The sequence below is a fragment of the Cajanus cajan genome, chromosome 8, assembly GCF_000230855.2.
Source record: "Cajanus cajan strain Asha chromosome 8, NIPB_CcT2T_4, whole genome shotgun sequence".
Classification (NCBI taxonomy): domain Eukaryota; kingdom Viridiplantae; phylum Streptophyta; class Magnoliopsida; order Fabales; family Fabaceae; genus Cajanus; species Cajanus cajan.
This window is the reverse complement of record NC_138524.1, coordinates 21,951,811-22,015,321: the sequence shown is the minus strand read 5'-3', so window position 1 is coordinate 22,015,321 and position 63,511 is coordinate 21,951,811. Positions and strand designations below refer to the sequence as shown.

The window sequence follows — 63,511 nt, the reverse complement described above, 5'->3', positions numbered from 1 at the left end:
ACTCATAGCCAGTATCATGCCAAACATCTTAAACCTTATGACTAACATCATGTATGTCCACAAATGGAATTGCCTGAGTGAGGGGTTGTTTGAGAATTTAAGCTTCCTCCCAGAAACTTGTCCCCCCTCACCCAACTTTATCCCGATTCCCTCGTTAACAACTACCAATGCTTTCAAGATAGAGTTCCACACCAAAGATCCTTGCTTCCTCTTGTCCCCAAAGAGATGTCCCTATATAAAATACCTAGCTCTTAACAAAGTAGACCACAAATGACCAAATAGATGAAGAAGCTCCCAAATTAACTTCTTAAATATAGTAGTATTTTGCTCTCTAGCCATTCTAATCCCCTATCCACCTTACTTCCAAGGCAATGTGACCTTATGTCGACCCACCAAGTGCATACCCTTCCTTATAGCACCTTGCCAAATGAAGGATTGAACTATTTTATCAAAAAAGTCACATAAATGATGCAAAAATTACATGTCGTATAACAAAAGTGAGGAAATGATTGTGTTTGTCAATGTAACCTTTTTGGGCTTATTCAACAAGCACCCCTGTCCAATAAATCCTACGTGGTAAATGTCCCATGAAAAATATGAAAGCCTAAGTAATTCTCCAACCTATAAGCCAAATACCAGTCGCACCCTAGATATCATTATTTAGCTAATGGGGAACACTAATTGAAGCCATATGATTTATTTGCACTCACTTTCATCCTAGATAGGGCTCAAAATGAAGACAAAACGTTAGCTACATGGTGAGCCTAAGGGATCTCCACTCTGATAAACAACAATATGTCATTTGCAAAGAACACCTAATTAGTGATTTGTAGTGGTTTTCAGCTATGCTCAACCACCATTTGATTCATCATGCTACCCAATCTCTCCATACATAACACAAATAAAAGAGATGAGACAGGATCTCCTTGACATAAACATCTCACAAGGCAAAAACAATCTAGTTTATCCCATTCCAAAGGGGGGAGATGCTTCTTGAAGAAATACCACTCATAATCAATGATATCAGAACTTTTGGGAATTCAAAAAACCACAAAGTTTGTTTAAAGAAGTCCCAGTCCACCTTATCACAAGCTTTCTCCAAAACAAGTCCCTTTTTTACTCGTTTTTTCCCATGTGGTGCATAACCTCCTAAAGAACAATTACATTATTCTTTGTATTGTGCTTTGAGATGAAGCTACTATAAAAAGGGATAATTAATTGCATAAGAAAGAGTCGTGATATATTAATGAGCACTTTAGAAAGGAGCTTGTACAAAACATTACAAAGTCTAATTGAGTGAAAATCCTTGAAGAAAGACGGAGAATCACTTTTTGAGATTAGAACCATAAGAGTTTTTGTTAAATGTTGATCAACCAATCTCGTCTCAAAAGTTGTAGCAAAAAACTTCCAAATCTCATCCCCACCTCATTGTAGAACATCTTGAAAAAGATCGGTTGAAATCCATTCAGCCTTGGAGCCTTGTAAGAGCATGTGCCTAGAAGAGCCTAGTGCACTTCCTTCTTAAACATGGGGCTAATAAGGGCTTTCTTTGCAATTAGGGAGAAAGGATCAATTGAGCAACCTTGACCCCTACTACTTAAACTATCCTTTGTGCAAAATAAGGGATTGGAAATACTTCAATACTTCATCCCTTATGACGTTGGGTTCGTGCACCACTCCCTCGAGGTAATAAAGAGACCATGAACTTGATTACGTTTTTTATGAATGACAGTTTATATATGAAAAATGAGGTGTTGCGACTACCCAACTTGATCCATTTCTCTCTTGACTTTTGGAACTAGAGGGTTTCTTCCTGAAATAACATCTCTTTGTAATCCTTAAAAAAAGGTACCTACAGATGAATAAGTTGGACAAAATCTATAGATTTAACAGACCTCTAAATCCCATGAAGACAGGCTTCCAACTTCTTTTTTTGACCAAAAAATATTGCCAAAAATGTCATTATTGAATTGGGTCGAGTCTTTCACCACTTTATTGAGGGCCACCACCACATCACCCCTACCTTTATTCCAAGTTGCATGCACCACATCCTAATACTCGTCATGGGTGCACCATGCTACTTGAAACCAAAATTGTTTATGCCTACGACTCTGAAATGAATGCTAATAATGCATAAGGAATAGGTTATGATTATACTAGCAACGAAGCAAATGCTTAACAAATGCCTCCAAAAATGCAAGACACCATGAATTATCACAAACACCTTGATCCAACCTCTTGGAAACTATCATACCACCATTACACCTTCTTTTCCATGTAAACTTCCTTCTGAAAGAGTTCATAGAGAGTAGTCCACAATAATTAAGGCAACCTACAAAATTATCTGCATAGAGACGAGAAAAAAATGCCTTGATCCACAATGTAGTCAGTCCCCCCTTAATCCCTCCAGATATCATCAAAGGATAACCCATCTAGCATAATTCATACTAGCATAGACAGGCAAGCAACACCACTCCCACTAGCCTTTCTTTAAGGAAATAGTCACACATTAGGGCATAAACTCCATAAGCTTGAAGTAGAAAGACCCCTTTTCCAAGTTAGAATCCAAATACCCCCCCTTATGCCCATACATTTCTTCAATAACAACCATATCATACCCTTCCTTTTCCCATAATAGAACTATCGAGGTGAATGCAACGAGTGTTTCCAAAAGAAACACTAACTCGAGGTGAAAACAAGTAAAAAGTTAAAAGTAGCAATACTCTTATCCAACTCTTTGAATTGAGAGTGGTAAATTTGTTCCACACGTTGAAATTAGAAATACTTTTATCCAACCCTTTGAATCCCTAAGCATTCGTGACCCCCTTATTCTACTGTTGTGATTTGCAGTTATTTTTCTTAACCATAATCTAATCCCCATACATATTATTATTAAGTGTAACCACTCCCTTATTTTGTGATGCACCATTATTGTCAACATAATTAGGTTTATACAATGGATGATCCCCAAGATTGTCACCAGAGTTGTCTTCCTTGATCGAAGTTGCACTTGACAAATCAACCTTAGAAGGAACCTTAGTTGGGCTGATGGAGTAGGTAAGTGAAGTGGATAAGATTATTCATTTTCCTCCTCCAAGAATCATAATCTTCTTCCTTGAATCTTGATTCCGAATTGATGATCTAGAATTGAGAAAGAATTTGAGGGAACCTATGATAAGAAGGAAGTATTCTACCAAGGAACACAAAAGAAAGCTCACGGCTAAGCTTAGAACACTAAGATTCCTAAGGCTAAGACTATGAACTTTCAGTGACTTTGGGAGAGAATTGGTTGAAGATGAAATTAAGAATTCTCATAAATGTCAAAGTGATTATAAATGAGAGGTTTAGACTATATATAGATCCAGAGGTAAGCAAGTGGCTCCAAGCTCAAGCTTACACCATTGGCGCCAAAAGATTTGAATTTCAAATGAGATTTGAAATTCAAATTTTCGGTCACCCATGTGCATGGTCGTGATCTTAGGCTAACCTTGCATATAAATGTCATTTAGGAGGCATTTAGAGTGGATTTGGCGTGCACATGTTCAACCCCACTAGGTTTAAAACATGTGACTCCAAATTCATGTTAAATGACTTCTAAATGAAACCTAGATTTAGCCTCCTTGACCTATTCTAGTATTCCTCCAATATTACTACTCTAATGGCCTAAATATAATGGCCAACCAAATACAATCAATAGGAAATAATAAAAGAAACAAAATGAGCCCAATATTGGGTACCCAAATACCCAAGGCCCATGAAGTCCAAAAATAGGCCCATGAAGTCTAAGGCCCAAAAATCCTAATCTAGGTGGTCCAAAATACAAGACCTAGAAATGTAAATCCTATACTACTCAATAAAGAAAATAACATGGTGGTCAATGTAAAGCCCATGTGAAGAGTACCTTGGATCCACCAAGCCCATTGGACCCACCAAGCTATAAAGTAGTCAAATCCTCAAGTAATCTCTTGACCATGGCTCTAGTGGTTGGACCCTTGATTCATGCTCTTCCATCATGGGCATTTAACCATTGTATGCCCATACAGCCCACAATTTTGACAAACCAAATTTAACCTTTCATACTCTACCTTGAACCAATGATTACGGAACCACACCTTACCCACAACCAATTTCTATAAATCAATCTTTATGCATAGAAATCTACCCCATGATGCATCAATTGTTCAAATATCCACCTTAACTGGTCGTCCCACTACGATAGCCAATGCCAAAAGAATACTCTCATCATAATATTCCATACCCAGGCATGAAAATTTGATCCAAACAAAGGTGTTTTCTATCTTAACCTTAGAGACGACAAAGTTTGGATCCATGACCTCATTGCCAGATAATGGTCAAATAGCATCCAAGGACCATAGGCCCCCAACACCTTCTCCCTGTCCTATGCCAAATCAAACTTGATCATGAAAAAGTTGTACGCTATGTCCACCATCTCGAACCCTTTTTCCAAGATAACAAATATATTTTTTTTTAATATTTTGTTATAAGAAAACAACTTATTTTTCTCTACACATAAATGTTTTTGATAGCAAATGTCTATTTATAAATTTTTATGGCTCAAATGATACTAAAGGTAGTATTCACTACTCAATTAACATCATAACATATTTTATATATAAAATTTATTATTTTAATCATATATATATTTTAACACCATTTTATGCATCAATTAGAACATATAAAGTCATATATTTTATTATTATTTTACTATGAATTTTTATTAAAGAAAAATAATAAATTAATAAAAGGACAAAATTAGTGTTCGTCCTTACACTTTGAAATACATTAATATCACCCTAAAAAAATCCTACACAATACACACATATGCAAAATCTAGAGACTAAAAATTAACCAAAACATTAAAAAAAATGAAAGAAAGTAGAAAAAGATAAGTATAAGGAATTGTAATCCTTCCCTAAAAAAGTTCAAAAGCATCATTATATATTGGAAATGGAATCTCAAGATTAGAAGTGTAAAACAAAAGATCTATTACATAGGCAACTAACAAAACAAAAAGAAATAATTACAAAGTTTCTTTTAAATACTATGTTAGATGTCGAGGAAAATGCAACCTGATGTGTGTAATTTTTTTATTTCTAGAGTTTTCTTTCTATTTTTTCAAACATTTTTCTTTTTATTAGTACTTTTTTTTAATCTCAAGAGTTCCCCCTTCTTCCCTTTGTAAGTGCTCTTTTTATAGCTAAAAATATGTCCCAACTGGTTATCTCTTAATCCCTTATTTTTTGGTTTTGCAATTGTAATTGATCAACCACTTCATCCATTTTGTAACTACTCTTATCCAATATTGATTGAGTCATGTCATATCCATTCTATCAAATATTAACTGAGTTATACTTCAATTTTTTCTTTTTCATTTGTAATAAAATTGGATAAAATGTTGTTATTCACAATGATAAATAATTTATATTATAATACAAGATTACACTATCCTCTAGCTAATATTCATAGATAGCAATAAAGCTAAAGAATTGTTTTGCATAAACTTTAATGATAAAAAATTAAAAATGGTTCACAAAGCACTTCAATAGATAGAGGACCCACATTTGTTTTTTCCAAAATAAATAAGTGTTAAAAAGGTACATTAAAATGTAAATAGAATGGTAATAAAACAAATAAAAATTAAAGTGGCTCTCCTAACAAGGCCATTACAAAATCTAAAAGCAACCAACAAGGGGTACCTAACAAAGTGTAAATAAATCTAGTGTGATAATAAAGTATAAAACTACTAGCTTTGATGACATATCCTATCAAAGCAAAGTCCAAAAATATAACTAAGGCTTCAAGTCTCATCACTAGCATCATCTTCTAGATGATCATACCTGTAATGGTATTCAACCAAACAAAAAACAAAACAACAAAGAAAAGAAAGAATGAGATACATTTTACTTTGCTTCTTGGTGTGAGATAAGGTTTGACAACCACAACCTAACAAAACAAACTATATAGCAATATATGTGTATATGTGTGTGAGAATCTCACTCATAGGAAACATTACATAATAAAACCCACGAAGAACATTTAACAACATATACCAACATTCCCAAACCACAAGGGGGCTCTTCCTAACAATTTATTCCACATTGATACCTATCACAAACACTTTTATGCACATGATGCACGTTACCAAAGACACACTTTTATGCACATGATGCACGTTACCAAAGACTTAATGAACAACATCACATACTTTCATCTCTTATCACAATTATAGTTTTCATAATTGTTACATATCCTAACTAAGCATGCATGCCCAGACTTTTTACACAACTAAGCCTTCGACTTAGACTTCACATCACAAGTAGTCATAGGGTGCACCAAACTCACAACACTTGCCCATACCTCAATTATCAAAATCAAGAGATCAACTCTAACTAAGCATTCTAATCATTCACCTATCTATTATCACATCATCATTAATAACAATGATCATATTCCTAAACTAAGCACCATCCAAATACCTCAAATCCACATAAAACAAGTGTCCACGCATTCATAAGGTGGTGTTAGTGAGGCTTTCCCCATGCCTAATGCCATACCCAAAGAGAGTGCATGTTGCTCTTTGGAGGTCCCACGTCTAACATGACTATACTCACGCTTGATGTCATAACCATACAAAGCTTCTAGAGGTATCACACTAGGCATGGTAAATACCACGCCTAGTGCATGAACCATAGATTTATATGGTGACATTTTATACAATTTTTCATTGATTAGAACCTTTCGTATGTAATTCTTTCTGAGATTTTCGATTACCTTTAATATTTTTGACTATCTTCACAAACTAATACAAAGACATTTTAGCACGTTTTGCCCTCACTCGCACACTTTTTAAGAAATTTTTCAAAAGGTTACTCATTCTTAAATCATTCTAAGTTAAACATGTTTAACTATAGAATTCTTAAATGATGAGCTATCGAAAAATAAATGTATCTTGTTAGTATAAATAATACAAATTAATTTTTTTAAATCTTCTTAAAGTGCACAATCTTACATTCGTACAAATACCTAAATCCCTCTTATTCTTGTATATTCGACTGTTATAATATAAAATTTAAAATAAAAATAATAAAATATAAAATTAAAAAACTATTAAAAATAAGATAAATGATATTTAAATATTTTCTTAAGATAAAATACTATGATCTCTGTAAAAAAAGAGTATAAAAATATTTTATCATATAAAAAATAAACATCATTTAAATATATTTATTTTATTATAAAAATATAAAAGAAAATAAATACTTAAATTACATATTAAAAATTTAAATTGGGAAATTGTTAGGGGGTGAAGGTCCCCTTATCAAACATATAATTTTGTCCATAAATGAAAAGAAATATGTGAAAATTAATTAAATAAGAAATGTTTAAATAATAGAGTAAAATTTGTAATTAATTGATAGTGTAGAATTAGATAAAAATAGAATAAAATTTATAGTTGTAAAATTATATTTTTAGTTAAATTTTTTATAAAAATAAATTATTTTAAAAATTTTCTATTAAATGATGTAACAATTAATATTTTATAATTTATTATTAAATTTTAAATTACATTATTTAAAACTAATTAATTTTTATTTTAAATTATATATTTAAAAGCTTAAAACATATATTAAGTCTAATCACGCGTTGAAATTCTGTCAATTTCGGATTCAAATTGTGGAACCCAACTGAACCCGACCAACAAAAATATTAAATTATTAATCCATTTCTAGGCTTTTTGACCCCGCTAAATTAAAAAAAAAAAATACATGAAATAAATTAAAAAAAAACTATTTACTGAAATAGGTGATTTTGGACACTGACACGTGGCATTGAAATCGCATGGGGGGTGGGCGTTTTTTAGAAAAAGCCTCTCCCCCAGGCGCCTTTAGTTGATGATGTGGCAGTCAGAGCAACTGGTCAAGAAAGAGCAGGGGGAGGCGTTTTTTAGAAAGAGCCTCCCCCTGGGCGCCTTCTATTTGTGGCAAGTTTGAAAAGAAAGAGCATGGGGGGTAGGCGCCATCTGTTATACATTACACGTGGCAAGTTTGTAAAAAAAGAGCAGGGGGAGGCGTTTTGAAGAAAAAACCTCCCCCAGGTGCTGGCTGTGTACGTGCTCATTCGTTGCAATGCGCCTCTCCCCCAGGCGCTATAAAATTCAAAGTAGTTAAATGTAGAACGTGTTATTGGGTTTCACAAAATTCGAGGTGTGGTCCAGGTGATATTTTATTTGGTGTGCAAGTGAGTAATATATTTTATTTGTTGTAATTTTAATTTTTTTTATAATATATTGTATGTTTGTATCGTTGTTTATTTTGTAAAATAGAGTGGTGTAATAATTTAGAAAACATTTTTAAATAGGAAGGTCAATACGTAATTTTTAAACGTGGAACAGGCCGTTCTGAAAAAGCACGTATTCAGAACGGGCCGTTTCGGTTTTTAAAGAAAGGAATAAGAACGGCTCGTTCTGCTTTTAGAACGGGCCGTTCTTATTGTACTGAAGAATTGTTATTTTTTGCTCTGGAACGGCCCATTCTCCTTTTAGAACTGGCCGTTCCGGAACAAAAATTAACCTCTTATGAGCTCTCTGAGAACGGTCGTTCTGATTTCAGAACGGCCCGTTCTAGATCCATAGATAAGACACCTTTGTTGCAATGAGAACGACCCGTTCTAAAATTAGAACGGGCCGTTCCAGTGGCCCAATTAAATTTTTTTGAATTGAAAAAATTATATAATTTGATTTTTATAATTGAATATATGTATTTATTGCAATGTTAGAAATTATGATATTATACTGAATATTTTAAATTTTAGAATTTGAGACAATATTAATGGAATATTTATTTTGATTTTTATTTTATCAGGAATGTCTCGTAGAGGAATAGATTATGTACCTGATAGTGACGAAGAAGAAGACATTGTTCCATCAGATGAAGTATTGACAGATGAGCAATTTTTGTCAATAATGAGAAGTGCAATGGCAGCTAAACAGGATGAAGAAGCTAGAGAACAGGAGTCATTGTCTCCGTTGTCACCCTCTACACCAAAACTTGGGGATGATAATGACGAAGAGACATCTAGTACACGTGACATTGGTCGTGTTATTCGTGGACCAACTGGTTTGGTCCAAGCTACAATGAGGAACATGGAATCTGAAAATCCCTTGCCAACACAACAATTTTTGTCTGATCTTAACGGACCTGCGATGTTGGTGTTCAACTCTAACCCGTGGCGCTATGCTGTTCATTATGTCAAATCTAGAGGTTTGTTTAGCATATTAAGTTTCATGTGTGTAAATTTAATGATGCAAATAATGTTAAGTTTATTTTTTTTTTAACAATAGGTCTACCTGAAGTGACAACATTGATTAATATCAACCACAATTTAGAAAGAGTCCCAACAGTTGTTGCTTTTGTGGAGTCTATGACCCCAACTGGAAAGGGAAATTATACTATTAATTTAAAGGTATGGTTAGTGAATTTGTTATGCATTAAAAGAAATTGTTTTGTAGTTAATTGTAAATATTTATTTCAGGACCCAACTGCAACGATTGGTGCAAGCTTACATTACAAAGTTAAGCAACACCAACAATATGGGGAAGACACTGTTGTGGGGTGTGTGTTAATTTTGAAACAGGTAATATTTGTTGTATAAAATTAAATTATATGTTATTTATGTGTTGAATTGAATTTTTTTTTTCTTCAGGTTGTCTGGTGAAGGATTTTTCACTCTTGGCAAGTGGACCAAGCTTCGTTGTAGTAATTTGATATCGTCCTCAGGGATTTGGGGATACTAGTAATTTCCTTTCTTGTTTACATAGAACATGAATGAAGTATTGATTTAAGTTTAAATTAGAGTAATTAAAAGCGAAAGTAAGAATCTAACAGAAAACCTTATATGAGAAAGAGATTGGATTCAAATGTACTTTCTAACTCTTTTAATCTTCATCAAATAAATATGACTCCACTTCTATTACTTCCATGTTCAATAGTTAGCTCAACCAGATTCCTCAAAATTGAGCCCTAAGGTGATTAACCCTAAACATGATTCCTCTATGATTTAAGATTAACACCTTGCATTAAGACAATAACTTGAACCAAAATGGCTAACAAAATCAAGTCTATTCCTAGAACAAGAGATTATTAGGTGAATGATTTAGTTCGGGTTTTGAAAATGTTTCCCAACAAAGTTCAAAAACCTAAAATCATAAAACGGGTGATCAAATTGGATTAAGCATTAAGAGAAGAATCAAACACAAGTAATAGAGCTGAATATCAAATAGATCTAAGAAGAAATAGAGTTAGTAGTTACATTGAATCCAACCCAAGAGAAACTAGCCACTCATGGTGAGGGCCATAGCAAATAAAAAGATGAGATTACACAATAGAAGAGAAGAAATGAAGATGGGTCCTCGTTCCCAAGCAAGCCAATCTTCAAGTCTAATCTTCAAGCTCTCCTCTTCTCCTGGGTGATCTTTCTCTCTATTCTTTTCTTTTTGTTTCCTTCTGTTTCAATCCCTCTTTTCTTTCCTTTCTTGCCCTAAAATACGTCCTGTCCAAGTGAAAGTTGGGATTTTTAACCCAAGGCTGCAGCTCTGGAATGGGGGCTGTAGCTCTGAATTTCTGGACTGCCCAAAATGTTCCAAGGCTAGAGCTTTGGTTTCATGGCTGAAGCTTCAACTCTCTGGAATTGGTTCAGGCTTCGTGGCTGTAGCTTTGAATCTGGAGCTATAGCCTTAACTCTCTGGAACACTTCTTTTTGGTTCATGCTTCATGGCTGCAACTTTGGCTTTGGGACTATAGCCTTGGATTTCCAACTTCATCAAAATCTACACAAAAAGGAAATATTTTCAACCAAAGAAACTACACTCTTGTAACTTCTTAGATTAATCTTAGTTCATCTATTTGTAGGGTCAAATACAACCAAAAGTACTTACATCTCTCCCAAAAAGAGTGCCAAATTAAGCATAAAAATATGCAATTTGAGCACTTATCATTGTCGTGTTTGCCCCCAAGCGTTTCCGTGGTCCTTACTTGCTTAATATAACTAAAAATAATGTAAAACAGGTGAGTAATATTAGTTAAATATAATTTATTTTGTAACTAATATTGTTTAACAAATGTATGTTACATTTTTTGTAGGTTATTCTGAAGGATATTTGATTTAATGAGAAAAAATATTTATAATTTAGTTTTAGGTTTATTGCTAATTCGGATGGTTGTAATGTAATTTTTATTGTGGATTGTAATATTTAAATTTGGAGAATATTATTATTAAATATTGGTAAAATTATGCACTTCAGTTATTAATATGTATTTGTTGTTGTTGTTTTTTAATTCTGTAATGAAAAAAAATTTGTTAAATTATGCACTTCTTATTATTTTATTATTTTAGTTAGGCTCCATCTGCCTATAAATATAAGTGTGTGTGTGTGAGTGTTTTATGTTCAGACAGTTTCTCTTCAACTTAAGATAGAAATATTGTAGTAGTGATTTCGAAGAATGGGTTTAGCAACAGTGTTTGTTCTTGTGTTTCAAAATGTTCACATATTTGAAACTCAGTACGGTCTTGATTATGCCATACAAATGCCATCTAGTGGAAGAGTTATCAAACTTAACGAAGACATGATACTTGTTGATTTGTTGAATGAGGTACATAGGAGGTTGATCAAAGGGGATAGCAAACGCATAAGTCAACTTCATTATCGTTGTCCAGTTAAATACGAAGATGGAGGAAAGCAATATACTCCATATCCTTTAACCTGTGATGAAGATGTGGCATTCATGTTTCAAAAATTTGCAGAAGACCCGAATGAATTACTACTGAATTTGTTTGTTACTTTTGAAGATCTGGAGCCTCAACAATTGCAGATGTGGAACATGGTCAATTCATTTGAAAGACAACTAAACTTCATGTAGGTTACCGTATACGTTAACAATCAATGTTTACTTTGTTAAGTTATGATGTTTACTTTTGCAAAGGACTGTGTTGTTTGTATCGTTGTTTATTTTGTAAATAGTCAGTGTTTACTTTGTTAAGTTCATGTATGGTTGCCATACAAACTGCAAAACAACAAAACAATTAAGTACTTATCAATTATCATTTATAATCACAATTTTTTAATATAAATCTTCAATATAATATTATAAATTAAAACTTACATCCTCTCTTTTTAAATGGTCAAAATACTCTCTATACTTCACAATTTTATCTTTTGTTTCCTCTCTAGGTTTATGCAAGGCATAATTCCACCTGTTATAAAAACAAAAAAACCATTAATTCTTCAATATACAAATTAATTCTAAATATATTTATTCTTAAATCGATCACAAGTAATATAGTTACTAACCTTGCCTCTAGAGGAACATGAAATGTAGATAAAGGTGGATGAGGTGGTGCAAGAAATGGAAACCGATACCATGCCCATAATTGCAGTAAAATACCTGAACCACCAATTTCCTTGTGATCATAATTCGTGGCCATGCACAACTCCCTGTACATATTCGCCAGGACGCATGACCCCCAACTCATTTGACCACAAACATCCATGTCTTCTAGGAAACTCAGGTATCTGAGGGATACAAACGAGCTAGAGTGATCAGTTAATAAATATCCCCCGATTATGCGTAAAATGAATGCTCTAGTATAACGTTCCAACTGTTCCTAGCTATTTATATGCTCAGAAACATTAGAAAAGTGTCGGTCAATCCAGCTCATCCTCAATCGACCGCCAACAAGCATTGACTCAGGGGGTGTCATGCCAAGAAGGCGCTGCACAAGAGCTCCCCAACCCATAGTTGCGTATCCAGTAATGGGTGCCCCGAAGATCTTCAACCCAAGTAACATTGCAACATCCTCCAACGTGATAGTACACTCGCCGAAGGGCATGTGAAACATGTGGGTCTCTAGTCTCCATCACTCAACTAACGCAGAAATTAAATGATTGTACACAGGAAAGTAACTAATAATCTGCGCCATCCCCATAAAACCAGCCCTCTGTAGAAGATCCTGAATAGCAACTGGAATCTCAACACCACGCAACTCTGATTGTGTTGCTTTCCTAACCTTCAAAACCCTATCTTCAGCTCCATTCAGTGTTTTAAAACTCGGTTCGGACCGGCCGGTCGAACCGGTCGAACCGAAAATCGGTGGTTGGACCGAGTCGAACCAATGATCAGACCGGATATGCAGTTGACTCAGTTTGACTCGGTGTGACCCGGCTAAAAACCCGGTTGAACCAACGACTCACGGGTCTTGAGCCAAATCGGTTCATCACTTTTTTTGTAAAAAAAATAATGAAACGGCGTCGTTTTTCTAATATAAAAAATAAAACCTTCAATTTTGAAATATCTCTGCCCATTTGCTGCACGCTGCGCGGTTCCTCTTTTAGAAACCCTAAAAAAATTTTCAGAGTTTCACGAACCCAACCCTTTTGCACCGTCGCTCCGTCGCTTCGCTGCACAGCTTGGGAAGAGCGTCTCAATTCTTCTTGGGTAATGGCATTCGGCAATTACAAGCTTCAATTTTAAAATTCATTGTTTCTGCACTCTGCTCTTTAATCTGTAATAATGGCTTCAACAGGAACACTTGGAAAGCAAAGTCGCGCCACCGCACCGCTGCACCACCACCACCGCCTCGTCGCACCACCGCGTCGTTGCTTCAAGTTATAAGGTTCATTAAATTATAAAATCACAAGAAAATGTGTGATTTTTTGATTCTTTAAGATGTTGGTAGCATTTTTTAAAATATTAAGATAATTATAAAAAAAAGAATTAAAAGAAATAAATAGAAGATTTTCTGCAGAGGACCCTACTCTGTCTATATCTTGGTGTTAAATTTTTACGCGATAAGATTACACTTGATTCATTTTCCCACTTTTGCATGTCAATTTCCTAAAAAATGTGAACACATTCACACTGGCAGGCACGACTTTCTTTTATATTATTAATATAGTATTAAATTCAAACCATCCAACAAAAATATTCAAAAACTTAAATGTTGATTAATTTGATTACACTTTGACATTATGTTAGCTCTTATTTGAATTTATAATTTGGTTGTTTTAAACATTATATTATTGTTAGCTACTCTTTAATTTGATCATTATTATATTGATTTTGGTTGATTTAATTTAGAATAATTTTTTCGTTTGTTGTTATTGAATGATATTTTGATATTAGGCATGACAACTGGTGAATCGCCATCATCACAAGAGGGTTGTACTCAAAACTCTTTCCAAAAGAATATTAGAGGGAAAACTGATATAGCTTGGGGGCATTGTAAATTGCTTAATGAAAATGAAAAATCTATTATATTATGCATATACTGTGATAAAGTTATTCGGGGAGGTGGAATTAATAGGTTTAAGAGTCACTTGGCTGGTGAGAAAGGTCAAGTTGAACAATGTAAGAAGGTTCCCGCAGATATTCGTTTTCAAATGAAACAAAACATTGATGAATGCAAGAGCAAGAAAAGAAAAATTCAAGAAGAAAATAATGATAGTTACTCTTTCCCACCTATTGAAGAAGGTGAAGTGCCAGAAGTGGAACAATCAACATCAACATTTTTAAAAGGCAAGAACCGCATTGGTAACTTTTTTATGCCTAGAACAACTCCTGGAGCTCAACCTACCTTAAAAAGTGTGTTGCAAAGCAAAGAAGTGATAGAAAAATGTGACCTTGTTATTGCCAAATGGTTCATTGATGCATCAGTTCCATTCAATGCAGCTAATTCAGCATATTTTCAGCCTATGGTTGATGCTTTATGTAGTATGAGTCCAGGGTACAAGGTTCCAAGTATGCATACTATTCGTGGTCATTTGTTAAATAGGTGGGTTGATGATGTAAAGAAGCTTGTAGAAGATTATCGTTTAATTTGGAAGAAAACAGGTTGTACTCTTATGGCGGATGGGTGGACTGATCGGTGTAGGCGAACTTTGATCAACTTTTTAGTTTATTGTCCTAAAGGAACTATTTTTCTTAAATTTGTTGATGCTTCTCATGCTTCTAAAACTGCTGATATGTTGTATAAGCTTTTCAGAGAGGTGGTGTTATATGTTGGGCCAGAAAACATTGTTCACATGGTGACAGACAATGCTGCCAATTATGTTGCCGCTGGTAGGTTATTGGAAGCAGAGTTTCCTAAATTATTTTGGTCTCCTTGTGCAGCACATTGCATTAATTTGATGTTGCAAGACATGAGAAAGTTAGAGGAAGTAAGTATAGCTGTGTCACATGCCTCAAATATTACTAAATATGTGTACAATCATTGTTATGCATTGTATTTGATGAGAAAGCACACAGGTGGAAAAGAAATACTTCGTCCTGCTCCAACTCGGTTTGCAACTAATTTTATTGCTTTGCAAAGTATTTTGGCTCAAAAAAATGCACTAAGAGCCATGGTAACATCTAAGGAATGGACAAGCTCAGCTTATGCCAAAGAAGCAAAAGCAAAGAAATTTGTGGAACAAGTCTTAGACTCTGGGTTTTGGACTAAATGTGCTGATATAGTAAAACTCACAGAACCACTTGTACGTGTGTTGCGTATTGTTGATAGTGAAGATAAACCTGCCATGGGTTTTCTTTACCAAGCTATACATAAAGCTAGAGAAGAGATATTGAGAAGGTTTAGAAGAAATAAGATGAAAGTGGAACCTTACTTGAAGATCATAGATAACCGATGGGATTCACAGCTTCGTAGAAATCTTCATGCTGCTGGTTATTGGTTGAATCCAGCTTGTAGATTTAATGATGAAGAATTTGAACAACATTTTTCCACAAAATCTGGACTTTTAGATGTGATTGAAAAGTATTCTCATGGAGATCCTGAACTACGAAACAAATTGACTACTGAGATGAGAATATACAAAGATGCTGAGTTGGATTTTGGAAGGCAATCTGCTTTGTATGAAAGAAATACAGTTATGCCAGGTAACTTCATAACTTGTGACTTTGTGATCCTTAATGTTTATTTAAGTTTAATACATATACTGATTTATTTCATGCAATATTCTAGATCAATGGTGGGAATCTTATGGGTGTGGTGCACCAAATCTACAAAAGTTAGCTATTCGTGTTTTAAGTCAAACTTGTAGTGCTTCGGGTTGTGAGCGCAATTGGAGTGTATTTGAGCATATTCATTCAAAGAAAAGAAATAGGTTGGAGCATCAAAAGCTTAATGATCTAGTTTTTGTTCGTTACAACTTGAGGTTACAACATAGGTATTATTATGTTTCTTTCTTTTTTTGTGTCATTTTATTTCTAAATACATGTGCTTAGATTTAAATACATTACATATTTACATGTGCTTAGGAAAAAAAGACATCAAAGTTATGATCCTATTAATCTTGAAACGCTTGATGACCATTCTAATTGGGTAATGGAGGATTCCCCACCATTTTTAACCAATGAGGAAGTGGATGCACTATGTAATGACCTTGCAAATATGACCATCCAACCAATTTCAAGTGACATTGGTATTTTTTTTATATTGTTATTTCATTATTTTGTATTTGTTATCACTAAATTTGAATTTGTAATTACTAACTTATTTCTAAATTATTGTCATAGATCAATTAAATTTGGATGAGGATGATGATGATGATGATGATGTACAAGCACAAGATGATACTATGGAAAACATGAATTTAAATGAAAGCAATATTGAAGAAGTTATTGGAGAAGGATTTGAGATTTTTGATGAAAGAGTGGTGGCCACAACTTTTACTCCTTGGACATAAATAGTTTATATAGATTTGTTTAAATCTTGTAGTTCAATTATGTTTAAATGTTATTTGTAGCTTTGTTATGTGACTTGTTATATGTTTGAACTTACAAGTTAGCTTGGAACTTATGTGTGTTTTTTACTTGTTTGAAACTCATATTTAGAACTTGTTTTATTTGCTTAAAACTCATGAATGACATTATAAAATTATGTTAAAATGTGTTTGTAATTTTTGTGGAGTTTATTTTAAGGTATGATGTGATTTTTTTTTTGAAATTTATAAGTATGAAATATGTATAACAAATATTTTTTTAATTTTTTTAATAGAAATCGGGTCATGCGGTTTAATAGGTGACCTACCGGTCTAACCAGTGAACCATTGACCCAGTACTCTCACCGGTTCAATGACCGGTTCGGTTTTTAAAACACTGGCTCCATTCCATATATGCTCAGATATATGGAATGGTTGAAGCCTTAATAATGAATCGTCGATAGGTCCTGCATGAATCATCTATGTAGACATCCTGATATAATTAAACAAACAAACAAATTAAATATTAAAATCAAACAACTAATTAATTATAAATTTTATAAATGCCTAAATACCTAATTTAATCCCTCATAATAATTCAAAATTTTCAATTGAAATCCTTCATGACTACAATCAGAACGGCCCGTTCTGAAACCAGAACGGGCCGTTCTCATTGCACAAAACGTGTCTAATATTGGGTTCTGGAACGAGCCGTTTCGAAAGCAAAACAAGCCGTTCTGATCCCTTCCATTTTTCACTAAATCAAACAACCACAACTGCCCCACAACGGCCCGTTCTACTTTCAGAATGGTCCGTTCTACTTTCAGAACGGCCCGTTCCAGATCCAAAATAACAACCAATTTGTTCAATCAGAACGGCCCATTTTGTTTTCAGAATGGGCCGTTCCACACCCAGAAACCATTAACAAATCAGCCCTAAACATTTTGTATTTTAATATTTATTTCTAAATTTAAAATAAATAAAGTAAAAATCATACCTGATAACAACGTGCAAAAAAAAATTTGTGGGCCAATAAAATTTTTCAGAACCAAATGGTAGAACCGTTTTCTCAGAGCGCCGGGAGTACAAGCGTTTTCTCAAACAAAAACGTATCTACCCCTTTACTCTCGGAGAACACTTAAACACAAAATGGGAGGAGCTCTGCCACGTGTCAAATGAAGAACACATGGCGCCTCCCCCATGCTCTTTCAGTTGAAACGCGCCACGTGTATAGAAGGCGCCTGGGGGGAAGGCTCTTTGTGCAAAACGCCTACCCCTGCTCTTTCTTTTCTAGCTGTGCTACCTGCCACATCAGCAATAGAAGGCGCTTGGGGGGAAGCTTTTTCTAAAAAACGTCCACCCCATGCGTTTTTAGTGCCACGTATATGCTTAGGTGTTCAAAATCATCTATTTCAATAAATACTTTTTTTTTAATTTATTTCGTGTATTTTTAATTTTTTTTTAATTTAGTGAGGTCAAAAAGCCCCATTTCCAACCGTAAGTAAGCAGCTCCGGCGTAGTTGGATTTGGGATTTGCACAATTGGGTTCATTCAGGTTAGTCAATATTGGGCCTGAGTGTTTTTTAAGCAAATTTTTTCAACTTTTTTTTTTAATTTTTAAATTTTTTATTTTCTGCTTAGGCATTCAAAATTTATAAAAAGTTTTCCGATAAGCACGAAAGGCAAACAAAATCAGTCCCCAACAATCCTTCAACAAGGTGCATAGCAATGTCATAAACAAAAATAAATAAATAAAAAAATAAAATTAAAGGGAAAAAAGAAACATGGAAGATGAATGGAAAATTGGAAACACTTCGATTCTAATCCTTAAAAAATTGTCTTATTTTGATCTTTTAATTTGGTGTGTTGCACCAGTTTTGATCATCAAATTTATTTATATAACATTTTACAATAAATGGTATTATAAAAATAAATTAAATGAAAAATATAGTACATCTGTTTTGGACTTCTTAAGCTCATATTATTTGCTTAATGTAATAAAACATTTCATTTTTAATTAAATCATATATCAATTTTTATGTTATAAATGTTTATATATAATTTAAAGCAACAAGTCATAATTTGATTGGTACTTGAATCACTTCCTATAAATAAGGTATTGGGATAATCATTTTCATATTCTCTGATAGAGATTATTTATATCCAAATTCTCTGATAGATTATTTATAGTTCAAGCCAATAGATATCGTACCGATGACATGGATATTAACAATATATTAAGACCCATATTTATTATATTACCAAAGGTCCATAAAATAGGAAGAGGAATACCTCTTGATTATGTGGATACTTGCACTTAAATGGTTCATTTCTAACCAGACTATATAATGCGATATTGAAATACAATCTCTAATTCTTGTGTAGTGTAGTAGCAAAAGGAGAACACACTTTTATGATAATGTTTATTTGTGGATTCACTATTGCTTTTACAATTTTCTGGCATGCCTTTGATAGAAAGATTTTATTCTTCTCATACCCTCTCCAAGAGCAGATGGATCAGCAGCGAAAGTAATACGAAGCCAATCTTTTAGTCCTACTGCAGTTCCTGCAAGGAATTGGTACTTTTCTTTGTTACAAAATTCACTATCTAGTTTGTGAGCCATGCTGAAGTCAAAGATGTAGATAGCAGATTCAATAATGATTTATGATTTGTCAAGTTACTTTATTTTGATCTAGCATGCTTTAATTATTTTAAACATACAACTTATTTTCATTTATCAGAATCAACAAGCTTTGAATTATCAATATAACTTAAATATGTTTTAGTTTCATGTGAATATTCTACATTTTGTTTTCTGGACTAATAAGCTTATTTTTTTTGGTTTTTTATCTTTGCAATGTTCACTATTATTTGTTTCTACAGGATGGAGTTGAAATTATTTGGCTTAATTGTACTTTTTAAACACATGTTTCACAATTTGAGAAATTTTGATATCTATTTTGTCATTCAACTTTTAAAATTTTATATATTTTATCATCCATTAATTTATTTTTTGACATTGTTAATTAATCACTTATGTGACACGTTCACAATTAACATGACACATTAATAGTTGTTGTGTCATGTTAATTGTCAACATGATCATTGTATCACTTCATTATTTATATTCCATGTCAATAATTTAATTAGTTAAATTTGTAAAATTTTATTAGTTGAGTGACAAAATTATAAAACATGGATAATAAAAAGTGTAATGAAACTCTACCTCTTTCAAAAAGATATACATGAAAATTCTACATAAAGACGAAGGATAAAATCATTTAATGGTTTTATTTATAACTAAATATCAACAAGGATTCTGTTGGATGCTTAGGAATCTTCAACCCCAAGTCATAATAGTAAATTTGGTTACACAAGTCTCTAAAAGTCACTCACTAAAATGCAAGCTGGAAATGTTAAGTTCCCATAAATTATGATGAGATGTGAGCTTATGATGAGACTATCATCGAAGTTGCTCCCATAAAAAATGTGACTCATATTATGGTGATTATAGCAAAAGAAACATAATTGAGGATATCAAGTAGCTAAAACTAATAAATGCTTTTATTTTTCTTTATAAATGACATGATTCTCCAAACAGAAGATGTGCGAGGCAAAGCAAGATTTGCACAGTACCTGGTAGAATGATAACAGATTCTTCCTTTGCAAGTTTGAAACAGAAGTCAATGTCATCGCTGATATCTTCTAGAAGTGAGAGGTTTAGTTTCACCTGCATTTCATAGGAGAATAAATAATAATAAATAAAAAAAACTAGTTTATTTATTAAGACATTTGTTTTTTTCACAATAAACCACATTGTGGTATATCTCACCATCATAGCCATGGACCCTTCTGGTTTATAAGGGCAAAAAATGCATGGAATATCTTTTATCTCTTTACAACATATATCTGCAGTAAGCCTCAAATTATCAATGGTTTTCTTGAAGAAAACTTCTTCAGTAAGTGCAATTATTTGAGGTACAGCTGCCTGTCAAACCGCAAATGCTATCAATTAGATAAAAGAAATAAGTAATAAATAAATTCATGTCATGAAATAAAATTCTTCCTAACCAACAATTTTGGATGAAATTGTAACATATATCAGAACCAAATCAAATAACTTGGATTTAATAACAGAGCTAGGAGCAACATATGAATACTAGTCTCATGTTTTGTCATTTAAAACATGTCTTCGCAAGAATGTTTCTGGTCTAGAGTATGTTTGAACACAAATTTAGAAGTATTTTTTAAAGTTTTTCTATTGAAAAATATTATTTATTTTCAGTAAGACAATTTTTAAAACGCTTTTAACTTATATCCAAACAGACTAATTTACTATAGTATTCTTTAAAATGTGACATTTCTTTTTTTATTTCTATTTATCATGAAATTTGAGTTAAAACTTATTTTTTTCTTTCGTTGTTTCATATTTTTGATTTTTCCTTTTAAGTTTAAATAAAATTGAGTTGCTTCAATTAAAACATCACTGTTAGTGTTAGCCAAAGATGGCATGCATCCATTTCTGTACTTGAAAATAAGCATGCAATAGAAAAATAGAAACCTGGATGAAGGTGGCTGGACCTCCCAAAAGATCAAAATACTTTTTAATGCGTTCAACTACCTGCAAAAGAAACATGTGTCTAAAATCATATAAGGTGATTGAAATTATTGAATACCATGAAGAACTTTTAGAATTTAGAAGTAGCAGCAAAAGAGTTCTTTCATGAGATGTTTATATTTTGAAGTACCAGTTAACTGTTGGAACTTCAATATAGAAAAATACAAAAGAGTGAAGCAATCAAAAAGGACATAAGGTAGTTCAACACAAATAAAATAAAGCATTACAGAGTATAAACATCAACAAACATAAATGAAGAAAGGTTCATTCACATGTCTAAGAACATAAATCACTGATCAATGATAAGATCAGTCAAGCATATTCTCCTATTAACTAATGAACTTCTAATTGCAGTGTCATTATTCAAGTACCATATGGGATCAATGATCTAAGACACAAGATGAAAAATATAAAAAAGTGGATTAAACAAAGAGTGAGGGGAACAAGAATTAACCTTTGGATTTCTAAAAGTGCCAGATGGATCATTTGTGACAAACCAACCAAGTCTCCAGCCAGGAACTATCCATCTCTTAGAGAGAGAGCCAAGAGTGAGAACAGGAACAACAGAGCCAAAAACTCCCATTGGCACAAAAGGCTTGCCTCCAAATGCAAGGTGGCCATAAACTTCATCAGCAATCACAATTGTTCCTACCCTTTTTGCAGTTTCAGCAATCTAAGTCCAACATACAAAAAATTCAGTAACTCCTGTTAATATTGTCAACTTTTACAAACATATAGTGTCTCAAAATTCAAAAGTTACTTAAAGTCTGTTTAGAATTTAGATACAAGTTCTAAAGAACTTCTTTGTTGAGAAAAACTATTTATTTTCAAACTTTTCAGTAAAGAAATTCTCAAAAGTTCTTCAAAATCAGTAGAATATAGCTATATCATAGGAAACTAAGAACAAACCTTTTCCAAATGATGATAACTGTACACATTCCCACAAGGATTCCCAGGATTTATAATCACCAACGCAACCGTGTTGTGATCAGCAAGAGCTTCAACTGCATCAAGGTCAACCTCCCAACCTTTCTGTGGAAGAAGATCATAATGCCTCACTTCAACCCCTCTAAATGCAGCACAAAGTTCATATATTGGGAAGCCTGGTCTTGGAAGCAAAATGTTTGCACCGGGGCGAGCAAGCATCGCCACAGAAACATCAATGGCTTGTGTGCATCCACAAGTGATGAAAACATCATCACTTGATAGTTGGTAAGGAAGGTCCCGAGACAGATATTCCGCAATTGCACTGTCACCAACATGATAGTTACTTTACATGGCATTCAATGTTGGAATAAGATGAAACAAAACCAAGAAATTTATTTCAAGTGGAGTACAAACAAACCAGTCAAGCAACCAATAGTCCAACAGTTACTCTGAGATACCAGATTCAGATTCCCTTTCTCAGATGTTTTTGTTTCTATGTCGCTAACAAAATTGCTTAGGAATTGGACAATAGAAAATATATGCATTGAAGCAAAAAATTTGCACCAACCCTTCAGTGAAGGAAAGCATATTGAACTGTTTAATGTTCAGTGACAACCAAAAACACCATGTTTATAAAAAATTACGATAGAATTTCTGAACCAAATGCAAAATCCAAAAACATTCATGCGAAATGAAGAACAAATGCCATTCAATTTCACACTGAACAGAATTTGAGGCAAACATGAAAATAGTGAGCCATTGGCTTACAAAAATCGTCATCAATGACGACAAAGCTAAGTCAGTGATGCACGTAACTTTTGAATCACCAAAAATATAATTCTCTCAAAATAGAACAAGAATAAAAACAGAGCTAAGAAATTGAAATTCGAAAGAGACCAAAATTTTTTACGCTTTATTTGGAGGAGGAATTTTCAAAATTCATGAAATTTGAAATTTGAATTATTTTAATTTTTTTATTATTTTTCTAATATTTTGTTTAAATAAGTCAATTCAAATTTTCTAAATTTTAAATTTTTTATTTGTACATGATAATTTGATTTTTCCTATGCGTTATATATATATATATTAAGATTTTTAGATTAAATTTTATAAAAATAAATATTAACTAATTTTTAAATATTTAATAATTTTAAAAATTAATATTAGATAATATATAATAATTAAAAAAAATATTTTTAAACATTCAACAACTAAGATGCGAGAAAGATAAAAATGTTATATAAATGAGATAAAAAAAAAATTTCAAACTCTTACTTTTTAGGAAAAATTTTGAAATTTTTATTATTTTAAAGAATTTCACAAATATTTAAATTTTAAATTCTTTGTGAATTCTCTATTTAAACAAAACACTTCATCTAGACCATTAGGATTAATTTAATGATTGGGTAGAGAAGGATTGAGATAGTTAGAAGCATAAGGACGTTCAATTTTCATTATGTCCATCTTTGTAATATTTTATATCTTTATAAAAAATATAAAACATTTAAAATTCTTTTAAAAAAATGTTTATTTAAATTTTTCATCCAATCATACTTTTAACAAATGTTCGAAAAATAATTTTAAATCGCAATTTATGATGTACGAAATTAAAAAATGGGAGTTGCTACTGTATTCTCAAAGATGGAAGGGTTTCAATACATTCTTTTGTGTGAACTCATAAAAAGATCTAAAAAAAATTAATTTAATTATAAGATGAATAATCCAAATTATATTTATAAAATAAAAAATAAGATAAAATTATAGAAATTTAAATTATAAAATTTTAATAATGTTATAAAACATTAAAAAAGAAAAGAATTAATAAATAGTAGAAATAAAAAATTATTAAAATTACAATATAGAAATTCAAAAATTTAAGACAAAGAGACAAAAATATACTTGAAAAATAATTCAAATTAAAATATATAAATTCAAATATTTTAAGTGAAAAGATAAAAATATACTTAAAAAACTATTAAAATTAAACTATTTAAATATACAATAATATTATTACAAATAAAATTAGAATATATAAAATAAAAATAAAATAACTAAATAATTTAAAAATTAAAAAAATAAAATATCATAAATATTATTTAAATAAATTATTAAAATATAAAATATAAAATAAAATTATATTTACAACTGTATCCATACCCCACAAATAATGTAAGTACCATATAATTTCTCTTAAAAAATACACGCCAAAACAAGAACTTGTTGCTTTGCTGAGACGTGACTTTTCACGTCGAATTAAGGTTTTAAAAAGTTTCGAAATTCTAAAGAGACATTAATTGGGCGACCAAAAGTTTTTAAAGCTGCACAAAAATGTTGGACAGCCAAATTTAAGATTCTCTAAAAACTAAGCAGTGCTAAAAAAATTGAATTTCCAAATAGACCTTAATTGGGTGACTAAATTTTTTCAAAGACTAACATAGTTGCAAATTAAGAATTGTCTTGAATCAACAACAAAAACAAGTCAAAGAAACCAAATGGGTCCGACTCAATTGGTTAAATATTTTAGATTTGTTATAAATTTCTTGTTATCGAGTCTAATTTTAGATAAAACACAAAAAACAAGCTATAAAAAAGAGTTTGAAATTTATGAGAGTTGAAGAGAGAAGCATTACATTCTAGCTTGGAGAAGACCAGGAGTGGGGGCATAGCCATGAAACTTGTGAGACTGAAGAGTGTGAGCAACAGCATCTTCAACAACATTAGGAGTGTGGAACAATGTTGTGAGAGTTGGGTCACCCATACCAAGAGAAATAACTCTCTTTCTTCCATTCTCATCAATGTTTTCCATTAGAAGGCTAAGAATGCCCTTAATGGTGATGGTGGATGTTGCTTTGGATTCATAGTTATGATTATTTACAGCCACAACACCACTTTCCATGATTCTCTCTCTTTTTCTCTCTTCCTCTCTTTAAGCACCCTTTGATTTATAAAGACCTTGGTGGCTTAGACAGTGATGGGATTCACAATTCAGAGTTTGGTTTCCCCAAGGCCACACGTTAGGTTCTTTTCCTGTGCATGCAAACAAAAACTTTGGCGGGTTTCTATAGTTGCGTGAGTCTCATTTGTACAAACATTATTATTACGTGACAAAATTAACCTTAATTGTTTTGTCTATAAAGAAATATGTGGAAGGAAGATAATCATCATGGCCACCATGTGAGCCTGACATTATATAAATTTATTTAATAAATAAGTGTGGACCAATTAAGTTTATTGAAAGTTACCAAACACCATTGCTATTCCCATTTAATCAGGGATGCCAACGGGTAAGGTGGGTATTTTTCTATACTTGTCCCTCTTATATGTGGAAATAGGTTAGGTGTTAGATATCAACTTATAATTTGATCTTTTTAAAGTTGGATATGTTTTAATTTATTTAATAAAAAGATTAGATTTAGATTTTTAAAAAATGTTATTTATATAAAGAAGATTAAACTTAAGCTTATAGAAAGGTATGTAAGACTTAATAGGTCTATCTATTTATTTATATAATATAATAAAAAATTAAGATATATATATATATAATTAAAAATATAAATAAATAATAAATTATTAAAATTTAAAATATTTTTATATATTTTTTTATTATAGGTTTATAAATTTATGATCTGTGCATAGATGTATCAACATACATAACTACGTATCAATTGTTCCTTCAACAAAGAATGATTCAATTTTTCCCCTATATTTCTTTTAAAAATTAATTTTTAATAATATTGATTAAATTATTTAATAATTTAAATAAACTTTTAAATAAGCTAATAGGTCAGACTAGGCTTTAAAAAGGTTAGACCAGACCTATAAAAAAGTCTATAATAAATAATAAATCAAACTTAAACTTTAATTTTTTTGAACAAGTTCAACCTATATATTTAAAGTTTAGCATAGTCTAACCTATTCTCATCTCTAGTTCCTATCCTCATTCTGATATCCTATTCTCATCCTTCATTTTCATATCTGATGGATATGAAATTTGTGCCTCATTTTCATATCCATTGGGTATCAAATATACTATATATATATATATATATATATATATATGCTTTGTACCTATCTAAAAATTATTTAAATATTATATTTTTACAAAAACATATATATAAAAAAAAAAAAAGAATTTTATCATAAAATAATTATTATAAAATTACACCAATTAAACTTTGTTTGAAATAAATTAAAAATAGAGTAAAAGTTACATAAATTTTAAGAAAACTCTAAAAAAAATTAAATATTTATAAACTTTAAGGAAGTATGGATATGAAATGAGTATATATATACCTATCTCTGTCCCAATACCTAATTTAATGAATTAGATATTATCTGTATTTATATCCGATCAAACGAGTATTTCTTGTCAAAACATTAAATATTATTTGTCATCCCTACACTCAATAATTGAAAAGAACTTTAGGGTTGAGAAATCAAAATATCATTTCATTAGTGTTTTTAGAAGTGTATAAAAACAATGCAAATTTATTTCTTTGGAGATTTGTTGAAGAGTCTCGTTGATGGGAGTTAATACAAAATAGTTTGGATCTTTATTTTTTTTCTTTGAGGTTGATCGATCATAGTTTTAAAAACTGGACTGGTCATCAAACTGGTTAGGGTACTAAGTCAGTGAGTCAAAGGTTGAATTACATGTTAAACTGTATAAATTTCAATAAATTCATATCCTATTTTAAATTTCAATTTTCATCTTATTTAAAATTATCTTTATTTTTATTTTGTTTAAATAAATACAAAAAAAATTACATGTTAAACTGTATATTAATACAAATTAAAAATATAAATAATATGTATATATATAATATGTTTGCAATTGATATCACAAAATAATATATGTAATATCTACATAGATATTATATTATTAAATATATAATTTAAAATTAATAATATACTATAAAAATTATTTAAGTCGCATGTATTACAAACAAATACATTAGAACAAGTAGTCATTCTTATGTTTAATAAGACTATTTGCTCTTCCATTAAAAGATTCAATTCTCATTATTATTTTTGTGGTTTGTGGTCCCTTAAAAAAATTATGGTTGAACCGGTTTGACCAACCAGTTCACTGGTTGAATCGAAAAATTGACCGGTTCAATTCGATTTGAAACAGTCGAATGCATAACCGATCCAACTTAAGATTCGGACCGGCTGGATCACCAGTTCTCGGTTCAATCGGTCTGATCAGCCAGTCTGTTCCGATTTTTAAAACACTATGATTGATAGTGGATGAATTGCTTACTTTTTAGGTTAAAAATATGTTTTTAATTTTTTTAAATATGCCTTTGTTTTTATTTGGTTTTACACCTTAAAAAAAAATTGAAAGATTTTAAATTCTCTCAAATTTTATTTTTTTAAAATAACTCTTCACACCATTTTATGATCATGTTTATTACATATTATATAAACAATATTGACTTAGATGGTTTTGTGAGACTTGTTTTATTAATACCGTGAAAATGGATTCTAGAAACTTCAAATTGACTTTCTATTCAACTATTAAGACAAAAGACTTAATAATCTATCATATTTTTTAATGTATTTAGAAAAGGCACATTATTAAAATATTTACTTTGTGTTTATATATATGTATAGAGAGAGAGGGATCTGTTTATTCGAGTAATAAGTTTACCTAAATTTATTTCGTTTAATAACTCATGTTTTATATCAAATTTTAACGATCGAACCGTTGACACTACAAGAAAAATCAGCATTATCTACGGAAAAAATCCGTAGATAATGATGAAAATCCGTAGATAACTGATAATTATCTACGGATTATCTACGGAAAAAAATCCGTAGATAATAAGGTCGTAGATAACATTATCTACGGAAATTTTTCCGTAGATAACGTTATCTACGGATTTTATCTACGGATACAGAATTTATCTACGGATGCGTTTATCTACGGAATATATCTACGGATGCAATTATCTATGGAAATTTCCGTAGATAAGTTACCTACGGAAATTTCCGTAGGTAACTTATCTACGGAAATTTCCGTAGATAAGTTACCTACGGAAATTTCTGTAGGTAACTTATCTACGGAAATTTTCGTAGATAAATTACCTACGGAAATTTCCGTAGATAAGTTACCTACGAAAATTTTCGTAGGTAAGTTACCTACGGAAATTTCCGTAGGTAACTTACCTACGGAAATTTCCGTAGGTAACTGATTTCAACATTGCATGAATTATTTTGTTTACCTTTCCACACCAATCTTTATAAATAGTTTTACCTGGTCAGAAATATTAATAAAATCACTTATCAGGTTTCTTTAAATATCTTATAACCACAATATGAAATCAAACATCTTTAAAATCTAAAATACCCATAGCAATTATGCATAATTAGTTTCCATGTCATAGTGTAAAATAAGACTATTTTTGCATAAAATTATACATAATAAAATATTTAAATAGTTGTGGATCCATAATCTAAAAAAAACATCTAACTAATAGTCATCTCCATAGTGTCCAGTAGGTGGTGGTTGTTGGTCATCATGGTTGTCATGAAATTGGTTATCCACTTGTTGTTGCAAAATATGCTGTGTATCAGAAGGTAGGAGAGGTAGAACAGCATTGAACAGTGATTGAAACTGGCGTTGCAAGCGTTCATTTTGTTCCCTAGATTGACGAGCCTCCTCCCTAGATTGACGAGCCTCCTCCCTAGACTTACGGACTTGCTCTTCCAATTGAATAATTTTGTCTGAATCTTCAATAGCACGAGCAGAAGATATATTTGTGAAGGTATCCACCAATGTCAATGGAGAAACGACTTTTCCAACCCCATAAAGTCTGCTTTTGTCTGTAACCCCACCAGCAGCAGCAATCCAACTCTTATTGCGGAGTCTTTCTTCCTGAACTGGGTCCATAGAAGACGTTTCAGAACCTCCCGTACAAGACGCAGCCTCAGACCTAGCTTGATTAAATATAGTCTCAAATTGATCCTATTTCACAAATAAAGATGTTTAGAAGTGACATTTATGAAAGATGATTAAAATTGAAAAGAATAAAGCAATAATACGAAAAAAATAACTCACATATGTTCGCTTAGATCTTTGGTCAACAAAATCACCCGTAAGCTTCCGTACATGAGTTTGGTGGAACAACTCATCAACATGTGGAAGGCGACCCAACTCTTGTGACTATAATTGTATAAATAGTTAATCATCATATTTCTAAAATTATATTAAATAAAATATATTATTTTAATGTAATTACCATCCGCATAGCATGCTCGTGATGGGTGATGGAGCCACCTGTGTGCAGACTTCCACCTTTCTCAGATGCTCTATTTTTTTGAGCTTGGATACTCTTTGTTTTAAATTCAGGGGCCATCCACTGGGCAATCAAACTCTGCCAAACTGTATCAAACATCCAATCAGGCTTCTTGTTTATTTGACGAGCTTTCTTGAACATTTCAGAAAGCCTATGAGATGCTTTTGTGTGAAATATTTTTTTTATCTTCTCTTCATGTTCAGCTCTCCATGAAACTTTTTTCTGCATTAACAGAATAATGAAGCAATTAAATTATTCATGACTATAAACTTAGTGCATTTAACGTAATCCCTTTAGAATAGAATGATAATAAACAAATTATGTACCTTAAAACGCTGAAAGAAGATATCTTTTTGTTCTTCCGTCATTGCACCCCAAGTCATCCATGGCTCAACAAATTGTTGCTTAATAGTCAATGTGATTGCCTTAGATGCTACCCTGCTTGGATAAAACCTAATTATTGAGGAAAAAAAATTAAATCAGTTCAATGCTGGGAAAGAAAAAATAGGATTTAGAAAGCAAAAATTATAAATTTTACCCATCATTACAAGGCTCAATCATTGGAAGAACAGACCCAACTGGTGGATCTTCATTGTTGAATGGTGATGTATCATTGTTGGACAGTTGCTCTTCATCTCCAGTAGGAATTTCAAAAAGTCTGGAGGGTACTGACATTGGTGATGCATTGCTACTAGGTTCACAATGTGAAGCTCTAGAAGAAGGTAACTGATTTTGTTTTTGGGAGCATGTGGGTTCAACATTTTGGGTTTGGGGTAATGGGGGTGTAGCAATTTGGGTGTTAGGAGGTATGGTTCTAGCATTTTGGGTTTGGGGAGGTGTGCTCGTAGCAACTTCTGTTTGGTGAGGCATGGGTGCAGGGATTTCAGTTTGAGGAGTTATGGGCTCTAAACCTACAAGTGGCTGGGTTGTTTGTTTAGGTAGTCTAAGAACATACCTTGGTTTTTTCCCCTTTTTTCCTTTGTTGCCACCAAGTGAAGGACATTGGGGAAACTTATCAGCACCTCCTGATGCCATTATCTGCAAAAAAAATAATTTAACAAGTTGTGGTCATTCAATATTTAAACATTTCACAACATAGAATTAAACATGATTATGTTACCTAATGGTTTTTAAAACATTATAATTAAATACTATGTAGCAATTAAAACAATGCAAATATCAAGTGATTACTACGAGAAACAATATATATTTGTTTTATATAAATATTAATTAAACATTGATGTTACAATTGAACATGATATTTGCCTACTCACAATTTCTATAATAGATATAATCCTAGTCAGACGAATCAGAATTCTCATTATCCATCTCCATTTCTTCATTGTCCTCTTTGGAATCATAGTCTTCAAATTCTCCTTCTTCATCATCATAATTTTGCTCCAAATCATTGTCTTCAAATTCCCCTTGTTGAATATGTTCTTCCAAATGAACAGGTTGTATCTCGGATGGTTCATCTTCTTCTTCAACAAGAATTTGTGAATCTTGGAAGCCTAAAATAGGTTCTACTTCTATGACTTCATTGACATGTGACACTTGGTCTACTTGGTACGGTACATCGTCCTCCACATGACATTCTATACGATCTCTAGGCTTTGTTTTAATTGGCACACACCAACCGCGTTTATCTATTCGTGATGTTGGATATGAGACATAATAAGCTTGCCTTACATTATGAGCAATAATAAATGGATCATATGCCACATATCTTCTATCCATGCGAATATTGACAACATTATATTTGGGATCTACTCTTGTACCTCTTCGTGATGGATCATACCAGTCACAATAAAATAACATGACTTTCTTGGGAGAACTTGAACTATTGTACTCTAGTTCATATATGTGTTGGATGACCCCATAGAAGTCATCATCACCTCCTTCAGTAAGCCCTTTGACATAAACTCCACTATTTATTGTCTTTTTACCTTGACTCCATTCATGGTTATGAAATTTATAGCCATTCACATATAGAGTGTGCCATTCTTTAACCTCAATGAACGGACCAAGTGATAATTCTCTCAAGTGTTGGTTTCTGACGCTTATAGGTTCATTGTAAACCTACAATATTCAACAAAGTATTTGTTATGTTTTAAATAAGTAATGTTAAAGTAAAATAAATTTTGTGCTACGTACATGATCCTTAAACCACTTGGGGAAATCATCATGTATGCGAGAAGGAGCTGTTGATTCACTTATTTGTTCTAATTGTAGGAATGAACTATCAAAAAATATGAATGAGGTGGTCAGTTCAAAAAGAAAGTTTGATTTACTATATTACAAAATCAATTGTTGGAAAATACTGACTCAAGATATGGCTTAACTTCTGTACAATTGATCAAAACATGAACATGGGCTGACTTCCATTGTTGCTGGCTTAACCAATGAGATTTTTGCTTCCCAGAATGACGAGCTGGTTGATTAAATATGGACAACGATGATGGACACCTATCACTTTCAGTTTCCAATTCATTTCTACAACTTTGCGATGACAACGTGGAGTTGTGGAAATAATGAGAACAAAAATGAGTTGTTTCGCGGTGTATGTAAGATGCACATATCGATCCTTCAACCCTCGCCTTATTTTTCACTGATTGTTTAGAATCTCCCATAAATCTATAAAATTATATGAATAGGTTAGGGTTCATAAACATTGAACAATACTAGTTATACACAATAGTATGATAATTGTAGTACCTTTCAAATGGATACATCCACCTATATTGAACTGGACCACCAAGTCGTGCTTCATATGCAAGGTGAATAGGTAGATGTTCCATTGAATCAAAGAATGCAGGGGGGAATACTCTTTCCAATTTGCAAAGAATAATTGGAATGTTTAGTTCCATCCTATCCAAATCCTCAACCTTCAATGTGGTAGAGCACAAGTCTTTGAAGAAATGACTTATTTCAGTTAGTGGATTTAAAGCATGCACTGGCAATGAACTGAATGCAATAGGAAGTAAACACTCCATGAAAACATGGCAGTCATGGCTTTTCATGCCATGCATCCTTCCCTTTTCGACATCAGCACATCTTGCCAAGTTGGATGAATAACCATCTGGAACACGGAGTTCTTTTATCCAGCGACAAAGTATCTTTGATTCCTCCATAGGTAAAGTGTAATTTGCTTTTGGCTTTAACATTTTCCCATTCAGTTGCAATTTCATTTCCAAGTCAGGTCGACTACAATACAAAGCTAGGTCCATCCGTGCCTTCTCATTGTCTTTCGTTTTACCACTGACATTCATAACAGTGTTCAATATGTTATCAAAGAAATTCTTCTCAATGTGCATCACATCAAGATTGTGTCTCAAAATATTATCTTTCCAATAAGGAAGATCCCAAAATATACTTCTTTTCCTCCAATTATGTGACTCCCCGTATCCTTGTAACCTAGGCAAGCTAGGATTTTCTGTTACTAAAGGTAAATCCCTAACTCTTTGCCAAACTTGATTGGGTGTCAATGTAGGTGGTGGTGCATCAGTTTCAACCTTGCCTTTTATAAACGCTTTTCTGTTCTTCCTGAATGCATGATTGGTGGGTAAAAACCTTCGGTGTGAGTCAAACCAACAATTTTTACCGCCATTCTCTAATGTAAAGGCTTTAGAATGCTCCATGCAATGTGGACATGCCAATTTACCTTGAGTTCCCCAACCAGACAACATGCCATATGCAGGGAAGTCATTAATAGTCCACATTAATGTTGCCTTCATCATAAAATTTTGCTTCTTTGAAATGTCATAGGTTTGGACACCAATCCACAACTTTTTAAGATCGTCAATCAATGGTTCTAGATACACATCAATAGCTGCCTTTGGATTTCGTGGACCTGGTATAAGACAAGTTAAAAACATAAATGGTTTTGTCATGCACATTTCAGGTGGAAGATTGTATGGGGTTACAATTACCGGCCAACAAGAATAAGGTGGAGTTGTTGATTGAATGTATGGATTAAACCCATCTGAGCATAAACCAAGTCGTACATTGCGAGGATCGGCTGCAAAATCTGGATACACTCGATCAAAGTGCCTCCAGGCTTCACCATCTGAGGGATGACGTAAAACACCAGAGGTACTTCTATTTTGATAATGCCAACACATATGCCCAGCTGTTTGCATTGATGCAAACAGACGTTGTAACCTTGGAATTATTGGCAAATAAAACATCGTCTTCACTGGAACTAGTTTTTTTGTGCTTGATCCAGTGTTGCGATCACGATATCTTGGCATATGACAAAACTTGCACTGCAATAATGCACCATCATTTTTCCCATAATCATTGTCATAAAACAACATGCAGCCTTGTACGCAACAATCTATCCTTCTAGCACTCAGTCCCAATTTTGACACTAATCTTTTAGCGTCATAGTAATTTTTGGGCAAACATCTATTCACAGGAGTCACATCCAACAACATTTTTGTTATAAAATCGACGCATTCATCGGGAACATTCCAATTAGACTTGCATGCTAAAAGTCTTACACACATTGATAACTTAGACTCTGATGATCCCTCATACAATGGACAATTTGCCTCAGATAAAAGATTGTAAAATCTTTGTGCTTCTTCATTCGGAGGCTCTTCCACGTTATTATTTTCTAGTATGTCAAATGCCCCATGTTGCCTAAGAGCATCACACATCATATGATGCATTGAGTTAGAGGTTTCAGTTTCGGTCGCATTTATACCAATACTGGAAGCACCTATGAGATTATTGTCAACATTTTCCATCTCTTCACCATGATCAGTCCAAATGTAGTAGTTTGGCATGAACCCATACTTGAAAAGGTGAACCTTCACTGTATGAACACCATCAATCTTTGTGGACTGACATTTAGCACATGGACATCTAAGTTTCCCTTCATTAATATAGCTTTGTTGTTGACAAGCTATTCTTATAAACTCTTCAACCCCGTGTACAAAAGATTCCTTTAAACCTCTTCTCCCCATATACATTCTATCATACATCCATTGACGACTTGCTGGGATAGAATTCATGTTCTGTATATTTATAACATAAATATATTAGAATATGGAAAGACAAAGGTGTTGGAATGGAATTCATCTTCTATATATTAATAACATTTAAATATATTGTCATATGCCCTTTGCATACCAACGCTATATTCAAATCTGTTGGGGTAAACTGGTTTTTAACCAGTTTAAAGTCATTTAGAACCATGTGCCAATGCAATTGGGCAACGCTATCCTAGTGGTCCAAAAAGAGAAAAGTATTTTTGCATTGAAAAAGTTCATGGCAGACCACCAAAGAAAAGCCACAAGAAAAGGGAAGAAAAATACCTATTGATGTTGTGTATTTTACTCGTATTTTAGCACTTTAATTCACAAAAATACCTATTCATAGCATAATCATGCATATCTTTCATGTTTTTAATAAATTTTTATATCATTTTCCTATTTTATGCTTTTCTTGGTATGTGTTGTGTTTTCTCTGAGCAGGATCAAGATTTAAGAATTAAAGAGGAAATGCTGAGCTACAGGGAAAATCACGGCCGTGATTCTAAATCACGCCCGTGATTCACCAGAGAAAATCACGGCCGTGATTCCCAATCACACCCGTGAACGCCACTGACCCTTCATAGATGTGCTCCAGAGAAGATCACGGTCGTGATTCTCAGTCACGGCCGTGATTCACCAGAGAAAATCACGGCCGTGATTCCCAATCACACCCGTGAACGCCACTGACCCTTCATAGATGTGCTCCAGAGAAGATCACGGTCGTGATTCTCAGTCACGGCCGTGATTCACTTCGCGTCCCAGCTTTTTAAGTTTTATGTTTTATTTTTATCTTTGTCACACTATTCTATATTAACAGCTGAAATCACCAAAAAATAATGTTTAACACTATACTACCATGATCTAAAAGAACTTAAGATCATTTCCGGTTAGATGCCTCAATCAAATTAACAAATTGGGAATGGAAATTTTCACATACCAAAAGTTGGTATTCTGTTTGAGAAATCCTGCAACCTCCTTTTATTGCAAAGTGAGCACAACTACAATACTTTCCTTTTCTTCAGTACAGATCAAGGTACAGATATCCTAAGTCACCCTGAAATGATTTTGAGTCTCAATGTGAGAAATGATTAATAAAAAAAAAAGAAACATTATTGGTTCCAATCATCATTATCAGAATTACAGAGAAGCATTGATTGTGATTGCAGTTTTGATTCCAATCGTGAACCACCAGCTGAATCAGAGAGATCATCATTCATTGAAACTGACTAGTTTATAGTATATAATACAATTATATCGAAGGATGAAAATTTGAATTCTTTCTTCAACAAAAAAATCTGAAACGTGTCTTTTTCCTTATGTCGTTTAATATTGTTTGCCTAGATTTTAAGATTGCGTAATGGGTAGAGGACCAAAATGCCTACTATTCCTTCAATCAAACCAAATGCCTACTAAAGACAAACAAAATCCCAACAAGAAATGATAGAGGACCAAAATAGAGGAATACAGCTCAGAAACAACACATGCAACCAGAAAAACCAACACTCAGTTCAGTACAAGTCACTCAAACCATGAAACCCAGCAGAGAACACGTGAACAGGAAAACACACAATTTGGATTCTGAAAAGGACTCCAACCAAAACTACATGCCTGGGTCGGTTCAAAACTATATACGGAATAAATAATACAAAAACACAATAACAAAACGCCAACAACTTAGGTACTCACCAATTCCAGTTTCTGAATTATCAAGATTCCCCTGCTTTTGATCTAGAGACAAGGCAGATCCTACTTTTTCCTGAAACAGTTTTTAATAAGCAAACTGAAGTCAAGGCAATACAAAATTGCATCCTCTTAACATCACATCAGATACCAAACGTAGCATGATTACCTTTATAGGATTCAAAGACACTGATGCTTTAGCATTGTCTGACTCACTATCTGAATCTGCATTCCACAATTGGAAGAAATTCAGAAAAGAATACTATATATCTACTGAATAATAAGAGCAACAAACCAACAACGAATGAATTATCAAGCAAATTTGTGAATACAATATTAAAGTAATTGAATCCTGCATTTACCTTTGGGTTCTTTGAAGCGATTCAAATCTTGTTTTCAGCTTCAACTATTCACGGTAGCTGCTCTGCTACAAATTAAAAATAAAAAGAATTGCAAGATGAAACAATTAATAGTAAAGAAAACTAATACATATTGTGATGTAATTATTTATAGTTTTCTATATGAACATTGAGACAGCAGAAAAATAAGAAGCTCTATAAGCTAAAACTAGTTTATGCATACATTAAAAATAAGACTTTGCAGAAGCTAATAAGAAAAACCTTCTACAAATTAGTATATGCATAAAGGAATCAAGGAACAGGAACAAGAACAACCTCTATCCGACCATTGCAGCAGCTACATGCAGAGGAGAGAGCCCGTGATGACCAGTGGTGTGTTCCAAGACAGTTAGGGGGATTAGGAACTGAAATGTAAAACATAAAATTAATTAACATCTTAGAAGGCAGAAATGGACATTGAGATGCATAAAATAAGAAAGGGGGAAGTCGTAATTTAGTGAATGGGAAATCAACAGTATTTGCTTTGTCTATTTTTTTTTTTATAATATTGACCAAAAGCGGACAAGATAGCTCGCACTGCACCATATATATTTCAATTTGAAGGAAATCAATAGGGCTTGCAGAGGGAATAGCTTCATAGATTGTAGGGTTGTCATCATCACGGGTATATTCACAATCTGTTAATCAAAAGTAATAGACCTGGGAGAATTATGTCGTCTCTGACTCTGAATGCTTTGGCGAAGCTTTGATCTTAGACTCCCAAGAAATGCCGCCAAGATGCAGAGTGCTTCAAGAAGGTGGTGCTTCAAGGAGGTACTTCGAGGAGGTGCTTGGAGGAGGTGCTTCGAGGAGGTGGAACGAATGAGAGAGTTGGAGGAGGTGCTTCGAGGAGGTGGAACGAATGAGAGAGTTAGGGATTAGGGATTAGGTGAAACGCGGGACTTAAAATGAAACGCGGGACTTTCGTTTTCCAATTTGTATGTTTATAATGTCATTATTTTTTTTAAATAATATAAATATAAATATAAATTACTAATAGTCATATTAGTTTTTATTTGCTATAAATTTTCATTCTTTAATTTGTTTCTTAAGTTTAATTTTATAATTTTTATTTTAAAAAGTATTAATTAAGTTTTTATTTATTAAAATTTATTGAATTTGATTTATTTTAAAATTAAATTTACTCTTATTTTTTAAAAATAATTGAAGTTAAAAGGAAAAGAAATTTGATTAAATTAATATATTTTAAAAAATTAAAGACTCAATTGAGTATTTTCAAAATAAATTTAATATTTAAATAAGAAAATTAATTATTGAATCTTTTAAAAATAAGAGAACCAAATTTAACTTAAAAAATATTAAATAAATTATATAAATTGTTATATAATATAAGAAATATTTATAATTAATATAAATAGAAATATAAATTATTAATTGTTATATTAGTTTTTATTTGTTAAAAAAATTCAATCTTTAATTTGTTTCTTACGTTTAATAAAGTAAAACTGAATTCATCTTTTCTTTATGTTTTCCATTAAATATGGTACACAAAAGTTAAAGCTATTCATTATTCTAAATTATATTTTAATTAAAAATAATTTTTTAGTAAATAAAAAGTATTATAATAAATAATTAAACTAAAAAAAATAAATTTTATAATGATTATTTTTTTTAATGATGTTAAATTAAATATTTTAATTATTTTATAAAAAAAATGTTTTACCTACGGAATTTATCTACGGAATTTTTTCCGTAGATAATTTCCAGTTATCTACGGAAATTTCCGTAGATAACTGGAAATTATCTACGGAAAAAATTCCGTAGATAATATTCCGTAGAAAATTAAATATTATCTACGGAAAATATTCCGTAGATAATATTCCGTAGATAATTAAATATTATCTACGGAAAAATTTCCGTAGATAATATTCCGTAGATAATAACAATTTTTCTTGTAGTATGAATTTAAAGTTCTTAATACATAGATCAAATCTGTAAAATTGTAAAAAATTTGAAAATTATTTGATACTTCATTTTATTAATTCAAATCAATATATGGAATGATTTTATGATTATCCTTCAATTTGAATTAATAAAACAAAGTATCAAATAATTTTCAAGTTTTTTAAAACTTTGCAAATTTGATCTATGCATTAAGAACTTTAAATTCAACAGGTGAATCGTTGAAATTCGATGTTGTACTATCCACACTCCAGAGCCGAGCTCCCAGCTCGGCATCACAACATAAGACGATCTTGGGCACGCGTCGCGTGACGTCAGATCGGCACTTAAGTAGATCATAACCGATCTCAGGGGATCTCGCTCCAGATGAGATCCGTTATCTAATCATATCATATCTCATCTTAGGCCCAAGGCCCAACGCAACCCTAACTCACACTAAGGTACGTGCATTATTTATACGAGACTCATATTCACACAAACCCTAACTTTAGCATCGGAGTCTCTTTTGCAGGTACCACCCCCATCTTGGAACACCAACGTACCAGCGAAGGAGGCTCACCAATCTTACTTGGCAGATCATCCCTACAGCAGATTTTCGGTAAGAACATTTGGCGCCCACCGTGGGGCCGATCGAGACAAGCTCTTATCGGCCACGCTCATGGTATTCACCAGAAGCCATAGTAGACGCGTAACAGACGACGCAGAACATTCAACTGCCATGGAAAACGAAGCCACATTAAGGAGACTAATCGACCAGGTCGAACAGATGCGGCAACAACACGATGCCGATCTACGCAACATGCGCGCCAAGCATGAAACTGACCTAGCGGCAATGCGGACCGCCAATGAAGCCGACCTGGCGGCGTTGCGCGCCGAGAACGAGTGTATTCGCGCTCAACTCCCTCGGCGTCCCTCTGATCCTCAGCCTTAGGCGAGCAACCTCCACGGGGAAGAGACACACTCAATCTCCCAGCCCCAGACTGCAACTAGGGGCCCAACCCCCAGACCTGCTTCACACCGGTCTCATGCACCAACGCACAAGCCGACCCATGAAGACAGCAGGGCTCCTACTCATGTCGTAGGGGATTAGACAACCTTCCGCCGCCACCCTTTCGTAGATGGCATTATGGAGACACCACTCCCTCACGGGTGGAAGCCTCTCCACCTCGATCGCTATGATGGCACGACGGACCCAAACGAGCACATCGACCTATATACGACACAGGTAAACCTCGACACTAACAATGATGCTATTCTGTGTAGGGTTTTCCCAACCTCGCTCAAAGGGGCCGCGCTCAACTAGTACACCCAGCTGCCAGCCGAGTCCATTGACAGCTTCGGCACCCTGGTCAGCCGGTTCACAACACAATATGTAACTAGCCGACCACACCACATCACCTCTGCCGCCCTAGCCAGTCTCAGACAGAACAACGACGAGCCACTCTGGGCGTTCATGGAGCGATTCGCCAACACCTCGGTAAAGATCAGGAATCTAAACCCCGAGGTCGCCCTACACGCCATGTTCATGGCACTCAAACTCGGACCGTTCGTCGACAGCCTATGTCGTGAAGCACCTCGCGATATGGACGACCTCCGTGCCCGTGCCACTGGGTACATTCAGATGGAGGAACATTCTGCTTTCCGTGACCAAGTTCGCGGGAAATCACCGGTAAAACCCGACGGTGGCCACAAGGACAAGGTCAAAGTCAATAATGACAGTCAGTTCAAGAAGTCGGCTAAGACGAACAGAGGGGGGAGATATGACTTCTATACTCCCCTGAACACGCCCAGGGTACATATCCTGAAGGAGGCCAGTAACAACAATCTGCTCACCCTACCACCGCCAGGGCACACCCCCAACAGCGCCGACAAATCCAAGCATTGTCGGTACCATAGGAATCATGGTCACACCATCGAGGAGTGCCGCTCACTTCGAGACCGTATTGAAGAACTCATCCAAGCAGGCCACCTCGGCCAATATGTCTAGCGACAGCAAGGTCACCGAGGAGGCTATGGCGGACGAGGACGGGGCCGAGGCCGTGGTTCAGGGGCTCGCACGGTCCAACCCTCTCGTTCTCAGCAGAATGCCGGCGGAGCAGTGCAAGCCGAGATAGGCCAAGAGACAGGATCAGCTCCCCTACGGGGAGTTATCAATACGATTGCAGGCGGATTTGCAGGGGGAGGTGCCACCAGCTTGGCTCGAAAGAGACACCTATGCAATATCAACAGTGTCCACTCCGCTACCTCAGCATCGCATCAGAGCTCACCTCCGATCTCTTTCTCCGACGAGGACTACGCTAGTGTCAGCCCCAATCAAGATGACCCCATGGTCATCGCCGTAGAAGTAGCCAACTGGGAAGTTCAGAAGACACTTATTGACCAAGGAAGTTCGACCGACATTCTATATTGGCCAACCTTCTTCAGGTTAGACATCCCCCACTCTCTCATCCAACCTCACACAGAGCCCCTAGTTGGTTTTGCAGGAGAACGAGTACACACACGGGGATACTTGGACTTGTTGACCACCTTCGGAACCTCTCCAGACACAAGGAGAATTATGGTCCGATACCTTCTTATGGAAGCCAACACCTCCTATAACATCATCATTGGGAGGCCGACGTTGAATCAGCTCGGAGCAGTGGTGTCTACTCCACACCTAACCATGAAGTTCCCAGGAAACGACGGTAAGATCATCTCCGTCAAAGGAAATCAGAAGACAGCTCGGCAGTGCTACGCCAAGAGTCTGAAGGTCTCCTCGTCTGGCGAGCAAAGCAAGCAGGACCCCCCCACCGTGGCTCACAACAACCACGTGGGGGTCATTGACCTCGGCCCAAGGACCGATCCCCGTAGGGGAGGACAAAGCCTTGCTGGCGAGCCCGAAGACAAAGCTCAAACCCACCAAGAAGCTTGCAACCCCCAACTACAAGAACACCGCGGACAACCAACACCACGAACCCGGGATGCTTCGCATCCCAAGTCCTATCTCAGCTAATTTTATATAAACGAGTTATGCACTCTTTTCCCACCTCAGTCTCTTATCCCAAAAATGGGTTTTGGCTGAGAGGGTTTTTAACGAGGCACATATATTCATCAATAAAATAACTCATTCTTCTATTCACAATCTCTTATCTCCATCATTTTACCACAAGGTGCTCTATGTTTAAGCACGCTTACCCGAGGTCGAGTTCGAACATTAATAAATTCCACTTTACTCTAATTTAAGGTCGAGTACGAACCTTAAGCACGTTTACCCGAGGTCGAGTTCGAACCTTAATAAATTCCATTTTACTCTAATTTAAGGTCGAGTACGAACCTTAAGCACGCTTACCCGAAGTCGAGTTCGAACCTTAATAAATTTCATTTTACTCTAATTTAAGGTCGAGTACGAACCTTAAGCACGCTTACCCGAGGTCGAGTTCGAACCTTAATAAATTCCATTTTACTCTAATTTAAGGTCGAGTACGAACCTTAAGCACGCTTACCCGAGGTCGAGTTCGAACCTTAATAAATTCCATTTTACTCTAATTTAAGGTCGAGTACGAACCTTAAGCACGCTTACCCGAGGTCGAGTTCGAACCTTAATAAATTCCATTTTACTCTAATTTAAGGTTGAGTACGAATCTTAAGCACGCTTACCCAAGGTCGAGTTCGAACCTTAATAAATTCCACTTTACTCTAATTTAAGGTCGAGTACGAACCTTAAGCACGCTTACCCGGGGTCGAGTTCGAACCTTGATGAAACACATTACACCCCAGACTCCGAGGACCTCGGCATGATCGACTTAAGGTCAAATTCGAACCCTCGCAAAAATTAGTTAACAAAAAATCTAAGGTCGAGTTCGAACCTTCACAAAGATACAATAGACACCGAGGGTATCTCTCAAAACGCGCAAAAAAGAAAACTCAGGCTTTAACGCAAAAGCAAAAGAAAGCGCAATAACAAGTAGACAAAAAATACATACATACAAGTGATGTTTCCAAAGTTCTAAACTTGAATTCGAAACAGAAAAATAAAGCAGAACAAATTTAGCTAAGCCATTACAAAATTGGCCTACGCAGAGGCATTCTCGCTGGAGTTGTCCTCGACATCATCCTCCCTTACCAACTTCCCGAAGAGGACGACCTTTTCCACATGCATAGCGGAGAAGTCAAACCCCAGCGCAAGGAGCCTGGCCTGGCGAGCGGCCTTGAGGAAACCCCTCTTATGCTCTACCACAATAGAGTGCTCGGTCTCCTCGAGTTTCCTCTCCAGTCCCGCTTTGGCCTCCTCCAACTTCGCGAGGTCCACCCTCAAAGCGGCATTCTCCTCCACTTGGCCGCCAAGAAGCACCTCGTCACAGAGACGTTTCTCGGTCGCCGCCACCAGCTCAACCTTCTGCACAGTGACCTCATCCTCTAAAGCACGCACACGAGCTCGGGAGGAACTAGAGAGCTCTTGCAAGTCGCGAACCTAAGTAGCATAGGTCTCGCTCGACCGCAGGGAAATCTCCAAAGACCTCCAAAGCCTCTCCACCTCCCTCTGAGTAGCTTGAAGCTCGGCCTCGTTACGCAGCTTAGCGTCCCCAAGAGCACCTACCAAGGCCTGGTTCTCATCCTTCAAAGCTTTGTTCCCCTCCCTTAGGGCCTTGGCTTCTTCCTTCAAGGGCTTAACTCGGCCCTTCAGCCTGGCCAGATCCTCTTGCTGCTCGGACCACTTGTGCTTCCAGTGGCCCACAATAGCCATAGTCCTCTGAAGGAAGACTTGAGCAGCGTCAAAGCCTTCCACAGGCCCGGCCTCCTTGATCATCCCCTGATCCTCTAAGCTCAGCGCACCCTCGGGGAAGAATCTCTCGGTGGTCACCCCAGCGCTCCACAGCGAGTTCATGTCGGCCGAGGCGCTCACATGGTTCAGGCGCACATCAGAGCGACCCTTCCTGAAATGGTGAGCAATATATCAGCTCCGGGAAGCCCCCTGTGACAGCCCTGACGATGGCGCAGAAGCTGCGGGCGTAGCCGAAGGGACCTCGGAACTTGGCTCCTTGCCGCGAGTCGTAACAGAAGTAGAAGTCGGCATCCCCCGCTTGGAAACAGGGGGCCCACGTCTGGCACCTCCGACCTTGGAGGCACCGGGGTCTCGACAGTGCCCCCTTCCTGCAAAAATCGACCTCATGTCAAGAAACAAGAATCTAACATACGAGATAGAGGGGAAAGCGAAAAGCGAAGTACTCACCTTGGCAGCCTGGGCGACCTGCTCAGCATCCAAGATCTCCACCTCGGCAGCCACCCCGGCCAGCAAAAAGAGACAACACCTCAACAAACCAAGCCAAATCAACATAGAAAATAAATTAAAGCACGAAACACCTACTTCAGCAGAGGGAACAGCTTACTCAGAAGTCCCTGCAACAGCCACTAGGGGAACCTCCCCAGGCGGAGGGTTCCCAGTGAGATCGACTGCATCGGCATCTGCAGCCTTGGAGGTCACCTCCTCCATTCTGCGAGGAGCAGAGGTCCCCCCGACCTCTTTATTGCCCCTTTTTCTTTTTCGGTTGACCTTCAAGGGGGAAACCTCCTCCTCTGGAGGCTCAGGGACCTCGAGCTCGGTCACGCTGTAGCGGTGCTTCAGCTCGCGCCACTTATTCCTGCCCATTATGCCTACAAACACAACATACTGAAGCACATCAGAAAAAGGATTTTCACAAACCCTAATAATCTAAAAAAGGGCGAAATACTCACTCTCCAGGCCCCTCTCCCTGTATGCTGAGTTCGCAAGCGACAAAACGAGCTTGCAATCTAGCATACGAGAAAGCACTGCGAGATTCTCGACGGCGGCCGCCTCCGAAGCCGTCAATTTTAATTGGCCCACCCCATGAAACCTAGACGGTTTGGGGCACCAATAGAAAGGGAACTTCGGCAGCCCGCCGAAGTAAAACGCCCCATCCTCCAATGGGTCGACACCCACAAGAGCAAGCCGGAAAAACTCTTGCTTGAAATTCTTGTATGAGTGGGCTTAGAGGGTAAACAAACCCCCATCCCTACTCCCACTCAGGGATAGTATACCGTAGGGCGGAACGCCTATCTTCAACTGATAAAAATGAAGAAAGACGGGAAGGGACATCTCTACCCCTAGCACTGAACAGAGGACTTGAAAAGCCCTAAAAAAACTCCAACTATTGGGGTGCAACTGGCAAGGAGCCGAGTTGACAAAGTTCAAAAAATCACACTCAAATTGGGTGAAGGGAAGGCAGACACCTAAATCCCTAAAAAAACAATGGTACATATAGAAATGGGAGAGTTAGTAGACTTCCCCATATACACGCCCTCTCCGGCCTGACACGGTTCAAGACGGATCATTCGGGACATAGAAGGGTCACAGATTCTGAGCGATCTCAAAACCGCATTGACTTTAAGAAAGGATCAGAAAATGCTTTGGGCCTCCGCCATCTCGCGCGGAACCTAGTTGTACCCAGGAATGCCTGGAACGAGGTCCGCTGGCGGAACCACCTCCTTCTTTTTCGTAGTGGCGGCCGTTCCGGCAGCCGCCACCTTACCTCGTGCCTTGCCCTTGGCAGGCGTGGAGGAACCAACACCACTCCCTCCAGCCATAAAGACGACAAAAAAGACCCGAAGAAGAGTGGGGAAGAAAGAAAAAGAAAACCGTAGAAAGAAAGTACCTGGTACTCTTCCTCAGAAAATAACCCTAACAATGATTGGGTTACCGAAAACAACGACGGAGACTGTGAAAATGGAGGTGGAGAACGAACGGAAGCAAGAAAGCAAAGAGAACTATCGTACTCGAGAAGCCAAAGAGTGAAAGAAAGTAAAGTGAATGAGAAGAGACGCAGGAGAGAGAAAGAAAAGGGTTTTTCCCCAAATTCAAAACGGTCACGGCACGTGTCAGCCAAAAGGCACATCTAACGACACATTAATTGGAAACCATCATTGTATAACCGTCATTCTCATAAACGCGCCACCTGCACGTTTTTGGGAAATGACTAGCTATGACACATGGCTCCTCAACAAGCAAGCTTACACGAGGGGTCACAGCCACTTGACGAGCTCGATCTTAACTCCTCACCCACGGTCTTCGGAGCTCGGGGGGCTAGTGGACTATACACACTCCAGAGTCGAGCTCCCAACTCGGCATCACAACATAAGACGATCTCGGGCACGCGTCGCGTGACGTCAGATCGGCACTTAAGTAGATCATAACCGATCTCAGGGGATCTCTCTCCAGATGAGATCCGTTATCTAATCATATCATATCTCATCTTAGGCCCAAGGCCCAACGCAACCCTAACTCACACTAAGGTACGTGCATTATTTATACGAGACTCATATTCACACAAATCCTAACTTTAGCATCGGAGTCTCTTTTGCAGGTACCACCCCCATCTTGGAACACCAACGTACCAGCGAAGGAGGCTCACCAATCTTACTCGGCAGATCATCCCTACAGCAGATTTCCGGTAAGAACAGATGTAGAACATGAGTTATTGAACGGAGTAATAAATTTAATAGACTTACTTCTAAAGTAAATGGATCCCTTCTTTTATATATATATATATATATTGACTTAATCATAGAAATTATAATATATTATATATGAACTTTTGTGATGCGCGGATTAAAAAGTAAAATATTTAAATTAAAAATATATTAATATATTAGTTTTAAATATAATACCACTTAACTATGTTAGTCTTAATAAAATAAAGTAATACATATAAAATTCTAAATTAAAAACTTATAATGTATGTGTAAATTATAAATTCTCAAGTATTCTAAACTAACATTATTTGATTTAGTAATAATATTTATAAAAAAAAAAAAACTTACCTAGCATCTTATATTCTTTATTAATGTGTGAATAAATAAATTAAAATATAAACAAAGATATTTAATACTTGTATGATTTGTAATGTCTTTTGTAGTTGTTAATATTGAGTTTTATATAAATAAAATCACAAGTTAATAAAATTAACGTATTTCTTTGCATTGTAAATTTCTTTTGAAAAAAAAATACAATTTAACATAACTAAAAGAAATCTGATTCAAGAAAGAAGATAAAAGGATCATAAAATATATTTTTTTATATACATATCAATAACTCTTTTTAAGATTGATGTAAATTTTTTAAGAAAAATAAGAATCTGCATATATATGATTAAATAAAAAAAAATTATATAACCTAATATGTATTAAAATAATAATTATGATTGTGTTGGACAGATAATAATTTTTTTTTGTTGTTCATAATTAATAATAATTAATTATTTGGTTTTAGAAAAAATTACTTAATGATTATTTTTTATTAACATTAATATTAATTACTTTAATATTTATTACTTTTTTGCAATTGAAAATTTCTTCAAATTCAATTTCTTAATTAATAAAATCATTAATATAAATATATACATACATACATACATACATACATACATACATACATACATACATACATATATATATATATATATATATATATATATGAAGAAGGTTATAATAATATCGGTATAACTTTTACTGAATATTATACCATTTAATAACTTTATATTAAATGTGAATTTTGTAAATCTAACCGCTAGATTGAAAATTCTTATCACTTTATATGTTTATATCAAATTTTGTTAAAATTGAACAACAAATTGAAGGTAATCAAAGTGTTCATATTTTATTATATTTTGAAATGTATATATTACATCAATTTTGTTTTATAAGAATGAAGTATCAAATTATCTTAGATTAATATGAAATTTTGTACATACGATCTAAGAGTTAAGAACTTTCAATCTAATGGTTAGATTTACAAAATTCACATCTAATATAAAGTTATTGAACGGTGTGATATTTAGTAAAAGTTATGTCGGTGTTATTGAGCGGTGTGATATTTAGTAAAAGTTACATCGGTGTCGTTTGAACCTTCCTCATATATATATAAGATTATAATAATACCGGTATAACTTTTACCAAGTATTACACCACTCAATAACTTTATATTAAATGTAAATTTTGTAAATTCAACCGTTAAATTAAAAGTTTTTTACTCTTAGATCATATATACACAATTTTATATTAATCAAAGATGATTCGATACTTCATTCTAATAAAACAAAATTGATGTAATATATACATTTCAAAATATACTAAAATATGAACACTTTGATTACCTTTAAGTTATTGTTCAATTTTAACAAAATTTGATATAAATATATAAAATGATATGAAGTTTATAATTCAACAGTTGGATTTACAAAATTCACATTTAATATAAAGTTATTGAGTGGTGTAATACTTAGTAAAAATCAAACCGGTGTCGTTTGAACCCTCCTCAAACTAATTTAATGTAATCTTAAACTATTAGATACTTTATAAAAATATAAAGAAATAATTCTCCAACTTGGTTAAAATGGTCCATAATTAAAATACTCTCAATATCCAAAGGATTTAAAACAAATATTTATAAAATATAAGTTCACAAATTTAACTAACAAAGGAGTATAAACTCCAATAACAATGAAATTAACGTTCTAAAACCCTTGTCTCGATGTCACATTATCAAAGCAATCCCATGACTCGACTATTGTCACCTTGAATGTCACTCATGTTCGTAACTTTCTCACCTAAAAACAACTACAAAATATACGGTGAGAAAAGAAGACATTTATATGTAAAGCATACAAAGAAACGCCACAACATAATTTCCATTACAACTCATTATACAACTACAAATTCTATCAGGTTCATACATGTCAAGTTCTATTGATAATAAGTCAACATTCCATCATCAAATCTCAATCATACATATACACTATCATCACACAATCACCACTATGTCATGCTCACGCCACCCCTGCAATGTCTTAATTTTTAGATAACAATATTCTCAATAATATTAGTATACTCTTCTTAAAATAGTAATTGAAATTTAGTTATTATAATATATATATATATATATATATATATATATATATAATAGAGAATAAGTACAATATTTTCACAATATATATATATATATATGTATATATCAAATTTTTATTATAACATTTTTAGTGAAATAAAAAAAATTATTTATTCCTAATTATATAATTATTATGATCTAATTAATAAAATAGAATCATCTAATATTTATAATTTTATTATTATTATTATTTTAAATCAAACTCTTAAATTTTAGTTAGTATATTTAAAATAAATAGATAAAAAACTAGTGTTTTATTTCTAAACTATATATATATATATATATGTGTGTGTGTGTGCGCGCGCGCGTGTGTGTGTGATATTCAATTATATTATAAATATTATTACATACGAAAAACAACATATTATAAATTTGTATGAGGCTATAGATATATAAAATAAAATGGTTCAGTGGTTTGAGTGATTGTGTATAAGAACTACAAGTTCCAGGTTAGAGGTTCAAGGCCTACCATGACCTTATATATATTTTTATATATTAGAATAATTTAAATAAATTTGTATAATTAAATGTAATTAAATTAAACAACAAAAGATAATGTGTGCAATTAATGTGGTGTGTATGTAGTGACATATGTGTAGAGGTGCAGTAAACGGATAATTTAAGTTATCTCTAACCTCATTTATTTGCTTAACCTATGATTATTTTATCCATAATAATTATTAAGATGTTCATATTTTATATTGTTTAATTATTTTATAATGATTATCATTGTCATTTACTTGATTAGTGCTCTTAATATATTTCATTTACGTAAATGTTATTTATTTAAAGCTTAAATAATGATAAATACTCAAATTTATTTAGCGTGATTGTTTTTATGATTGACTATAATATAATTTTGTTAAAATATCTTTGACTCGTTTTAAAGATAAATATTATTCTATGGTCATAGAATATAAAAATTTAAATTATTTGTAGCTGGAGGTTTGACCTTGGGGATTTAAATGAGTAAGGAATTAAGATTAAAAATCCTTTTGTTGGTTGATATTATAATGTTCATTTATCCTAGCTAGTCACTGCAAGTGTAATTCAAATTTTTATATATATTTTCTAATATTAACTATTGCTACGCATGTTATATTTCTTTGAAAATTGTTCTCACTTCTCATTTTTCTTGTTTAAAATATTTAATTAAATATGAAAAATAGATGGATCTACCGATCGTACTAGGCCCTTTCACTTCCGTTATTACTGCAATTTTTCTGGGTACCAGTTGGGCCATGGACGCATCTACAAATGCCATTACATTTCAGGGGATAGGATTATCAACTTTTGTATTTTCACCAACCCAGTAAAATTATGTTATCATAGATGGCCAAATAGTAGTCACTTTTTATCTACCTCCAACCAATCATGTTAACCCAATAGTGAACTTATATCAACCCGATATGAAAATATCATATAATTAGTGTAGGAAATAAGTAGATTATAAGTATGTACATTATTGTAAATATTTTTTTTGTTTAATATATGATGCAAATATAAAGTGTTATATGTAAGTGAGGGTATGAAAAATAAAATTTTGTTTTATGTATAATAATATTAATTATATAAAGTATATTATTATTACATACGTATAATATTGAAATTAATATTCACACGACTAGGCGGTTACAATTTAGTGGTATCAAAGCAACGTTCCGTGTGTAACTTGGGGAAATGTGCTAACCATGTTTCTAGTATGGTAAACTAATCCATAAAAATTTCAGATGGCAGGAAGAAGAAACACAGAACTGATAGAGGCTGTGAAAGCTATTAAAGACATGGCTGCAGCCTTGTTAAGGAATCAACAACCGGAAGGAATGGGGGAGTCACAAGGATTAGTTGAATTTATGAGAAATAAAACTTTCCAATTTGACGGAGGGTATAATCCTGAAAAGGCTGAATTATGGATTAAAGAAATAGAAAAGATATTCTGAGCCATGAACTGTCCTGATAACCAAAAAGTAAATTATGCAGTGTTTATGTTAGTAGGAGAAGCAGAATATTGGTGGGATAGTACTAGAAGACTATTAGAAGGAGGAGGAATAATTATTACATGGGAAGTATTTAGAGCTAAATTTTATGAAAAATATTTTCCTAATGATGTTAGGAGGGCTAAAGAAATAAAATTTATGCAATTAAAACAAGGGAACATGATAGTGGGAGAATATGCTTCTAAGTTTGAGGAATTAGGAAAATATTATACTTTCTTTTATCACCTTGATGAGAGGATGAAGTGTATTAAATTTGAGGATGAACTTAGACCAGAATTAAAAAAGGCAGTAGGAATATTTGAACTTTCTGATTTTCCCACATTAATACACAAGTGTCATTTTCTAGAAGGTTTTGATCACAATAAGGATAACAGACCAAAATCTTTTGGTCCTCAGTTTAACAAGAAAAGGAATAATGAAGGAAAACCTTATGATCGACCTCAAGGAAAACCCCAATCTTCTCAATTTGCAGGAAATTCCAGTAGACCCATGAATAATCAAGCTAAGTATCTTAAGTGTGGACAGGGCCATTATACTAAAGACTTTCATCTCAAAGGACCTGTTTGTTTCAAGTGTGGAAAGCCTGGTCATGTGTTTTCTGAGTGTGGACAACCAAAGGCGGACGCGAATACTTCTGGACCCAAACCAAGACCTTTGACAACTAGGAGAGTTTATACCATGACCAGAGCTGAAGCTGGTCAAAATAATGATCTAATACAAGGTAAATGTTTCATTAAAGGCAAAACTTTGAATATACTGTATGATTCAGGCGCAACTCGTTCTTTTATCTCCAATGATTGCATTCAACACCTTCAATTGTCAGTTTCTTCTTTAGAGACTAATCTAATTGTTTCGACACCTATAAATGAATCTATAATTGCCAATAAAGTTTGTTTAAATTGCCCTATTTTTATTGGTGATAGAAAATTTATTGTAAATTTGATCTGCCTACCTTTATCACAACTGGATGTGATTTTAGGTATGGACTGGTTATCTTCCAACCATGTCTTTCTCAATTGTGCCGAAAAGTCTATAAGGTTTTCTGATTCTAAGGACCTATCAATTTCATTATCCAAACCAATACCCAAGTTTTCTTGGGGTAAAGTTCAAGGATATTTAATCTTGTCCTTTATGGAAGCTAAAGAGGAAGTCGACTTGAAAAAATAGTTGTTGTTCAAAATTTTCCTGAAGTTTTCCCTAATGATATTCCTGGTTTGCCACCTAACAGAGAGATTGAATTTTTTTATTTGATTTAATGCCTGGAACTGTACCAATTTCAATGGCACCTTATAGGATGTCACCTTCTGAATTAGTTGAGTTGAAGAAACAATTAGAAGAGTTGCTTGAAAAACAATTCATACGCCCTAGTGTATCCTTGGGGGGCTCCTGTTTTGTTAGTTAAAAAGAAAGATGGAAGTTTTAGGTTGTGTGTAGACTATCGTCAATTAAATAAGTTTACCATAAAGAATAAATACCCTCTTCCTAGGATAGATGATTTGATGGATCAATTGAGAGGAGCCACTGTGTTTTCTAAGATAAATTTAAGATCAGGATACCATCAAATCAAAGTGAAAGCAGAAGACATATAGAAAACTGCATTTAGAACAAGGTATGGTCATTATGAATATCAAGTGATGCCTTTTGGAGTAACCAATGCACCTGCAGTGTTCATGGATTATATGAATAGGATTTTTCGTCCATATTCAGACCATTTTGTGGTGGTCTTTATAGATAATATCCTCATATATTCTTGAACTCATGAGCAGCATGAAGAAAACCTTCAAACTATTCTTCAAATCCTGAAAGATAAACAATTGTATGCCAAACTTTCTAAGTGTGAATTTTGGTTAGAGGAGGTTAAATTTTTAGGACGTGATTTCCAAAGACAGAGTGTTTGTGGATCCGTCTAAAGTAGAAGCAGTTCTGTTATGGGAACCTCCAAAGACAGTGACAGAAATTCGTAGTTTTTTGGGTTTAGCAGGATATTATAGGAGATTCATTGAGGGATTTTCTAAAATAGCCATGCCTTTAACTCAACTCACTAAGAAAGGGCAACTCTTTGAGTGGACAGAAAAATGTGAGAATAGTTTTCAAGAGCTTAAGAAAAGATTAATCACCACACCAGTCTTAGCCTTACCCAATCTTAATGGACAATTTGTCATATTTTGTGATGCCTCAAAAATTGGATTAGGGTGTGTTCTTATGCAAGATAGAAGGGTAGTAGCATATGCTTCTAGACAATTGAGAGCTCATGAAAAGAATTGTCCAACCCATGATCTAGAACTAGCTGCCATTGTTTTTGCACTCAAAATATGGAGACATTATGTGTATGGTGGTAAGTTTGATGTTTTTAGTGATCATAAGAGTTTAAAATATTTGTTTGATCAAAGGGAACTGAATATGAGACAAAGAAGGTGGATGGAATTTTTGAAAGATTATGATTTTGAATTACATTACCATCCAGGAAAAGCCAATGTTGTGGCTGATGCACTGAGTAGAAAATCTTTACACATCTCTTCACTAATGATTCATAAGATGAATTTGATAGAAAAATTTAGAGATATGAATTTATCAACTACAGTAAGTCAGGATAGAATACAATTGCATGCAGTTCAAATTACTAGTGACTTACATGGACAAATTGGTGAGGCTCACGTAGTTGATAAATTCATTCAAAAGAAAAAGAGATTGTTGGGACAAAAAGATGGTGAAAAGTTTAATATAGATCAAAGAGGAGTTTTGAGATTTAATGATAGGATATGTGTACCCAATGATTCAGAAATTAAGAAAATAATTCTAGGTGAGGCACATAAGAGCAAGTTGAGTATACACCCTAGGGCAACAAAAATGTATCAGGATCTCAAGATAATGTTTTGGTGGCCTAAAATGAAAAGGGAAGTAGCACAATATGTAGCTACATGTTTGATTTGTCAGAAGACCAAGATAGAACAACAAAAACCAGCAAAAATGTTACAACCCTTAGATATACCTGAATGGAAATAGGACAGCATAGCAATGGATTTTGTAGTTGATTTACCATGAACAACACATAAGTTTGATTCCATATGAGTAATCGTCGATAGACTAACAAAATCTGCTCATTTCTTAGCCATCAACATTAGGTATTCACTAGAAAAATTGACTGAACTGTACATAAGGGAGATTGTACGGCTGCATGGTGTACCATCTAGCATAATATCTGATAGAGATCCTAGATTCACTTCTAAATTTTGGGGAAGTTTACATCAAGCATTAGGAACTAAGCTTCGCCTTAGTTATGCATATCATCCTCAAACAAACGGACAATCAGAAAGGACCATTCAATCCTTAGAAGATTTATTGAGAGCTTGTGTGCTAGAGAATTCTGGTAGTTGGGATCAATATCTACCTCTAATTGAATTCACTTATAACAACAGTTTCCATTCTAGCATAGGTATGGCACCCTATGAAGCTCTATATGGAGGAAAGTGCAGAACTCCTTTGTGTTGGTTTGAGACAGGAGAAAATATAATCTTGGGCCCTGAATTGGTGCAACAAACCACGGAGAAAATCAAAATGATTCAGGAAAAATTAATAACGACTCAAAGTAGACAGAAAAGTTATGTTGATAGGAGAAGACGACCTCTTGAATTTCAGGAAGGTGATCATGTATTTTTGAAAGTTACACCAACAACCAGAATTGGTAGGGTAATGAAATCAAAGAAACTCACACCTCGATTTATTGGTCCTTATCAAATTCTCAGAAAAATAGGTCCTGTAGCTTACCAAATTTCTTTACCTCCTTTTCTTTCTAATCTTCACAATGTCTTTCATGTGTCTTAATTAAGAAAATATATTTCTGATCCTTCTCATGTAATAATACCTGATACGGTACAATTAAAGGATAACCTTATATATGAAACAATGCCTGTACAGATCACAGACAAGAGAATCAAGCAGTAGAGAGGCAAACAGATTTTATTGGTAAAGGTCATTTGGAATAAAGACACAAGAGACGCTATGTGGGAACTGGAAGAGAAAATTAGGAAAAATTATCCTTATTTATTTTAAACAATAAAAAAATTTTGAGGACAAAATTTCTATAAGTAGGGGAGAATTGTAATGTCTTAACTTTTAAATAACAATATTCTCAATATTATTAATATACTTAAAATAGTAATTGAAATTTTTAGTTATTATAATATATATATATATATATATATAATAGAGAATAAGTACAATATTTTCACAATATATATATATATATATATATATATATGTATATATCAAATTTTTATTACAACATTTTTAGTGAAACAAAAAAAATATTTATTCCTAATTATATAATTATTACGATCTAATTAATAAAATAGAATCATCTAATATTTATAATTTTATTATTATTATTATTTTAAATCAAACTCTTAAATTTTAGTTAGTATATTTAAAATAAATAGATAAAAAAACTAGTGTTTTATTTCTAAACTATATATATATATATATATATATATGTGTGTGTGTGTGTGTGTGTGTGTGTATGTGTGTGTGTGTCTGTGATATCCAATTATATTATAAATATTATTACATACGAAAAACAAGATATTATAAATTTGTATGAGGCTATAGACATATAAAATAAAATGGTTTAGTGGTTTGAGTGATTGTGTATAAGAATTATAAGTTCCAGGTCATAAGTTCAAGTTCTGCCATGGCCTTGTATATATTTTTATACATTAGAATAATTTAAATAAATTTATATAATTAAATGTAATTAAATTAAACAACAAAAGATAATGTGTGGTGTGTATGTAGTGACGTGTGTGTAGAATATGTGTAGAGGTGCAGTAGATAATATGACATTATGAATATGTGTATAATAGGTGCAGTAGATAATGTAGATTAAATCAATGAGTAAGTAAACGGATAATAGATTTCACAATGCATGATCTCACGTAAGCAAGAGGCTATTTTAGGTTATCTCTAGAACAATTTTATATCTCTACTAAGGTAAGGGGGAGGAGAATTTTATCTCTTTAAAATTTTATATACTACTATGTTTATTTATTTATGTTACTTTGTATATATATTTGTTTAGTGAGGTGTCCCTAACCTCATTTATTTGCTTAACTTATGATTATTTTATCCATAATAATTATTAAGATGTTCATATTTTATATTGTTTAATTATTTTATAATGATTATAATTGTCATTTACTTGATTAGTGCTCTTAATATATTTCATTTACGTAAATGTTATTTATTTAAAGCTTAAATAATGATAAATACTCAAATTTATTTAGCGTGATTGTTTTTATGATTGACTATAATATAATTTTGTTAAAATGTCTTTGACTCGTTTTAAAGATAAATATTATTCTATGGCCATAGAAGATAAAAATTTGAGTTATTTGTAACTGGAAGTTTGACCTTGGGGATTTAAATAAGTAAGAAATTAAGATTAAAAATTCTTTAGTTGGTTGATATTATAATGCTCATTTATCCTGACTAGTCACTGCAAGTGTAATTCAAATTTTTGTATATATTTTCTAATATTAACTATTGCTATGCATGTTATATTTCTTTGAAAATTGTTCTCACTTCTTATTTTTCTTGTTTAAAATATTTAATTAAATATGAAAAATAGATGGATCTACCAATCGTACCAGGCCCTTTCACTTCCGTTATTACTGCAATTTTTTCGGGTACCAGTTGGGCCATGGACGCATTTGCAAATGCCGTTACATTTCAGGGGATAGGATTATCGACTTTTGTATTTTCACCAACCCAGCAAAATCTTGTTATCATAGATAGCCAAATAGTAGTCACTTTTTATCTACCTCCAACCAATCATGTTAACCCAATAGTGAACTTATATCAACCCGATATGTAAATATCATATAATTAGTGTATGAAATAAGTAGATTATAAGTATGTACATTATTGTAAATATTTTTTTTTTGTTTAATATATGATGCAAATATAAAGTGCTATATGTAAGTGAGGGTATGAAAAATAAAATTTTGTTTTATGTATAATAATATTAATTATATAAAGTATATTATTATTACATACGTATAATATTGAAATTAATATTCACACGACTAGGCGGTTACAACCCCTGTAGCAACTCATGCTCAGGTTTGTGTCACGCTGACATACGTACTCATTGCCACAAGCATCATATAACAACACTATGTCATGCTCATGCTACCCTTGTAGCAGCCCATGCTCAAGGTCATGTCACGCCGACATAAGTGTTCATTTACACACGCATTATACAACCAGCACTATGTCATACTCATGCCACCCCTGTAGCAACTCATGCTCAGGGTCATGCCACGCTGACATACGTATAATTGTCACACACGTCCCACACTATGCCATGCTCACGCCACCCCTGTAGCACCCCATGCTCAGGGTCGTGTCACGCATGCATTTGTGCCAAGACATCACACCTTAGTCCACAACTCAATTTCCACATCACACACACAATCAACATTTCCACTCAAAATAATACATTATACACAGAACTTGCACTACATCCTCATACACACCAATATCATTACCAAGCATGCATATGAATCAAGCACCAATTTACATCATATATCATCCATATATGAACCAACTCTAGAACCTAGTGTCATACTACTTTAAACAACTTTTCAATCCACATGATAACACCTTAAAACATCAAAATAGCATACGTCTCCCTTTGACAATTGTCAAAGAAAACAACACACAGGGGGTTATACTCATAAAAATAAGCTCAAATTTATCTCAAAAGAAACATAAGAGGATAATCTCCAACTCTTATGAAGACATGAAATTCTAAAAATAAACATCTACTTAGCTAAAAATTTCAAAATTCGAAATAGATATAATCCATGCTAACAGCTTGACCCCTGTTCACTAAAACAACCATAACTAGAGTTCTAGACATTAGAAATATAACACCCAAAGATACAACTTTTGTGAATAACACAAAGCCTAAAAATGTTGTTAAGGTCACCTCGCATGGCTGACAATACAAAACTTAATCTTCGTGCAGTGGAATGGAGGCTGGATTTATAACTCACATAACTCAATCAATTCTTAACATTTTTACACGATTTTAGAGTCTAAATTGTAGCCCCAAGTGTCTTCTTTCTAACCCAATAACAAAAATTGATTTGGTTAATCACACAAAAAGATATTACAAAAATACTGAGATACCTCCATAAGTAAAATCTTCCAATTACTCTTTAATTCATATAATTAAGATGCTCATCTACAAGAACTCTACCTTATGGAGCATATCCTAATAAATTCAATCCTCATCTAAATCATCAATTTTAACAATTAATATATCAACCACATTTATAAATCAATTTCACAAAACAACCTACCAATTATCAAAAATCCAATCCCTCATGAACCTTAACTCGCAGACACATTTCAAAAAACTAAATTTCTCTCTCAGAACATCAATTTTAACATCTAATACCAAAAATACACTCACAAGTCCACAAAGAAATTATCAAAATCATTAGGCATCCAAACAGAAATGAATATAAAATTACCAAAAATCCTAGGGAACTTTCCCTCTACCCATTCCCTCATGTGACTTTGCATGTAAAAATCTTCTTTTTCCCCATACCTGTTGCATTAATCATAATACTCTTGATGTAATGGAAGTCATTCCTAATTTCTTCTTGGGCACTCCTCCTCAAAGCTCTTTGTTTCTCCTCTTTTTTTTTCCCTAATCTTTCAGAACGCAAATGAGAAAGATATGGTTAACTCTACCTAACCCTTTTTTTAAAATTAATTCACTGGGCTGGGTCAACCCAACTCATTTTCCTTCTCTTCTGACATGTTTTTTTTCCAAAATAATTAAATAAAATAAATACATGTATATTATAAAATATTTTTCCCCTATAATAATAATAATAATATATTTCTGACCCAAAATATAATAATCTAATCTTAATATTAAAATATAATATAAAATCAATCTTTTAAATTTTAAAATAAAATATATAATTTATCAACTCCCAAATTATCCCTTAAAACATACAAATAATTATTTAAAATGCTAATAAAAAATACTTATATAATACATACAAAATACTTATCCAAAATAAAAATTATTTAAAACGTACAAAATAATATTCTCCTATAATTATTAAAATAATTCTAACCAAATACCATATAATAATAATAACAACATTTAAAAAAAAATGGGGTGTTACAATATCAATTCAAATTGTAACAACGAAGGACATCTTAATTAAAAATTAATTAAAAAATATATCTGCTAAATAAATGCAATTCATATACCTCAACTTTTATATTATTAATATATGTTCATACAATTTTTTTCATGAAAAGAAAAGTTATAAATGATTTAGACAATTATTAAAGGCAACCGTTCGTAAATGTGACTGATCACCTGAGTGATTGTGCACAGAAAAAACTATAGTCAGTTCTTTATCAAATTAAAATAGTATCGAGTCACAATTCAAAAATTACTAAGAAAGACATTATATCCAACTAAATTAATATTGACTATTTACTCGGGTTTTGCTAAATTGTAATGATTTTACAATTTCATTGATGATTGAGGTTTAGATATTAATTTAAAGTTTAATAATTTAATTATGGTCAAATTTATAAATTAATAAAATAATAATGATAATTAATAATATTAAATAAATATAGTATTATAATTAAATTAAAATAAAATATTATTTATATTTTTAACACTCAATATATACATAAAAAAATATTTAAGCTCAAAATTTAGTAAAATATAACAATTTTTATTATCAATAACAAGTCTACATCTAAAATAAAAAATTATTAAATTAGAATTATTTAAATTATAAAAGCTCACATAAAAAATAATATAAATTATTAAACTATATTTTATAAGAACAGTATTAAAAAATATATAATAATTTATTTTAATTTATAATCTTTATTAAAAATATTTTAAGCTAAGTTTAAAATTTTTAAAAAATATATTTTAATCAGGACTGATGTAAACCAATTTTCCATACTAATTTTTACTAGATTTGGATCAGTTTGTGCTCATTTTGAGACACTCCAATATTTATTAATTGTTACATCGATTCATAATTCGATTCGAACCGATCAGTCTGATTCAATTTTAAGATAATGTTGCATTGAGTTTTTTTTTTTTAACAAACACTTATTGCAATTAGTTCAGATTTCAGAATCTAATTTGATGAAAATAAAAATTTTAAGCTGCACCTTGCACCGACACATATGAATGAGACATCATACCAAAACTTTTACACTAACAATATAACACTATTAGAGCCTTAATTTAATAACGAGAAGAGGTTATTGGAAGTTGATTTTAACCAACATAATTAATATCTTTACTCAGTTTGGAGTTAATTTTATTTATGTTCGCGATGATATGTTGACTTGAGTCACAAAATTATTTTAAAATTTTATTTTATTTTAAATGTATTTAAAAGAAAAAAATTAAAAGTTATTACATATTAAACTTATAATATGAGAAAATAATGTACTCCTAATAAGTGATATATATCTTCCGTAACAAAATTATTGTTTTTACTTTGATAATGTGTAATAGAAGTTTGTATTAAAAAGATAATGTGAATTGTTGTGCTTTATATTCAGTCAACTTTTATATATTAAACATGAATAATTGTCTTATATGTTTTTAGAAATTTTTAAATGAGAAGATTTACAAAATAAAAATTAACTTCTTATCAAATTTGATTTTTATTTTTATAATTATTTTATAAATTAAATATTTATATTTTAAAATAAATAATTAATAAAAAAATTACTACAATATAAATTATTTATTATAAATCTAAAATATCATTTATATATTTAAAAGTATCTATTTATTCAAATTTTATATATAATTTATATATTTAAAAATAATATTTATTTATATATAATTATTATAATTTTAATTATATATAATAAATATGTTCGTATATTTCACAAGTTAAAGTAATAATTTTTTAATTAAAAATGAACACAAATAATCCTTAAAGAATTCGATCTAAATTTTCTCTTATATATCCTTATTTACTCTTAATTTTGACTCACTGTTACCCTTCTAGGGTTTGAAAAATCAAAACATCAATTCATTATTAGACTTTGTATTCTCTTGAAATTTTTGCAGATTTGCTGAAGATCTTGTGGATGGGAGTTGATATAGATGGTTTGAATCTTAATTATTTTATTTGTATGTTGACTCTTGTAGTGGACGAATTGCTTACATTTTGGGTGAAAAGTTTGTTTTCAAGATTTGTAAAAATGCTTTTCTTTTTATTTGATTTTGATCCTTTAAAAAATTATAGTAAAATTTTCAATTCTTCCAAATTGCAAATTTTTTAAAAATAATTATTGTCAGGCATTTTAATGATCATGCATCATGCATGTCTTTTAAATGTATATAAAGACACATAATTACAAGAGTTTCTCACCCTCTTTCAAAACTTTAATGATTATATATAATTTTTTCCGTAAAAATTAATCATCATATTTTTAAATTGTTAGGATTGAGAGAGTGATAAGATGTTGTCATAATATATATAAACTTCTAAATTTGAATCTTGTTATCGTTATTATAAATTTTACAAATTAAAAAAAGTTAAATTATTTTCATTTATTAGTTCTCCACTCAAATGTTATATTAACATTTTACTTAAACTAATTTTCTTAATTATTTAACTACATATAAGGATATAATCGAAAACATTATACAAATACATATTACAATTTTAAAAGAATCAAAATTTTGAAATAAAACTATAATAATAATAATAATAATAATAATCTGTATCTATTATCTATTATAAAGGGAATACGTTTCAGTAATCACCTTTTTAAGTTTCCACATTTGATTGAACAATTTTATCCTTAATTTTTAAAATTGCTCTACCTATTTTCAAATTTTAATATGTGTTTGCTACAATTATTTTAATACTCCACATTTGATTGAATAATTTTATCCTTATTTTTTAAAATTACTCTACCTATTTTTAAATTTTAATATGTTTTTGCTACAATTATTTTAATACATAAAAATAATAAATATAAAGAGGTATACAATGCTTCTTTCTTTGCTAGTAATAATAATATAAAAAAAATAAAGTTTTGAGCAAGAGAAATTACTTAGTATTTTTATTCATCAACATTATATTAATAACACCAGAGTTTGAATTTAAAATTATGTATATATTACTTCAACTCTTTACCATTAGAGTGATCTTATTGTTTGAGATTACTTTGTATATTTACTTATATATTTCTTGTCTTAGTCATATAAATTAATTACAATATATGTTGTTTCAACTTTCTTATGAAAAGAGAAAGATATAAATAATTTGGACAATTATTTAAAGCAGTTGGTAGATGTTGTGGCTGACCTAAGTGATTGTGTATAGAGAAAAAAAAAACTAATGTTATTTCTCAAATTGAAAATGTATTGAGTCACAATTCAAAAACCACTAGAGTAAAGAAATATAAATTAATGACTATACTGTTTAGGGGTTTGCTTGCACTGAGTTGAAAATCCAATTCGATTAAAGTAAAAACAAATAAATAAATTAAGCTGCAGCTTGCAGTGGGACATATGAGTGCCAAACATACAAAATAAATCGTATCCTTAGAAATTAGAATCTTCAATCTTGTGTCTTACTATAACATATGTACCTTTCAGCCAACAATAAAATAAAAAGCACGTTTAATTTAATTTCGAGAAGTGGTAGTTGGAAGTTGATTTTATAAATTCAACTTAATTAATATCTCTACTGAATTTGAAGTTTATTTTATGTGTTAGAAAAAAATTCAAGTCTCACATCGATTAAAAATTAGACGATTAAATAGTATATAATTATGTAGAAAGTAATTCTTATTTTACAAGTTAATTTTATAAGGTTAAGTTAGACTTAAATCCACTATTTTAAGAATTTGCAATTTGGCTTCACTCATTTTGAATTGAATCACAATATTTTAAATTTTAATTTAAATGTATTAAAAGTAAAAATAATTTAAAAGTTATCACATATTTAAACTTATTTCTTAATTGAGAAAATATGTGATTTAATTTACACTTTTATATGAAACAGAGTGGCATCACAATTATATATATATGATTCAAAACGATAAATAATTATAAAAATATTTTATACATTAATTAAAATTGACGAATAATTATAAAGATATTATATAATTTTAAAATTATTTAAAATTTGATATATTTATAAAGAATTTTTAATTTAATATTTAAATTTTTTTTAATTTGATATAGAACATATATATGTTATTGAGTGAAGTAAGTCTATCAAGAGTATGTGGATAAATAACACATGTTGAATTATTCTTGGCTTTATATTATACTCTTGGTATACTTACTTCACATGTTCTACATTAAATTTCAAATATTTAACTATTGAATTAAAAAAATTTAATGAATAGATTAAGTCTATGAATATTTGCAAAGTTTAAAAACTATTTAATGTTTTATTTTATTAATTCAAATTAACATATAATATATTTTTATAAATAATTATTAATTTAAATTAATAAAACGAAGTGTCAAATTATTTTTAAACTTTGTAAAAATTTGAAAACATATAATCTATTTACTTAGAATGCTTAATTTAATAGTCGAATTATTAAAATTTAATATAAATTTTATGAGTTACTAAGTATAAGTAACTTTGCTAAAAGTTATTTTAGAGTAAATGGATCTTTCTCTACCCCTCTACCTCACAGACCCACACACAAACATAATTCAACCAATATCTCAAAGTTGACAATTTAATACTATTTTACACATGTTGAGTGTGGCTTCAACTAGGCAAAAATAGATAGATTTACACATCCTTATATTCACACATTTTCCCTCTATATTTTTATTGGTATGTAATTGTAATATATTATA

At 32.7% G+C, this 63,511-nt stretch overlaps 4 protein-coding genes across 4 annotated transcripts; 1 reads left to right on the top strand and 3 right to left on the bottom strand.

Moving 5' to 3' along the window:
- Positions 1–12,533: 12,533 nt before the first annotated feature.
- LOC145950318 (uncharacterized) lies at positions 12,534–17,987 on the top strand. The gene is made up of 7 exons (XM_083061403.1): positions 12,534–12,585; positions 12,702–12,886; positions 13,600–13,681; positions 14,199–15,947; positions 16,033–16,237; positions 16,329–16,492; positions 17,818–17,987. Exons 1-7 carry the CDS (start codon positions 12,534–12,536, stop codon positions 17,985–17,987), a joined length of 2,607 nt encoding a protein of 868 aa, XP_082917529.1.
- A 1,010-nt stretch (positions 17,988–18,997) lies between these two features.
- LOC109788742 (putative aminotransferase TAT2) lies at positions 18,998–25,350 on the bottom strand. Its single transcript, XM_020347556.3, has 7 exons — positions 24,948–25,350; positions 22,300–22,639; positions 21,845–22,063; positions 21,334–21,393; positions 20,605–20,760; positions 20,409–20,502; positions 18,998–19,337 (listed from the first exon to the last, which is right to left on the bottom strand). Exons 1-7 carry the CDS (start codon positions 25,211–25,213, stop codon positions 19,219–19,221), a joined length of 1,254 nt encoding a protein of 417 aa, XP_020203145.1. The 5' UTR covers positions 25,214–25,350; the 3' UTR covers positions 18,998–19,218.
- Positions 25,351–28,792: 3,442 nt separating this feature from the next.
- LOC145950317 (uncharacterized) lies at positions 28,793–30,662 on the bottom strand. The gene is made up of 5 exons (XM_083061402.1): positions 30,157–30,662; positions 29,945–30,071; positions 29,562–29,840; positions 29,381–29,485; positions 28,793–29,287 (listed from the first exon to the last, which is right to left on the bottom strand). Exons 1-5 carry the CDS (start codon positions 30,651–30,653, stop codon positions 28,793–28,795), a joined length of 1,503 nt encoding a protein of 500 aa, XP_082917528.1. The 5' UTR covers positions 30,654–30,662.
- A 651-nt stretch (positions 30,663–31,313) lies between these two features.
- Positions 31,314–34,636, bottom strand: LOC145950316 (uncharacterized). Its single transcript, XM_083061401.1, has 2 exons — positions 31,773–34,636; positions 31,314–31,697 (listed from the first exon to the last, which is right to left on the bottom strand). The coding sequence occupies exon 1, from the start codon at positions 34,634–34,636 to the stop codon at positions 32,300–32,302; it is 2,337 nt and encodes a 778-aa protein (XP_082917527.1). The 3' UTR covers positions 31,314–31,697; positions 31,773–32,299.
- Positions 34,637–63,511: the final 28,875 nt, after the last annotated feature.

Coding starts and splice junctions, on each gene's coding strand:
- LOC109788742 (XM_020347556.3), bottom strand. CDS start 25,213: ATGGAAAGTGGTGTTGTGGCTGTAAATAATCATAACTATGAATCCAAA. Junction 20,761..21,333: donor GTCCAGCCACCTTCATCCAG/GTTTCTATTTTT, acceptor GCGGTTTGACAG/GCAGCTGTACCTCAAATAAT. Junction 19,338..20,408: donor ATCTGTTATCATTCTACCAG/GTACTGTGCAAA, acceptor AATTCCTTGCAG/GAACTGCAGTAGGACTAAAA.
- LOC145950318 (XM_083061403.1), top strand. CDS start 12,534: ATGACCCCCAACTCATTTGACCACAAACATCCATGTCTTCTAGGAAAC. Junction 12,887..13,599: donor CAACATCCTCCAACGTGATA/GTACACTCGCCG, acceptor TGGCTTCAACAG/GAACACTTGGAAAGCAAAGT. Junction 15,948..16,032: donor AAGAAATACAGTTATGCCAG/GTAACTTCATAA, acceptor GCAATATTCTAG/ATCAATGGTGGGAATCTTAT.
- LOC145950317 (XM_083061402.1), bottom strand. CDS start 30,653: ATGGCATCAGGAGGTGCTGATAAGTTTCCCCAATGTCCTTCACTTGGT. Junction 30,072..30,156: donor ATTGAGCCTTGTAATGATGG/GTAAAATTTATA, acceptor CTCAATAATTAG/GTTTTATCCAAGCAGGGTAG. Junction 29,841..29,944: donor TCTTCTTTCAGCGTTTTAAG/GTACATAATTTG, acceptor CTGTTAATGCAG/AAAAAAGTTTCATGGAGAGC.
- LOC145950316 (XM_083061401.1), bottom strand. CDS start 34,636: ATGAATTCTATCCCAGCAAGTCGTCAATGGATGTATGATAGAATGTAT.